The sequence below is a fragment of the Homarus americanus genome, unplaced genomic scaffold (assembly GCF_018991925.1).
Source record: "Homarus americanus isolate GMGI-L3 unplaced genomic scaffold, GMGI_Hamer_2.0 scaffold32583, whole genome shotgun sequence".
Classification (NCBI taxonomy): domain Eukaryota; kingdom Metazoa; phylum Arthropoda; class Malacostraca; order Decapoda; family Nephropidae; genus Homarus; species Homarus americanus.
Window position 1 is genome coordinate 23926213 of NW_024713129.1, and position 72089 is coordinate 23998301.

Sequence of the window (72089 nt, forward strand, 5' to 3'; positions counted from 1 at the left end):
GGTTGTGGAGGTGATGAATTTTTTTGCCCCCCTCGTGACAAGTACAGAGTCTTCAGATGCGCCTGCTGGGGTGTGTGGGTCTGGGTCAGGAGCAGGGGCTGCATCAGGAAGAGGGTCTATGACAGCAGCAGGGTGCATGACAGCAGCAGGGTCCACGACAGCAGCAGGGTGCAGGACAGTAGCAGGGAGTACCTGAAGGAAAAAAATGGTGTGTGGGGCCGCACTCAGGCGCATGGGCCGCGTCGGGAGCAGGGGCGGCCAGGCAGGAGCGGAGGAGGGTCCACGTCAGGAGGAGGGTCCAGGACAGTGGCAGGGGGTACTGCTGGGCCGGGGGCGGCGTCTGAGGCAGGACGGGTGTGCTGGTGTTGGTAGGACGTGTTGCTTGGGGCAGGAAGAGGAGCTGGTGTCTGCTTAGAGAAGCAGTGCTGCTCTAGGGTGTCTAACCTGCGATGTAGAGACAGTAGCTGTAGAGCCGATGAGAGCTGTCTCTGTGTGGATAAGCCAGTCTTCCATGTTGCTTGAAGACTCGGAGAGTGATCGGTTTCTCCTCCATCCTGTGTGAGTGCGAATCTCTGGGGGTCACCATTTGTGGGGTACGGGTTCTTTGGTTCACACTCAGATTGGGATGGAGAAAGGAAACTCACAATGTGCTCTCTGTATACATATTGTATTGGATGTACAGTGCAGCTTGGTGCTGGGAAGTGGCAGGTGGTTACAAGCGTGATGTAGAGAGAGCTGGTTGGTGAGGGTGCTCAGAGGAGGACCAGCTTGTGGGTCGCCATGGTCGCCGCCGGGAGCGAGGACCGCCAGGCAGGAGGAGGAGGAGGAGGAGGAGGAGGAGGAGGTGTTGCTTGCTGGTTGGTGTAGGTAGAAAGAGCTAGGTCACCACGAGGTCAGGTCTTATATAGCGGAGGTAGGCGTGGCTTAATAGTTGACCTCCGTCATGTAAGTCGGCGCTGGTTGACCTGGACCACGAGGCATACACTGGGGAATTCGCGGGGTCGGCTACTCAGCGACAAACAGCGTTTGTAAGGGAGGAATCCACTACACTGTACTTTCAAAACTACATAGAATTATTGACTATGTAGCTCAAAGTTTATGTTGTTTACATGTATTTTGAACCTTTTCTCTTGTTTCATTTGATCTTTTTCATTCAATCATGCAACCATAAACAGATTTTTAGAATAAGGGTGGGAGATATTCGTTAGACGGTGGAAGGTACTCATTTATGGGTGGTAGGTACTCATTTGTGGGTGGAAGGTACTCATTTATGGGTGGTAGGTACTCATTTGTGGGTGGAAGATATTCATTTGTAGGGAGGAAGTAATCTGTTGCCAGTTGGTTCAAGTTCTTCTGGATAGCTTGGGTTGAAGGAGGGACTGGGATGGTGAGTGGGAATACCAGAGCTGCTACATTGTCACTGCCTTCCGCTGTCTCATCTGGAACTGATAGGCCCTGGAAGATAGGGATAAGGACCAGTGCAGGATTATTAAAGTAATGAAGATATGGATGAGAATAACTTATATCTGGGATTTCATTGTGTGTGATGTTATCTAAGTGACATTCATTGATGTCTTGTTATGTATTTACACAATGTAATTCTGGTTATATGAGACATGAAATCCTGAACATCGATCTCAGAGATTAGAATTTGTCCTTGATTTTATTTAAGACAAATATTTCAGAAGGTGTTTATAATATGTAATTACAAATATATACTATAATATAAATTTTTTGCCTGACCTGCAGTACAGTTAGAAAATCTGAAACAGCTTTCTTGGTCTGAGAAGTGGACTTTGCTTGGCTCGTTGACAACTCTTGAAAGGTGGACTTTGCCCGCCCTACTGCCTCTTCCTGTCTCGCCACTGGCTCTTCCCGTCTCACTACTGGCTCTTCCTCCACCTCCTGTAGTGAATGAGTTCAAGAATACATTATGTTCATCAAATAAGGAGACTGTACCACCAAAATCCACCACTTATAACTGATAATTTGGTAACTCGGAAAGCAGCCAGGCTGTCTTATTAAAAGCGGGATCAGATTTGGGTACACAGTTTGGGTAAAGTGATTATTGTAGAATTAATAATGAATACTACTTACCCTAATCATATAATTTTATACGGGTATATGTAATTATCCTGCTTTTTGATAATCTCAAATAGAAAGTACAAGCACAGTACATAAATTCAAAATGCTAAATTAAGCTCCCCAAAAGCTAGTTTGCTTAATACCAGACTGCAGGGGCTAATTCTCCCTACAAATGATCTGCCTACTCGCGCCATCCTCGCTCGCTGATTGGCCAGCTGCCATCCTCGCCATCAGCCAATCAGAGGTGCCTCTCATCCCGCAGCCTGCATCCTTGAGTAGGCAGGATTGTATAAATACCCCTCTGTCATAAGCAAGAACAAGGGGTGCTTGTGGTAGAAGCGGTACCGCTCTTGCCTCGCAAGTAAGGTGTCACGGGTTCGATTCCCGGGCAAGCGGAAGTTGTTTGGACACTCTTCCTAGCCCCCTTGGTCCCTGTTCACCTAGCAGTAAAGTAGGTACCTGTTGTAAATCGAAAGGTTGCGAATTCGTATTCAGGGAAAGTTGTTGGAGCTTCTAAACTTCTAAACTTGAACTGAAGCAAGAACCCCTCAAAGAATGGGACCAGGAATGCACAATACCTGCAAAAGCTCTCCACACAAATTGCAGAAGACCTTTACAAGCCAAAAGGAAAAAGAAAGAAAGCAATAATAACCCAACTCTGTCAACCACTAACAAAACCTACAATCCTCCCAAAACAAAAACTTAATATACCCGACCTATCCAACAACCCCCTTCGACCCCCCCTCTATAAAAAAAAAAAAAAAAAAAAAAACTCAATACAACTATTCATTAACCACACAAATCATATCACCCCAAGAAATCCTACCATACTATAAATCAACCTAATTACCTCCAAAGCCCCCTCTCCCCCCAGACCTAACTAATAATTATCCTCCACTTCCTCCTCACCCCTTACTATATTGACACACACACACACACACTCACACAACAACCCCCTTTAAGCAATCCTAATTCAGCACAAATCAACATACCACCTCCACCCCCAACCAATCCCCAATACAAACTCCCCTCCCCACAACCAATCTCCAAACACAACCCCCCACTCTCCCCAGACAAAGCCTTACATAAATACTACAACTCTCCAGAACCAAATCAAACATACCAAAACTCTGTGACATCCAATCTCAATAAAATCGACCTCACTCAAAATTGAAACCAACCAACCCATATCTCATTCAAATCTCCGTTCATAATTTGACAAAAAAGCTCAAATCTGTCTCCTGCTATTACTAAAAACTCTCCTATGATACGCTCATCCTTCCTTACTACGAATACTCTGACATTTCAAGCTCAAAGATTGAAAAACCCTTCCTCCAACTCGCTCCGTTCCTCTTTGACATAGCTCAAAGACTTTACCTTCATCTTTCTCCAAACAACCCTACGACTAGCTACATTTCCATTTTCACCCTCCCTGTTACTTTGACCATGTGTGCCTGTGCGTCCGTCCACCTGCGCTTCTCGGCCTGCGCCACAGCCGTGGCGGGGCGGTTCTTCCTCCGCTTTGCCAACACTGTGTAGTGGACGTCTCCCCTACAACTGCCTACAACTGCGTAGCCGCAGCCACCAGCTGCTACCATCTTCCCTAGCAACCAAACTAGCGGCCCAAGCGGGGGGCGTCACCAGATGCCGCAGTATCCTAGCAACAGAGCCAAAGACCGGCGACTTTCTCGGGTTTTCCCAAAGTGGCTCAAGGCTGACTCATGGCTGCTGGGTATATAAGCTCTGTCTCTCCATTGAGATTCATTCTGGCCTCTCTTCCTGAACAAGCAACACCTCCTCCTCCGCCGCTGCCTGGCGGTCCTCGCTCCCGCCAGCGAGCATGGCAACCCACCAGCTGTCCTTCTCTGAGCGTCCTCACCAACCAGCTCTCTCATTCTGCTCTCGGTTCCTGAACACGCAACACCTCCTCCAGCAAGCTCCTCGCTGTCCAGCTTTCATTCAACCAGGAGGCCAGCAACAGGCAACATCTTCTCTAGCGAAGCTCCTGCACATCTACCTCCTTCAACACGCTACTCACCGAACGTCTCTACTGAGCAGCTCCTCACCACACGGCACCTCCAGCACCAGACTGTCTATCATATAACTTATATTATATAAGAAAACCACCTTAGAGTTTCCATCCATCCTGAGTGCTAAACCACTTAATACCACGAAACCCTACAAATGGTGTCCCCCGGAGTTTCGCACTCACACAGGATGGAGGAGAAACTGATCATGCTCCCAGTCTTCAAGCAGCATAGAAGACTAGCTTATCCACGAAACCCTACAACTGCCCAAGCTAAGACGACAACCAGAGCACCCGTGTTGGCCCTTTGCCTGCCCGGACCTGCTCCCGCCCTCCCTCTGCCTCGTCCTGATTATGATTGTTACACCATCCGGGCACATTGCCTACCCCCTCACGCAAGCGGTGTTTAGCCACTGCACCTATCCTCTCCTTCTAAAATTCACTTCTATCCTCCCTTTATCCTTCCCCTGAACCTCTTTCCCCCCTGTCACTAGCTTCTATGTATGTATGTATGTAGCAGGGACAAACACAATGAAAAATGGAACAAACTGATAAATGACACACAAACAGACTACAGAAACCCAAAAGCATTCTGGAAAAAAATAAAAAACCTATTGGGAACTAACTCGGAAGAAATTAGCTACATAAAGGACAAAAACGGAAGAAAGGCAACAGAACCACACGATAAAGAACCAATATTTAGAGAATACTGGAAAGACATATTCAGAATCAACGACGAAGACAATAGAAGCTTCTGCCAAGAAACAGAACAGGCAACTAGAACATAGTTGAGCCAGAACACAGAGAAATGGAAACCTACCAGGAAAATCAACCTTAATTCATTAAATAATAATAACCCAATAATTGTTCCATAAACCCAAAATGATATTGAAAAAACAAAACAATAGCAAGCTTTAAGAACAAAACACCTGGCATAAGCCAAATTATTAAAATCGTACTACAAAACATTCCTGAGTCAATGATCGAACAGCTTAAAAATATATATAATGCCTCACTTGCAACTGGCTTCTTCCCTACCAAATTTAAAATAGCCAAAATCAGATTCATCCCGAAAGCAGGAAAGAACCATACCCAAGCAGAGAACTACAGACCTATCTCACTACTGGAAACACCCGGTAAAATATTGGAAAAAATAGTCAACCACAGACTCAGAAATTATCTAGAATTCTAGACCAAGAAAAACAAATATAACCCAAGACAGCACGGCTTTCGGAAAAATCGAGGAACCAACACAGCAATAGCACTAATATACGAATCAATCGCAAATGCTGCAAGCAACAGAGACCAATGTAATATAATTCTAAGAGATGTATCAAAAGCATTTGATAAAGTCTGGCATGAAGGACTGAAGTTGAAAGTAATCAAACTGGACATGCCTCCCAATATCACAACACTACTATGCAATTTTTTAAACAATAAAAAGGCCAAATTAATCATCGGCAACCATCTAGGGCAAACTTTCAACCTTCACAGTGGAGTTCCCCAAGGCAGTACTATATCGCCGACATTATACACTTTATACACAGCAGACATGCCACAATCACGGCAATCAGAATATATAGCATACGCAGATGATGTAACACAGATAGTCAGGTACTCAGGAATCCAAACAAATGATGGCCATCAGAACAAGCAGAGAAATAGAGATAGTAAATAACTATGAACGGAAATGGAAGATAAAAGCCAATGTCCAAAAACTCAAAATAATTCACATCGCAAAAACAAATCCCTACCCTATTATTGTCAATAACCAACAAATACCATATGCGGCCAACGGAAAAATATTAGGACTAAGATAACCAGAAACGGAATAATCCCCCACATCAATGAAAGAATAGCAATTGCAAAATCACAACTTACAAAGCTCAGAAGATTCCGCCAATTAAACACTAACACACAGCTACACCTATATAAAGCACTGTCAGACCACACTTAGAATACCCTCCGATACATCTGAACACAATCGCAAGAACAAACAAACTTAAATTTCAAGCAGTGCAAAATATAGCCCCCAGAAGGGCGGCAAAACACAGACCACCATGCACACAAACAATACAAGACATACACACAGAACACAGCATAGACCCACTCAACACCAGAATACACACCCAAGCAAATGCAATATGGGAAAAATCCATCAAGAACAGGATCCCATACTAAACCAACTAAATAAGGAAAACAACAACACATCGCACAGATGGTGGCCTAGAAGCAGGAAAAATGATAATGAAGAACCAGAGCCTCTATATACACAATTAAAAAAGAACCAAAAGATGGGAACAACTCTCCAGTCACACAAGGACCTGGAGGGACCCCACAAACAAACAAAGACCTCAAAAGATCACAAACACCCACAATAAAAACTAGAAACGAAAAAGATTGGGATCATCCCTCCAGTGCCACAAGGACCTGGAAGGACCCCCCCACCCTAACATAATACAATATGCCCCAAGAAAACATCAAATAGAACAACTTAGCTCCCACCAGTGCCCCCCCCCACAACCCCCCTCACCCCCACGCTGTCAAGCCTCGCGCTCCCACCAGTGCCCCCCCATAACCCCAGTGACATGACACAGATCATATCCCTCTTCCAAGAATTTGCCAGGCATGTTGAGTAACTCTTCTCTACACTCTGTACCGCCATCTCCGACCTACACAACCAACTCTTGCCCGAGGCTGCCACCCTGTCACTTCCCTCTTTTGGTTTGACACAAGCTGGTAGCCCCCCCTGCTCACTGCCTGTGCGTCCTGCTACCCCCGCGCCAAGCCCTGCCTTATCCTCACGTCACGTGGTGGCTCAACCCGTCTACCCACCGCACGCCACGCCCGCTCCTGTGCTGTCTCCACCAGGGCTCCCTTCCGGACCTGACGACTCCACTCCCGGTCACCCAAGCTCCGCCGACATGCCTGCACCTAAGGCCCATCCGTCCACGTCAGGGGTACACATGTACCCAACCGGCCAGCCTGAAATCAGTCTAATACACCACAATGGATAGCAACGCTACAGGACTGCAAGTACTCACCTGGAACATAAACGGCTTACAAAACAAGTTTGGTGCCCTCAAAACTTACACCTATACTGAAAATATCGACGTGTTGTGCCTCCAAGAAACGCGGTGTGCTGCTGGTACCCATGTGCTCAGTGGCTACACATGTGTTGAGAGCCCATCCACCCCTGTTCTTCGCATCGATGGACTACCACGAGGTCATGTACGTGGACTGCGGATCTACGTCAAGAAGGATGTCCCCTATCAACCTCTCGACGTCCCCCTTGATGACGACACCGACGCACACGCCATCACAATCACACTAAAAGGTATGTCCCTCAATATTGTCAATGTCTATGTGCCTACCTCCACCCCTACTGTACCTGTCCCACCACACCATATCACCTCCACCCCCACCCTCCTTGTGGGGGACCCCAGTCTCGGCTCCCAGGGGCCCCACTCAAACTCCCGGGGTAATTCCTGGCTCTCCTACCTACAAACCACTGATGACCCTGTACGTCTTCTCTGCCCTCCATCACCCACCCACATCGGGGGAGAGAAACTTGACTACATCGCCCTCTACTCTGACCCTCACCGCCCACACTCCACCCGCATCCTCCACTCCCCCCACAGTAACCATTTCCCTATCCACACTACCCTCCAGTATGTGAGAATACCCGTTCCACCCAAGGGCCCTAGGCTCAGGCTACCCCCTGCCAACATACCTGCCTTCATCACTACCATTGCTGAATGGTTTCAGGATTACACTGTCACCACCGCAGACCAACTCTACCTTGATCTGTCCAAACAATGCACTACCCTCCTCCGCCCTGCCCCAAAACACCGCCGCCCTAACCGCCAGCCCAGGAGTCATTGGAATGTTAACCGCGACCCTTATGTTAAGTCTATCCGAGTATGGCACCGACTAGCAGTCGACCAGTGGAAGAAATCTCCCAGCTCCCCTGATGCTCTACGCTTCCTGATGCGCACAAATAAAGAGCTCCAATCTGCCATCACTCTCGCACGAGAGAAGCAGTGGTTTGACTTTGCTTCTTCTATTGACCAGTCTACTTCTATAGGTGATATATGGCGCACCATTAACCGTGCCCGGGGCATCAACGCCAGACCCGCGCTCCACCCCAGACCAGCTGCCCGAGCCGAGGCGCTCTCCCAGACGTGGCAGGAGGCCGCCTCCATTGATGCACTACCACCCGCTGTACGAGACCTCACCCTCGCACTGCAACCACAACGCCGACAGCGCATCTCCGAGTACCAAGACCTATCTGCAGACACTGACGTGCCTTTCACACAGTGTGAACTACTAAATGCTGTTAAGCGCGGCCGGTCCACCGCCCCTGGCGATGACGGCGTCACATATGAAGTGCTAAATGCCCTTATTGCCACCCCTGGTAACCCCCTCCTCTGTCTATTTAACCTCTCTTATGATACTGGTCAGCTGCCTCACTTATGGAAGACTGCCACCACCATCCCAGTCCCTAAACCAGGCAGACAAGATGAATATCGTCCAATCTCCCTCATCTCCTGCTTCTCAAAGATGATGGAGCGCATGATACGCCACCGCCTCCACTGGAAAATTGAAGCCCACCTGCACCCTGACCTCTATGGTTTCCGCCCCGGAAAGAGTACTGCTCACTGCATCGCTCACTACATGGCGAACACCTCAGCTAAAACCTCCCTCTTCGTCGACTTCAAGGGTGCTTTTGATAAAGCCAATAGTGAAGTGATCCTTGAGGGTCTCACTCACATGGATGTGAAGGGCAAACTCCTCACGTGGATTGCTGACTACCTCTCCCGTCGACAGGCCCGTGTCCGGTTTCAGGGCCACTACTCTACGAGCAGGGACCTTGATCTTGGCACGCCTCAGGGAGGTGTACTCAGCCCTACACTCTTTAATGTACTCATGAACTCCATCTGCCGCCTCAACGACATCTTTGCTGAGTGCGCCCTAGACGGTCACATCATAAGCTACGCAAATGATATCCTCCTCCAAATTACTACAGTGCAACATGAACAACCTATACTCTCCACGTTCGCCCGGACCTGTCAAACACTCGGGCTAGTCATCTCGCACACTAAAACCAAGTTCATCTCACACTTCCGGCGTCAGGCCCCGCTGACTCTGCAAGGACAAGACATCGATCAAGTACGCACCTACAGGTACCTTGGTCTACCCGTGCGAGCCACTACCAGCGCCACCACCTCTGCTGTCGCCGCCCACGTCATCTCCCAGTGCCGGCAACGAACGAGGCCCCTCCAGTCCCTTATCCACGGCCTCAAAGGAGCCTCTGTCAGGGTCCTACGCCTCATGTACATTGCCATCGTCAGAGCTGTCATAGATTATGCCTCTCCTGTCCTTGTAGTGCTTCCCAACGCGAGAAACAAAGCATAGAGAAGATCCAAAACAGAGCGATGAGACTCATCCTCGGCTGCCCTATGACCACCAACATAGAAGTCATGCAGCGTGAACTGATCCTGCTTCCAGTCTGCGATCGAATTACTGCTCCCAATGCCATCCTAGGTGTTAAACTCCTTCGCAGTGAGAAACCGACTCCCCTGTCTCGCTCACTGAACTCACATCTTGACTCCCTCCTGCGCCGGCTTGCCCCCATTACCACTCCCTCCCTCTCTCAACACTGGCCCGTCCACACTGCTGCTGACATTCTGCGTTAACACCTCTACACCCCCTCGACCTCTCTCCGTCCCGAGTACACTCATCCACCTCTACCGCCGTGGACCTCCCATGTGTTGATGTTGTCGTCCACACCTTCCCTGGTCGTAAATCCACCCAATTGCGGTATATGCTCAAACTTAACTGCCTTGAGCAGATTGATGATGTCGCCTCTTCTCTTACGACCTCCCTTCCTCCTATCCTCGTCTACTGTGATGGGTCTGTCACCACGCTGGGCTGCGCTGGGGCAGCTGTTTGGATTCCTGAGCGCCAGGCCCGCAAGAAAATCAGGGTCCACGACTGGGCCTCCTCCACTGACACTGAAAGCATAGCCATCCTCGCGGGCATTCATGAGGGGGCGACCTATGCTCGCACTGAACGCCGGAACCTCCTGATAATCAGTGACAGCACTTCTGTGCTAGCGAGGATCAAATTACCCTCCCCCTCCTTCCCTGCCGCCCAACGCTTCGGTGTTTGTCGGTATTTATGTGCTGTCTCTATGTACACTGCATTTTGCTATGAATAACGAATTTTATACACCCACTCAGCCCTTTTAAATCACAGAAAAATATAATAAAACTTTCTTTGGGGCGGTAATAGAATGCCTTTAAGGATATCCAAACTTGTTGATCTTATTTATTTTTTATTTTAACTAGTATTTCTCTTTCCAGTGCCTTACAGGAAATGTAAAATAAATTATTTCATTAAATAAAATAAAAAATACTGTTTCATTTATACAACTGTTTTCACAGACAAGCATTGACACACACACACAGGCTAAGGCACTCACACACACACACACACTTACTAGAGGTAGCAGCGACCCAATGATTCTGCTTAATCTCACCGCGAATTAAAATAGCAGCTTGCGTTGCATGAAATCAGCGTCTTTAGAAAGAAATCTGTTTAGCATCGGTTACTTACGATTGGATGAATTAATCGAAATTGATTAAACGTTTGAAGATAATATTAGTATAAATTAATGATAAACAGGCAACCTCATAAACAACCTGCACACAGCTGTGCCCGATGCATGATGTTCTTTAACATACTTACCGATAATACTTATGTTTATTTATCTAAATATGATTTCATATAGGTTGGCTCATTGCTCTATCCATTTTAAAATCATATTAATATTATATACCAGCAGAGAAGTATAATATAATACAAGACAACAAAGCCCAACCATTAATTAAGCAACGGGGAACTAAGTAACCAATCACCTATCACTTTTACATTCATTCATAATTTTTACTACGTAGTATAGTAAACAAACGGCCTCTTCCCATCGCTTAATCCAATAATATACAGTTGACCGAGAAAAACCCAATTCTCGTGTAATTTCAGTGGGTGAAAACCCAGCCTCTTTCATGCCGATTATTCTTCCACGTTCAGTGATTTTCTGCGTGTGGTATTCCATGTTGGCAGGGCCCTTCTACAATTGAGGGAGTGGAAGGGTAGTCAGCACTGACAACACCTCTGTCTCCCCCACCTTCCCGCCAATAACGTCAGCGTTATATTTATATTTATTATGCATTTATAAAAAATAAACGAATAAATAAATAAATAAGATACAAATCTATAATACACCATACACATTTTTGGAGAAATTGAATATTTTTTTTTAAAGACACCAGACTAAACGTGACGTAATCGACACAAGTCAGAAACAAGGATTTAGGGGAGGGGGGTAAGAGTCACTCAACGAAAGAAATGCCATTTGCTGCTGACAATATTCATAGTCTTGGAATGACAATGATATTGCTAGATAATGGCTTGTAAAAGTATTAGGCATATGCTACAGTACTAATTCACACCATCAGACGGATGGTTCGTAAGATTAATTACCATCACCTTCAATTGAACAACGTCATAAATACAGACACAGACTGACACACACACACACACACACACTCCACAAGCGCACACACACACACAGGGAAGAAAACAGCAGTTTGTGTTGCAAGAAATCAGCGTCTTTAGAAAGAAGTTTTGTTTAGCATCGGTTAGATTAAGCGTTTGAAGACAATATTAGTATAAATTAATGATAAACAGGCAACCTCATAAACAGCCTGCACACAGCTGTGCCGATGCATGATGTTCTTTAACATACTTACCGATTTTACTTATGTTTATTTATCTAAATATAAATTCATATATAGGTTGGTCATTGTTTTATCCATTTTAAAATCAAATTAACAGTATATACTAGCAGAGAGGCATAATATAATGCGAAACAACAAAGCCCAACCATTAATTAAGCAACGGGGAACTAAGTAACCGATCACTTTTTATATCCATTCATAATTTTTACTAGGTACTATAGTAAACAAACGGCCTTGAGTTGCCAGCTGTCTCCAGCAGTGTTCGAAGAATCTTGAACGTGACTGTACATATGTGGTGGTGGGAATAAGTTAATAAATGTTCATATTTTTATTGACTTGTTTAGGTTTTTGTAGGTTATGTATCTAAGCTACTGTGCCGAGTAGCAACCTTGTATATAAGCTACTGTGCCGAGTAGCATCTATGTATATAATTACGTGGCAACACTGCACGTGTTATGTGACAACATTGCCCCGAGGCTGCCATATGGCAAGGCAGTCTCAGTCTGACTTCGTGGGCTGTGCATGGCACACGCTAGTCACCACTTGTATTTCTCCTATCCGAATAAATGGACTTCAGTGTTACCCAGTGTTTCCCTACCCATCACTGCATTCTTCGGGGAACACTTGGAACCTTCAGTTTTGACCTGTTAACTTGACCTTTGTTGGGAGAACTTGGGATTAAGAATATACTAATAAACTGATATATTTGAAAAACTTAATTAATTTGTGATAATGTATTTTTTTGGCATCCTCCCCCCTACATCCTGTGTAAGGTGAAGCGAGAAGAGATAGCCCCAACAGGTAAGCATGGTAAGTTCATGCTTGCCTTTATGTCTCATGAGTTAAGGATGTAGAAGCCTGAAGTGTCAAGGGCGTAGAAGCCTGAAGAGTCAATCGTTTTTGTCATCAAGTTATTGGAAGCTCCAACAACTTTCCCTGAATACGAATTCGCAACTTTCGATTTACAACAGGTACCTACTTTACTGCTAGGTGAACAGGGACCTTTACTGCTAGGTGAACAGGGACCAATTGGGGCGCGGAAGTATGTCCAAACAACTTTTCCACTGGCCCGGGAATCGAACCCGTGACATCTCGCTTGCGAGGCAAGAGCTGTACCGCTTCTACCAGCGGCGCCCCATGTTTATGTAATGATCTACCCTAGGGTCATAACATAACTAACGCGGGCCTGACCAGGGAGCCTAAGGGTAATTTGTCAAGTTATAGGTTGGAAACAAAAGCTATCATTATATGACATTGCGGTTTAATGTCTTATGACTGTGACTGATATTAATCTAGTGTTCTGTTGTTTTGCTACTGTGATTTTTTTGTGTGTGTAACCTAGTGACGTGTCATTTGATTTGGTCAGTCATCATGTTTTCCCAGGAAAGATTCGTTAATGATCACTCACTAGAGACTCTTTGCCCTGATCAATTACGTAAACCAGACTGGATTAGCATTGCTAGCTATTATGAAATTAACGTTCTAAAGGGTCAGGAATACAAAATGTTGTGCTTACAGAGTTGGTGCTGGAAGAAATTATTTTGGAAGAAGCCCTTCAGTTACATGTAGTTGACACTGCAGCTAGTGTAGACACTGGGAATAGTTTAGAATTACGTAAGCTGGAGATGCAACATGAGTTAGCCACGGAGGAGAAAAGCGCGAACATGAGTTAAGGTTACATGAGGAAAGAGAAAAGGAGAGCCCTGGTTCTCACACCGTCCTCGGACTACCCCTTCCAGCAAACGGTGGTTGACATGTTTCAGCTTAAGGGGCACATGTACACTCGCACCAAAAAGTATCGGTGCAGGGTGAGATCGACAACTTCCGAAACGATACGTATACACTGTGATATGTCGGGAAGGTTGGTAAGTGTATCCTCATAACCTCCCCCACCCCCCTCCACTAGGTGTTGCCATTGGCTGACAATCAGTGTGTTTGCTTCCTCTTTTCGGATTGTTGCTTTGTGTCGACTGAATGATGAGCGAGGGTTCGGTCTCGGTGAACGTGGGTATAAAACAGAGGCAATATGAAGCAGTAGAGATCTACACATGCCAGACGACATGGAAACCTCAGAGGGAACACGAAGAGCTATTATTGCCCTTCATAACGAAGGGTTCGGCGTCACAGATATTAGCTGGTGGGTTGGTGTCCACAGGAACACCGCTGCACAATGGATTCGGAGATACCTCGGAACTGGTGCTACAGACGACAGGTCTCGGAGCGGCCGTCCACGCTGCACCACCCCTCAGGACGACCAGGTTGAGTGGTTTATTTGGTAGCATAAATTAATGTGGCAATATTCACAAGTATCACAAATCATTTTGTTAACAGGGAGCTCCCCATATTTCATACCGTCTATTTATCACTTCCCGACCTTATTTCTAACGGTTTGTTTCACTTGACCAGGCCATAGTAGCTGCTTGTGATGCTGATCCATTCAATTCTGCTGCTACCATCTCCAATGGGCTCGGTCTGCAGCTCAGCAGGATTACAGGGCTGCCAACATCTGGCTGGAACAACTCGCCTTTCCCAATACCTATCGTCACTGGTCTCAAATTGTTCACACTACAGTATACACCGATATTTTTTGTTGCGAGTGTACATGGCCTATGCCGATAGGTTAACTGGTTGGCTAGAGGTGGCCCATTTCCCCAATGGTACCACTTCAACCAGGATTATGTTCCAGCTCAGGAACCTCTTCACTAGGTGGGGGGCCCCTGAACAAGTCTCCACCGAGGAGGCACTAATCTTGAGTGAAGAGATGACCAGCTTCTTCAAGTAACGGGGCGTGTCAGTACGTCTGTCCTTTGCCCAGTACCTCCAGTCCAACGGCAGAGCAGAAGCGGCTGTCAAAACTGCCAAAAGGGTCATCAGGGCCAACACCGGCGGTGGGGGAGGGAGCCTCGACACCGACAAGGTGGCCATGGCCATCCTGCAGTATTTAAACACCCCACTTCATGGGACAAACAAGTCCCCAGCTCAGTTGGTCACAGGGAGGCAGCTACGTGACATGGTACCTTCGACCAGACAGCACTCTAAGGAGGACAGGCACTGACGTCAGGCTCTCCACAACAGGGAGTTGTAGTTGGTCAACAAGCAGCAGTCCATCCTTCGTTATCTGCTTGTATGTTTGACATCAGTTTAATTATTGCCTTGCAATTTCGAACACTGATTAGATTGTAAACAATAGACTTAAGAAATTGATCTGACCCATGACACTGATTTTCATAGTCCAATGTATATGTAATGGGCCCCTGTTTCATCAACAGAACATATTATATAAATGGGTCAATACATCTGATATTATATTCAGATTCACCACCCTGTAACTTCCCACTGGCTATGAGGTGACATGTTCAATGCACGTGATAAGGTGTGCCCATGGGAAGCTGCGTCATACTATGCTGAGTAAAGGCATAAGTAGCCGGCTCTCTGGCCACCTGAAGCGAGCAATAGTTTGATATCCTTGACTAGAGGAAGACGTTATTTGAGAGCCGCAGTGGATGGCTTCCTCTTCCCTCGAGGGGGAACGACGTACCCATACCGTTCTCCCTCGATGGGTCACTACTCATGAGTCACTCACAGCATCTTATATAGTAAGGACGTGATCTAACTTTTATATTACATAAACGCCGTCCCTTTCTCATTCACTCATATATAGTGGAACTTACGGTCGATCTACACTCAAGAATTATAGATACAATCCTTTTATAATAAAACAAGGAACTACAGTTTGGGTTTCGTTACTTAAACCCAAATAATAAATATATGTGAACGGCCTGGTTAATTGGACAATCCAGCCGATTCATATAACGCAGCTGAGTTAAAAGAACATGTATGTACAATCAAAGACAAAAGTCATGTCATGGTTTTGCCCGAAGATTAAATATAACTCATGAAACATTATGAGAGCCCCCTACCACAAGGCAGAGCACACCAAAAGCTTAGCCCTTCAGCATATGTTTTCACCAAATTTCACGACACGACTTTTGTCTTTCATTGTACATGTGTGAGGAGGCATTCTGACACGCGTGAGTTGCCATACGCCTTGTATATAACTGAGTGCATGGGAGAGAGATTCACGTTTCTGACGCTCCTCCATCGTATCTCAGGGATGTAACTAATGCTTCATGTCCGCCATATTAAGTGAAGTTAACTCAGTTGAACTTCGTTGAATTATCAGTGTTCATGTTTTAACATAGTTGAAAGTCTTATGTCCCAAGTGATGCAATAACGTAACTAGACATCGTCCGTGTTGACCTACCATGCATTTCCCTTGCCAGATGTGTGTGGTAATTTGTGTTTGATTTTAAATGACGTTGCTGACGGTCCTCCATCGTATCTCAGGCACAGTGGGTGTTGTTGCTGTTACTTGCTGCTACTGACTACCGGTAGCAGCCTGCGGGCGAGATGTCCGAAGCAGGATGTCTTTAATCCAGCGAGATTATAAGTAGAGGGAGTGATGCGCCCTGGGAGCTAACCAAGGGAGAGTGGGCTCTCTAGCACCGTGCGTTGGAATTTAGCGAGACTACAGTATAGCTGAGTGCATGAGTTTGAAAACGAGCGGTGTGAGCCTGGTGTACTTATCTTGATTATATAGCACAGTAGTATTTTCGTGTACATGATTGTGGATAATTAGCAGTAATATAACTATCCCAGGTTGATTATGGAAACCATAAATATTGCTATTGCCAGTATGTATTAGAGTTTGTTATATGTTGTGAGTAAACCATCTATGTATACTCACAACTGAGAAGCTGGTACATGTTTCCTGTGATAGCATGTTGCTCTAAATATTAATACCATCATTCTGTGCTATTAGCAAGTGAGTACAGTGGCCATCTTTAGTATCAGTGATATATAATAATATTCTTAATGAGGTATACTATAAGTATTGAATGTTAATTGAAGATCTATTTTTGTTACTAATACAGTAAGACCTGGTGGTCCGTTTTTGTCTGAATGTTATGGTAAAGTGATTGAACCTAGTTTTGTTGTTGTGAATAAAGGTTCAAATTGTCATACTATTCACATTAGATTTTAATAAATATTAATGTAGTAGAATGTGAGTATCAACTCTCCTTCCTTCCAAAACTTGGCTTATCAGAAAATAAACACTGTAATTCACGTACCTAAGCTCGTGTCTACCATGCTACCACCCCTTTTGAATAAGTTACATTCTAAATAAACGCCTGGGTGGTGGCAGTCTACTATTATATCAAGGTGTAATGTTAAAGAATGATATAGTTTTCCCAGGTTAATCCATTGAATAGAATATAAGTAAATACACCTGAGAATAAAAGCAAGTAAGAGGAAACACACAAACAATAAGCACTGAGAAAGACTTAATAAATAAAGAAAAGAAAGATAGATAAAACCAAGAAATAAAAACATTGAAGAAAATACTCAGAAAATAACTTAGAAATCGTTGCAAAACTACAATAACTAAAGAAAAGAAACTTAGAAAAAATTAACAAGTAAATCAGAAAATAAGTTACACATAACCAAGGAAATTAAAGGTTATATAAGTGTAGCAACAGAAAAGAAATAGAAATCAATAATTATAAAAGCTAACCTCTTGCAAATATTTTCAACTGATGTAATGAATGTTATTAACTGATAGAATAAATTTATTATTTTCCCCCATTACAAATTATATAGTTAGTGGGAATATAAATGTCCACCTGCATTACACTGTACATCTTAAAAGTGAAATAAGCTGGGGTGGATAATTTTCAGGTGATCTCACACACATATCCATTGGAATTAGTCAAAACACTTGTGGCTGACCTTATAGAGCTGGTCGTTGAGGTGGTAGTAGGTCGGGGCAAGGGAACAGTCCACGTTGAACCACCAGTTACAGGCGAATATGACCTGGTCGAACACTGTACCGTTGGAGCAGAGGAAGCTTGCCACTGGGTGGTCGTCTCTACACACATGATAAACCTAAAGTGGGTGGAAAAGATTGGGTGAGTAAGAAGGAGAGATTGGATGAGTGCGAGGGAGAGATTGGATGAGTGGGAGGGAGAGATTGGGTGAGTGGGAGGGGGAGATTGAGTGAGTGTGAGGGGAAGATTGGGTGAGTGTGGAGGAGAGATTGGGTGAGTGTGATGAAGAGATTGCAAGGGTAGGGGGAGAGAGAGTGAAGGAGTGGGAGGGAGTAGAGAGGTGATTGGGTAAGTGGGAGCAAAGAAGTGTGATCCTGACCAGCATAGTGTGTAAAGTACTTGAGAGCATTATAGGAGATGCCATGATAGAACTTCTACTACAAAACAGTATTGTAAAGGATTGTCAATGGTTTTATGCCGGGATACTCCTGTTTAACAAATTACTCAAGGTACTGGATGTTTGGACCCAAATTCTGGAACAGGGTGGCAATATCGACATTATATACCAGGATTTTGCCAAGGCTTTTTACAGTGTAACCCATGAAAGGCTGTGAATTAAACTGGAAGGGTTTGGGATTCGGGGAAGTGTCCGACCGTGGATCGGAGACTTTCTGCATGGTCGCAAGCAGTGTGTGGTGATTTACGCTACGAAATCGTCATGTGTACCCGTGACAAGCAGGGTACCACATGGCAGTGTATTGGGCCTGTTGTTGTTTGTTTGTTTCATAAATGACATACCTGAACCAATACGCTCCTCCATACAAATGTTTGAGGAAAATGCCAAGATATTTAGGGAAATTAAGAACCAAACAGGCTGTGAAGAGCTGCAGAAAGATCTCTGTGAGCTTCAAGAGTGGTCGAAGAAATGGCTGTTAAGATTCAATGTCACGAAGTGTAAGAGGATGCACCTGGGTCGTACCAACGGGATGAAGAAACTGCGTTAATTGAGACTGAATCGAAAAGGGGCTGGGTATGTATGTTGACAATGAAATGAAGTTCTCAGGCCTTATAAGAAGGTGGTTCAGATATCTAGACGGTCTGTCCCTCGTAACGATCTTCAGGAGTGAAGGCACCAGACTGGTGACTGCACTTCGGCACCTCAGCTACCCTTAGAGATTAGAGCGCCTGCAACTGCCTAGCTTATACAGACGGGCAAGGGGTGACCTAATTGAGGTGTATAAACATCTCAAAGTGCACTACTCAGTCGAGTGGCCTTACCTGGGGCTTTTGGACGCTCGCCCCACAAGGTGTCACAGCTCAAGGTTAAGGAAGCCGCAAGTCCAGAAAACTGTGAGGGGTAACTCTTTTCGAGTGAGAGTTGTGAACTCTTGGAAGTATCTGCTACAGCTAGAGTGTGCTATGTTGGCACCGAGTATGAGCTCTTTCAAGACCAGACTTGAACAACACTGGAGGAGGTTCAGATACATTCAGGAGCCGGTGCATGCCCAGTACTTGCCAACAGTGCGTAACAGAGACGTGACCGATCGCCCAAGCAGCTAACGAACCGATCAGTGGTGAAGAGGATAAAAGTAAAAGTAAAGTAAAATTAACCTTACCCAACCTAACCTAACCAAACCTGACCTATTGTGTTTTCTTTTAAAAATCATTAAAAATGTTTCATTATGTGATTCGGATTGTCATTTCCTTTTATTTAGTAACCGTAATTTAAATATCCTGAGGTGGCATGTTTGGCACATTTTTACATTTAAACCTGATTAATATTATATTATACTATTTTATTTAACTGCTGAGGACTGCAGTTGTCAGTCGAAATTTTAAAATTTCATTGCAATTTTTAGTTTTATGATTCACCTGTACTTCATCAAGGCATAACAGTCGCGAGGTGCTGGAAAATAGGGTCGTTGCGGGTCGGGTCGTGTTGCGTCTCTGTAACAAAGCGTGTTCGGCATTCAGATGTTCGTTGTTGAGCGGCAGAAATTGGACAGTGATTACATAAGAACACCAAGATCGTCTTAGTGATGTGAAAGTGTAAATCGATGTAGGATTTTTAATGCTAGACGCGATTGTACTTTTGAAAACTCAATCTCCACCGAGTTGGATGTACAGCCCAGGTCAAGAGGCATACAACCACAAAATCATTGCCATATGACAAAACTTTTTTTTTTTTTTTACGGAGTTGTGGTCACGGCTGTGATAAACGCCAACCAGGGAGTGTAGTACTGTGCCTTTAGTTAAATCAGTTCATAATGTCATGTGACCGCGGAAGAGGTTGTAAATAACTTAAAGTGAATACAAAGTGGCAAGCTAGAGGGAAAGGCTGAAACCAAGTCGTGTTATAGGTGCCACAGAGACTTTAAATTTTATTTTGTTTATGTGCTATTTCATGGACTGAAAAAGTTTGTGAAAGGCTGTTAGTACCTTAAAAGTATGGGTGCATTCTGAACCTATGTGTGAAGCATGTTATGGGTGTTGGTGGAGAAATACACTCATGACTCCTGAAATCTAGAGAGAGTAATGAAAAAACAGCGGAGCACCCGCCTGCCTGACGGGTCATAAGTGATTTTCTCGGTTTCTTGTAAATGCCTGCCACTTGGCAGGTTAGTAGTTACAACCTTCGGGTTCTGGGTAGTTAGGACAGTTAGGATTATAGTATTTTGTGGGTCATCCCAGACAGGCTATGAGTGATCCATGTTCTTGTGTAGTATGACTAAAATCGGGATTTCTATTCCTCAATGATTGCTATAATTTTGTCGGATGCCCTTAAGGCATGTTTATCGGTGCGAGTAATATTTGTAATGTTTTATGTGCCACTAAGTGATGTAGGATGTACGAAGGAATTGTTTCAGATGAGTTCCTCATTCTGGTGTCTGTTCTGGTGTATGTAGTACTGCTGTATTAGTAGTCCTCTTCATAAGTAGTAGGAAGTGGGCAGCTACCAAACAGGGAGGTACTACCGCCTGGGAAGATATTGGAAGCATAATGTGTTGTCTAATGGTAGACCCTTCTGGCATATGGCATCACGAAAATTGTGACCAAGTCCCAGGCTGCTGATCTGACTTTCTGCCTCATTTACACACAATTGCAGGGTCTCAATTGTTTCTCTTACTATTGACAACACAACATACATATATTGTTTCTCACTTTTTATCTTTTTTCTCATTTTTAATTTCTTTATTATTATTATTATTATTATTATTATTATTATTATTATTATTATTATCATTATTATTATTATTATTATTATTATTATTATTATTATTATTATTATTATTATTATTATTATTATTATTATTATTATTATTATTATTATTAGTATTATTACATTTTCGCCCCCCAGGCCCTGATGTGGGTCAGTGACCTGTGCCCGGGTGAGCTAATCCCCGTAAAAAAAAAAAAATGCAATTAATATCTTTTAATAATTTTTTTGATTCCATGTATAACTTTTGTTTCCCATTGTAGAGTTATAAGCCACGCTAAGAAGTACTCTAGTGCTTGTGTACAATTATTGATTCTGTCTGTAGTGTTGGAAGGGATAGAAGTGTCATCTTTTACCAGTGTGTCTCATTAACCCCAATCACATGTACTAGCTTTCCACGGTCACGGAGAATACTTTTATTTCATTGTGTTTGTGCTGGTTTGGGATTTTCTCTGAGGGGCGCTTCCACTGCATTACCATCCACTACAACTAAAAAAAAACCCAATTACTAATAGCGAGATTATTCCGACCGATTACATATATATATATATATATATATATATATATATATATATATATATATATATATATATATATATATATATATATATATATATATATATATATTTCTGTAGATCCACAATGAAAACGTGATAAGATAATTTCATAAAATCACACGGGAAAAGGGAAACAACGGAGCACCTTAGCTTTCGTTTTATTCAAGACATCTTCAGATGTCTTGAATAAAACAAGAATATGTTTCCATGTATTTATCATATATATATATATATATATATATATATATATATATATATATATATATATATATATATATATATATAATCAACACCTCAAACCACCAGGATTCGAACCCACGGCCCACAAGCCCATGACTGTGATCGGGGAACACTAAATGCTGGACATCCAGGATACTAAAAGCAGTCCTAGACTTTGTTATATTTCACACAAAGCCTGTTTTTAGTATCCTGGTGGTCCAACGGTTAGCGTTCCCCGGTCACAGTCATGGGCTTGTGGGCCGTGGGTTCGAATCCTGGCGGGTTGAGGTGTTGATTGTATGTAGAAGTCCGCGTGCTTTATTGGGTTAATGAAATATATATGGATCCTCGTGCTTCGAAGCCGGATTTGGGAAAACGTTACTCTGACCATCTACGTGATACGGGTAGTCCCCATTAGAGGTTCACGGCGCCTTAACCTCGTTGAACAGGCTTTGTGTGAAATATAACAAAGTCTAGGACTGCTTTTAGTATCCTGGTGGTCCAGCAGTTAGCGTTCCCCGGTCAGTCATGGGCTTGTGGGCCGTGGGTTCGAATCCTGGCGGGTTGAGGTGTTGATTGTATGTAGAAGTCCGCGTGCTTTATTGGGTTAATGAAATATATATATACATATATATATATATATATATATATATATATATATATATATATATATATATATATATATGCAAATGATGAAAATTTAATGAATCTATGGAGGAGTAATACCCCCCCTTACCCCGCCCCCCCCTCTGCGGACGCCCATGAGGGCAGAACTGTAACTTTCGGTACGGGGAACTTCTGGACCGCCCATACGCGGACCAGAAGTTACCTAGTAGGCGGCAACTTCTGGTCAGCTACACCGACATAAAACCCATAAAACCGTGTTGGCAATCCTTCACAAGGTTGTTCCGTAGTAGATGTTCCATCATGGCATCTCTTATAATGCTCTCAAGTACTCTATATACTATGCTGGTCAGGCTCACTGATCTATAGTTATTTGTGGAATAACGATCGCCCTTCTTGAAGATAGGACTCACATAAGCCATTTTCCAACCACTGGGGACCTTTTGCTCACCCAGGATCTCCAGGAGCTCAGCAAGCTCGTTGCACAATTCTCTTTGCTCTCTGGGATGCAGCATGTTAGGACTGAGACTCTTATAAACCTTGAGCATTGACAATTTATTTCTTATAAGCTCTTCTGTGAATACAATGTGGGTCAGTTCTGTGTTGAACCGCCTGTCCTCAAAAAAAGGAAGATTTTTCACATCCTCTCTTGTGAACACAGAGGAAAAGAAACTGTTCATGCTTTCGCTTTGTCCTGGTCAGAATCTGCGTAACTACCGTCTCCAAGCCTCAGGTCCGATACTCCTACTCACGCTTTTAATATCGACTTTGCATAGAGGTAAAACGCCTTTGGGTTTGACTTGACCTCGCTTATAACCAGCCTCTGGAACTCCTTTTCAGCCCTCCAACACTCTGACTTTGCTTGATTCCTGGCTCTTGCATACATCCTCCTACCCTGTTCATCGTTTGACCTAATCCACGCCTTGAATTTCTAGGTTTTCTTCTTAACTTTGTCGACCGCCACATGGTTCATGTGTAGTGGGCTCTTTGTATTCCTAGACGTACTGGGTTTGGTCTTGGGTATATATTTCTCGATCAAATAGTTCACTTTACTGGCTATGATAAACAGCATAGTGTCCGTGTTCCTATGCCTTGGAAAATCAGGCCAGTGGATACCCCTCATCTCCTCCATCATCCCGTCGTAATTTTCATTGTAATATTTGCACCTTGTCCTGGTTTTGTCGTGAACCAAACATCAGTTAAATCTGAAGGACATCATTACATGGTAGCTGGTGCCAATCTCCCGTTGGCCACCATACCCTCCTCGTTTGTTATGATGAGTTCCAGTGGCTTGGGTGTTTGCTCCTCTCTGTAATGCGTCGGGTCCTTAACATGTTGGAACAGAAAATTATCTCTCAGAGTTTCTACTAAAAGAGTAGCGGGGTTATATAAGTCATTTGGCTTGGACTCATTTCCCCAGTGGATGTCGCCATAGTTAAAGTCCCCCATGATAAGGAGGTGGCTAGGGTTGAGCATCATTGTGTTGTCTATTAAGGCTCTTCAGTTCTTTTGGTTTAGTAAGCTATAGTTTGGGGATCTGTAGATACACCCGACAATAAGTAAGTTTCTCCCCTTTAATTTAATTTTACACCACTTGGGTTCTTCAAAAACATCCTCTCCCTGTACCCTCACCTGACTCTCTCTACTGTAAGGTCTTGCCTAGCATATATAACCACACCCCTCTTGCAAGTTTCTTGACAAAGGTTCGTAAATAAGTTATACAACTCCAACTATATCTGGTTGATGTACACCTTCAGTGGTGTTTTAAACTCCTCTCTCTTATCAAGGAACGTGTTAGTTTTAGTGTAAATGACTTTCAAGCCGGAATTTGTTCTCGTTGACGTCTCTGCTCTTGGAAGTGACTACAGCCCTCCTCCATTCTCAGCAGCAGCAGCAGCAGCAGGAGCATTTGCTAAATATATTGTAGTTTGCGGGGTGTGGTTAGAAATGTCATTGTTTACATGGCGCTCGCTTCCTCGTGGGTGGGAGGTAGAGTGGATGGGGGTGTATCGCTGTCCCCTGGCTCTGCGCTGGCGCTCTTGCTCCAACAACCCTCCTCCTGGCAATTTTACTTGGCAATACTTGGTAGGCTTGACAGATTGTGAATTTTCACAATATTAAACTATTCATTCTTATTTTAGATCATGAGGAATTCTTATATTTGCTTAAATAAGGAAGAAAATTTGATCTGAGAATTTTGTGGTAGTCCTCGTTCCTCGTTGTAGTTGAGTTGCCAATTCATTAAAATAATTTCTACATTATTTAACCAAGTATACGAACTTTTGGAAACTTCTTATGATCTTAAATAAGAATGAATAGTTTATTATTGTGAAAATTCAACCTTTGGATTGTTTAATATTTATCCTGACAGAAATGCAGCCGAAAATAGATCCACCAATCACAATCACCTTTACATACAGCCTTCTTTACCAAGTATTGCCAGGTAAAATTGCCACTAAGAGACTCGGGGTGGGGTCGCTGGATCTTTGGCTGACTGTACCTCCGACGTCGCCCTGCAGTAATTGCATGTCAACAGACCTGGTGCCCTTCAGCCCCTGATTCCCTACACCTCATGGCTGTCGCCGTTGGGGGGGGGGGGGTTGCAGACTCTTCGGATCTACTCAGCCTTAAGCCCACCTGTTTACAATGTGATATAATTCTAATCGTCGGCTTCATAATAATAATAATATTGATCTTTATTATTACTATGATAGTTGCTTCTAATCTGTATCTTGGTGATAATGATAATAATATTTCTTATTACTGTGCTAATTTCTTTTGTGTCTTGGTCGCAGGGCTTTAGTGTCACGGTCCCTTTGAAGCCCCTTCTGCTGGTGAGTAGGGAGGGAGGCCCCGGACTCACAGTAATTTCTTCTGAGGGAGAAATGTACCCCTCGCTGGAATGACTTGCATTATAATCACATCTACTAAGTGTAATCTAAGTAAACTAAGATGTGTAAGTGATTTTGCCCTTGTGGCAGATTAATATTATTTTAAAAGAATCACTAGATGCTCTGCTGGTGCTGACCTCGCTGGCCCTCTCTTTCGTCCAGTGCTGCCTTTCAGGACAGTTTGACTTGTTTTCTGTTTTTTTTCTTCTGTTAGGTTAAATTATTTAAAAAACAATGCACAAACTACGACAGTGTCTTCTTTAAAACACAGTGAAATTGCAGTGTTTTAGGTTAGGTTAGATTGGATTATAAAAAAAAAAACATTTGCACAAACTATGGCAGATTCCTCTATAAAACACTGTGAAATTATGATTTTTTATAATCGTTTACAATGGAAAATCGCCGGCGGGTCAGTCTTCAATAATTACCGAGAACGTATTACGCGTTAATTACATTGGGTTTAGAGTTGTACACATTCCCAGGTCAAACATAGATAATTAATTTATAGATTTTTTTGGTTATCTATTTTAGGGAATATGTATATAGTATTTATTATAGGATTAGATAAAATGTGCTACTAACATTACGCCCTTCTTGTCGCCTTAGTTTTCTTTTGCTCTTTCATGCTACATACTTTAGTTTGTCTGGTTCTCTTTCACTTCATCTGCTCTCACACACTCTTTCCCTTTACTCCTCACCTGACAACCGTGATCCGCATCGGCGTAATACCCGGGTAGTCTGCCAGTACAGGAGAATTCCATCACAGCGGGCACCTCCCTCAAGGCTGGCATGTCTGGAGGCAGCTGGGGAAATCCATAAGACAGTTAAACATGTCAGGTAAAAATTCAATAACCTTAATTTAAATACAAAGAGTAAAATTATTAAAATCTACCTCAGCCTTGTATCTACACAATCATCTGTCTCTTCTATCCACCTGTCTACGATTACCCGAATAATCTCCACCCTAGCTTATTTCACCTAAAGAGTAATCACCCTCACTTTTACTTTACCTTTACTTTTAACCACTTCGCCACTGATCGGCTAGTTAGCCGCTTTGGCAGTCGGTCACGTCTCTGTTACGCACTGTTGGCAAGTACTGGGCATGCACTGGCTCCTGAATATATCGGAACCTGCTCCAGTGTCGGTCAAGTCTGGTCTTGAATGAGTTCATACTCGGTGCCGTCACAACACTCTCTGGCAGATTGTTCCAAGAGTTCACAATTCTCACTCCGAAAAAGTTTGCCCTTACAGTTTTCTGGACTTGTGGCTTCTTCAACCTTGAGCTGTGACCCCTTGTGGGGCATGTGTCCGCTAGCTCTAGGTATGTACAGTACATTTGACCGAGTAGTGCCCCTGAGATGTGTATACACTTCGATTAGGTCTCCCTTGCCCGTCTGTAGTATAAGATAGGCAGGTGCAGGCGTTCTTATCTCTTTGGGTAATTGAGGTTCCGTAAAGAAGGCACCAGTCTGGTGGCCCTCCTTTGGACATTTTTAATCAATTGACAGTCTCTAGCATACCTCGGGGGCCAGATGGGGTGACAGTACTCCAGAAAGGGAAGCACCTCACTCTTGAAGATCGTGGCGAGCGACGGACCATCCAGATATCTAACCGACCTTCTTATAAGACCTACTAGTTTCGTTGCCTCATTCACCTTCTTTTCACAATGGTCCGAGAACTAAAGTTCATTGTCGACATACACACCCAGGTCCTTTTCACATTCGGTCTCAATTAATGCAGTTTTTTTTCGTCCTGTTGAGACATGTGATACGCCTCCTTACTCTTGGTGCTACCCAGGTGCATCCTCTTGCACTTCGTGACATTGAATATTAGCAGCCATTTCTTCGACCATTCTTGAAGCTTATAGAGATCTCTCTATAGCTCTTCATAGCCTGTTTGGTTCTTAATTTCTGTAAATAACTTGGTATCGCCCGCAAACATTTGTATGGATGAGTGTATACCTTTTGGCATATCATTTATGAAGCAAACAAACAACACCGGGCCCAATACACTGCCCTGTGGTCCCCGCTTGTCACAGGTTCACAAACGATTTCGTACCACTTATCACCACACACTGTCTGCGGTCATGCAGAACGTCTCCGATCCAAGCTAGGACGCTTCCTCGAACCCCGTAAACTTCCAATTTAATTCTCAACCTTTCGTGGGGTACACGGTCGAAAGCCTTGGCAAAATCTAGGTAAATTTTGTCGATATTTCCGCCTTGTTCTAGAATTTGAGTCCAAACATCCAGTACCTTGTGTTAAGCAGGATTGTCCCGGCATAAAACCGTGTTGACAGTCCTTTACAAGGGTGCTTCGTAGATGTTCCATCATGGCATCTCTTATGACGCTCTCTAGTACTTTACACACTATGCTGGTCAGGCTCACTGGTCTATAATTATTCGTGTAGTGACGATCGCCCTTCTCGAATATGGGACTCACATAAGCCATTTTCCAGTCATCGGGGACCTTTTACCATTCCAATCATTTGCAGAACAGGATCTTAAGGGGCTCCGCATGCTCGTTCCACAGTTCTCTTAACACTCTAGGCTGTACCGTATCAGGGCCAGGACTCTTGTGAATCTTTAGCTTTGACAGTTTATTTCTTATAACCTCATCTGAGAACACAATGTGGGTCAGCACTGTGTAAAACCGTCTTTCCTCAAACGCAAGGAGATTGTTCACATCCTCTCTTGTGAACACCGAGGAAAAGAAATTGTTCAACGCCTCCGCCTTATCCTTGTAAGAATCTACACAAATATCATTTTCATGCCTTAGGTCTAATATGCCTACTTGCGTTTTTAATCTCGGATTTGCCTAGCAGAAAATAGCCTTTGGGTTTGACTTGACCTCACTTGCAATCTGCCTCTGGAACTCTTTTTCAGCCCTTCTACACTCTGACTTTGCTTGGTTCCTGGATCTGACATACATCCTCCTGCCCTGCTCATCATTTGTCCCACGTCTCGAAATCCTCAGTTTTCCTTTTAACTTTGCCGATCGCCGCATGATTCATGTTTAGTGGTCTCTTCGTATTCCTGGATGCACTGGGTTTGGTCTTGGGTATATATTTATCGATCGAATGGTAAACTTTACTGGCTATGATATTCAGCGTAGTATCTGCGTTCTTATTTCTTAGGTAGTCAGGCCAGTGTATACTCTTCATCTCCTCTCTCATCCAGCGCAAATTCCTTTGTAATATTTGAACCAGGACCTGGTTTCGTCATGAACCAAGTAACAGTTAAATCTGAAGGACAGCGTGTATTGATGACTGGTGCCAACTGGGGCAAGGTGTTCCAGTTTGGCCACCATACCTTCCTCGTTTGTTATGATGAGGTCAAGTGGCTTGGATGTTTGCTCCCCTCTGTAATGAGGCGGGTCTCTAGCATGTTGGAAGAGAAAATTATCTCTCAGAGTTTCTACAAAAAGAGTAGCAGGGTTATTTAAGTCATTTGGCGTAGTCTCATTTCTCCAGTCGATGTCGCCATAGTTAAAATCCCCCATGACAAGGAGGTGGGTAGGGTTGAGCACCGCTGCATTGTCTATTAAGGCCCTTAAGCTCCTTTGGTTTAAGTTTGAGAATTTGTAAATACACCCAACAACAAGTAAGTCTATCCCATTTAATTTAATTTTACACCACTTTGATTCTTCAAAAACATCCTCTCCCTGTACCCTCACCTGGCTGGCTCTAAGGTCTTGCCTCACATAGATAACCACACCCCTCTTGCAAGTTTTTTGGGAAAAGTTCGTAAATGAGTCATATCCATCTAAATTGAACTCACATTCCTCCGGTTAGATTCTCCTGTTCTTGTACAACAGTTCTACAACACCTACTATATCGGGTTGATGTACCCTCAATAGTGTTACAAACTCCGCTGTCTTGTCAAGGACCGTGTCAGTTTTATTGTACATGTCTTTCAAGCAGGAAATTTTCCTCGGTGATGTCTTTGGTCTTGGTATTGACCCCCACCCGCATTCTCTGCAACTGCCTCGTTTACTGTAGCCCTTGTGCTTTGTGGGGTGTGGTCAGAGATGACTTTGTTTACATGGCGCTCGCCACGGGACAGTAGGACGCGAAATTTTTTTTCCTGAGGGCTTCCGTCATTTTCAACAAGCGGCACGTCACAGTGTTTGAAGCGCGGCACCACAGTACAATCAGCTGGTGACACCAAGAATTCGTTCTACCTTGGCTGTGCTGGCTAGGTTAGGTTAGGTTAGGTTAGGTTATTATTTGCTTGTATTAGTATCTATTACGATAGGATTAAGTCAAGCATGAATGATCGTCTCTTATTCTCTCTTTCTTACGGAGTGTACAGTGGAGCCGCGCTTCAAACAAATCAATGAACAGTCCGTCAGGTTCTATGTCTAAAATTGTTTGTGATATTAAAAGAAATGTGATAACTGCGAATGAGAACAACTCTCGTATCGAATTTGTGTGGATTCCGACCCATGTTGGAATTAGGTATCATGACCTTGCTGATAGACTGGCCAATGAGGCATGTAAGAAAAAAATGTTGACCGAAACCTTGGCCTGTCCAATGCTGTACTTAAAAACATTCAAATTAGAATCATGAACTCTGATCTAGAAGAACTGAGAGATGCAGAGAGACCTGGCAGTTGTAGCATTAGTTTAAATATGACAAATTTTGTGACAAGAGGTATGGCCAGCATAAGGACAGAACTATAGAAGCGTTAGGGGCGGGTCGGATCGTGTTGCGTCTCTGTAACAAACCGTGTTTGGCACTCGGGCCTTCGTTGTTGAGCAGCAGAAATTGGACAGTGATTACATAAGATCATCAAGACCTTCTTAGTGATGTGAAAGTGTAAATCGATGTAGGATTTTTAATGCTAGATGTGATTGTATTTTTGAAAACTCAATCTCCACGGAGTTGGAGGTACAGCCCAGGTCAAGAGGCATACAACCACAAAATCATTGCCATATGACAAAACTTTTTTTTTTTTTTTACGGAGTTGTGGTCACGGCTGTGATAAACGCCAACCAGGGAGTGTAGTACTGTGCCTTTAGTTAAATCAGTTCATAATGTCATGTGACCGCGGAAGAGGTTGTAAATAACTTAAAGTGAATACAAATTGGCAAGCTAGAGGGAAAGGCTGAAACCAAGTCGTGTTACAGGTGCCACAGAGACTTTAAATTTTATTATGTTTATGTGCTTTCTCATGGACTGAAACTGTGCCTACGTTACACCATTCACAGGGAGATACAGTGTACAGTACACAGTGAAAGCACAAAGAGATATAGTCGTTGATGAGCATAGGAAAATAAAGTATAAAGAAATACAAGTTAAAATAAAAATAATAAATAAAATCAACAAGCTTGGCTATCCGTAGAGGCATTCTATTACCGCCCCAAAGAAAGTTTATTTAATTTTTTTTGTGTTTCTAAAGGACTGAGTGGGTGAATAAAATCCGTTATTAGTAGCAAAATGCAGTGTACATAGAGACAGCGCATAAATACTGACAAACCGCCGAAGTGAACTGAATAAAATAAAAATAAAAATAGAAGAAAAAACTGAAAACATCTCTACAGGCAACAAGGGAGGTTAAACCCAGCAGAGGGGAGCTAAGTTCTGGTTTTTTCCTTTATTTAGTTTTTTTTATTTTATTTATTTATTTAGTTATTATTTTTAAATAGGTGAGATCTCTACACAGTCTGCAGCCCCCCCGCACAACAACAACAACCATGAGAGGTATGATGATATGTGACTACTGCGGGGATGATGGATATGGATGATAGTCCTGACCAATGCAACGTTTGAGAAGATGCTAACTGCTGTAAAGCATGAAGGCTGTTGCTGGTATTTCCCTGACTGCATAGTCAAGGTGAAAGAGGCGATTGCAAGCCATAAGGGAACGAGCTCCCGAGGGTCGAAAATAGACGAAGCTGGAGCCCTGCTGGTTACCAAACTAGAGCAAGTAAGGAAAGAGATCCTTGCTAAGACTGAGGAAGTAGCCAATTCAATGGAGGTGGTTGCTAAGAGGAGTTATGCTGAGGCATTAGCAGGGCCACGGGTGGTGGCGGAGAGTAATGCAGGATACGAACAGGTTCTACAGCAGCTAGGGACAATAAAGAAGTGTGTCGAAGAAATGAAAATTAACGGACCTACTGTTAGGGGAGAGGAGGAACAACGGGAACGTTTCCAGCGCAGGAACAATATAATAGTTTTTGGAGTCCCCGAGAGCCAGGCGGAGGGAACTGAAAGTTACTGTAGGTAATACACGATAAGATGCAGTTTCAGAATATTTGTACAGAGGTTCTGAAGATGCCATCAACCCCACAGGATGTGAGGAGGCTGGGACAAAAGCAGGGGGATAAGCCTCGCCCCCTCAGGATCACACTAATGAGCGAGAAGGAGAAATGGCAGGTTATTTGGCAAACAGAAAACTTAGCAAGGAGCGAGGCATCTCAGGGTGTATTCATTCACCCAGATCGCACGGTAATGCAGAGGGAACAACACAGGGAGGAGTCAGGAGGAACGGGGACGGGTGTACATGGGTTATATTCAGGGGGGGTAGGAGCAAGTGTGCCGACACAAGGGGGTGCGGGGTTACTACTAAGAGCAGAGACGTTACCGAGAACAAATTCTGACTTGAATGTCATGTAAACTAATACTGACATGTTTCTTGATAAGATAGAGGAGTTTGAAACACTACTGAAAGTATACCAACCAGTTATTGTGGGAGTTGTCGAACTGTTGTACAGGTACAGGAGAATCGACCCAGAGGAATGTGAGTTCAGTATTGCTGGATATGACTCATTTACGAACCTTTTTTCAAGAAACCCGCAAGAGGGGTGTGGTTATCTATGCTAGGCAAGACCTTCGAGCCAGCCAGGCGAGGGTACAGGGAGAGGATGTTTTTGAAGAGTCCAAGTGGTGTAAAATTAAATTAAAGGGAGGGGACTTACTTATCGCCAGGTGTATCTACAGATCCCCAAACTGTGGCCCACTAAATCAAAGGAACTTAAGAACCTTAATAAACAATGCGGCGATGCTCAACCCTAGCCACCTCCTTATCATGGGGGACTTTAACTATGGCGACATCGACTGGAGAAACGAGTTCACCCCAAATGACTTGAATAACCCTGCTACTCTTTTTGTAGAAACTCCGAGAGATAATTTTCTGTTCCAACATGCTATAGATCCGACACATTACAGAGGGGAGCAAACACCCAAGCCACTTGACCTCATCATGACAAACGAGGAGGGTATGGTGGCCAAACTGGAACACCTTGCCCCAGTTGGCACCAGTCACCATATAGTGTTGTCATTCAGATTTAACTGTTACCTAGTTCAGGATAAGGCCAGGCCAAGGTGCAAATATTACAAGGGAAATTACACTGGGATGAGGGAAGAGATGAGAGGTATCAACTGGCCTGACTTATTAAGGTACAAGAACGCAGACACTACGCTGAATATCATAACTAGTAAAGAGACCCAATTGATCGATAAATCTATACCCAAGACCAAACCCAGTGCCTCTAGGAATACGAGGGGATCCCTACACATGAACCATGCGGCGGTCGACAAAGTTAAGAAGAAAACCCAGAAATTCAAGACGTGGGTTTGGTCAAAAGATTAGCAGGACAGGAGGTTGTATGCAAGAGCCAGAAACCAAGCAAAGATAGAGTGTAGGAGGGCTGAAAAGGAGTTCTAGAGGCTGGTTGCAAGCGAGGTCAAGTCAAACCCAAAGGCGTTTTACCCCTATGCAAAGTCGAAATTAAAAACGCGAGTAGGAGTATCAGACCTGAGACTTGAAAATGGTAGTTACGCAGATTCTGACCAGGATAGAGCCGAGGCATTGAGCAGCTTCTTTTCCTCGGTGTTCACAAGAGAGGATGCGATTAACCTTCCTGCGTTTGAGGACAGACGGTTCGACACAGCACTGACCCACATTGTGTTCACAGAAGAGGGTATTAGAAATAAACTGTCAAAGCTAAAGGTCCATAAGAGTCCCGGCCCTGGCATGGTGCATCCTAGAGTACTAAGAGAGTTGTTCAACGAGCTTGTCGAGCCCCTGAAGATCCTGTTTTGTAATTACCCACCCCGGGTGTCCCGCTGTCCCCTGGCTCTGTACTGCGTTAACCTAACCTGATCTCATTTCCATAATTAATAGCATTAGGGTGGTTAATCTTTAGGTGAAATACAGTAAAGTGGTGTGGAGAATCTTCAGGCGACCCCCTAATTAATTATATCTCTTTCCCCATCCACTTATTTATGTATAATTTAAATTATTAAAATTAAAATTAAAATAACCTTCTTTAATAAAAATAATTACGTTAAATATGCACTCTATCTGTGACATTACATCATTGATGGCACATAACACGAATTAAATAAACCAAACCTAACTGACGTGTTGCAACTGCTTCCAGGATAACAAGATCGTTGGGTAAGATTAGCTTAATTATTTTGTAATTTCATTATTAATTTAATGACAGTGTCACAGCTCGTACTGGATGGCCTGACACAACAACCTAAGTACACATTTAACGTGATTTTATGTTAATTGAAATTCGTTATTTTTTGTGCTTGATACTATTTTCTGCACTAAAAAGTAACATTTCAATAATTACAGAAAAACTTTATATCAAGTACAAGCAAGAACTTAAACCGAGGCTATCACAACTAATTATAGGAGGCAGTATCCAGACTATTACAGCCTATTTTACAGTCATTAAAAGAAAACTATCTGTTCTTGGGGGTGGGGGGAGGGTCGATAAATTTCGGAATGAACACTGTGAGCAAAAGGTCCCCAGTGATTGGAAATAGCTTATGTGAGTCCTATTTTCAAGAAAGGCGATCCACACTCCACGAATAATATTATAGACCTGTGAGCCAGACCAGCATAGTATGTAAAGCACTTGAAAGCATTATAAGAGAACATCTACAACGAAACAACCTTGTAAAGGATTGCCAACACGGTTTTACGCCGGAATACTCCTGTTTAGCACAATTACTCAAGGTACTGGATGTTTGGACGCAAATTCTGGAACAGGGTGGCAATATCGACAATATATACCTGGATTTTGCCAAGACTTTCGACAGCATACCCCATGAAAGGCTGAAAATTAATCTGGAAGGGTACGGGATTCGGGGGAGTTTCCGAGCGTGGATCAGAGACTTTCTGTATGATCGCAAGGAGTGTGTGGTGATTAATGGTACGAAATCGTAATGTGTACCCGTGACAAGCGGGGTACCACAGGACAGTGTATTGGGCTCGTTGTTGTTTGTTTCAGAAATGACGTGGCACAAGCTATACACTCCTCCATACAAATGTTTGCGGACGATGCCAAGTTATTTAGGAAAATTAAGAACCAAACAGACTGTGAAGAGCTGCAGAAAGATCTCTATGAGCTTCAAGAATGGTCGAAAAAATGGCTGCTAAAATTCAATGCACGAAGTGTAAGAGGATGCACATGGGACGCACCAACGGTAAGGAGGCGTATCATATGTCCCACGGGACGAAAAATTGCACTATTAGAAACTTAATGCGAAAAGGACCTGGGTGTGATAAGGAGGTGAATCAAGCAACCAAATTATTCGGTCTTATAAGAAGGTCGTTCAGATATCTAGACGGTCCATCCCTCGTAACGATCTTAAGGGGGTGAGGTCCTTCCCCTCCTGGAGTACTGTCACCCCGTCTGGTCCCCGAGATAAGCTAGGTACTGTCAGTAGATTGAAAGTGTCAAAGGAGGGCCACCAGACTGATGCCTGCACTTCGGCACCTCAGCTACCCTGAGAGATTGGAGCACCTATACTTGCCTAGCTTATACTACCCAGAGAGATTAGAACACCTGCTTATACTACAGACAGGCAAGGGGTGACCTAATTGAGGTGTGTAAACATTTCAAAGGGCACGACTCAGTCGAGTGTCCATACATGGAGCTGGCGGACGCCCGCCCCACAAGGGGTCACAGTTAAGGTTGAAGAAGCCGCAAGTTCAGTTAAACTGTGTGGGCGAACTTTTTCGGATTGAGAGTTGTGAACTCTTGAAACAACCTGCCAGAGTGTGTGACGGCACCGAGTGTGAGCTGTTTCAACTCAAGATTTAACCAGCACTAGAGCAGGCTCAGATACATTCAGGAGCCGGTGCATGTCCAGTACTTGCCGACAGTGCGTAACAGAGACGTGACCGACCGCGCAAGCGGCTAACGAGCCGATCAGTGGCGAAGAGAATAAAAGTAAAAGTAAAAATGACTCCAGATGTCTCAGTTGGGTTTGTCAAAATCCTTCGTAAGTTGTGACATATTTCCTCAACCCAATTTTGTATTGATAATTTTTTCAGTGACTGTGCATGTTATTACCCAGATTATTACAGCCTATTGTACAGTTGCCCACAGGGCACAAGTATAGTGTTCTACAGCTCGGTGGCCTTTTCGAACAAGTGGCAACGTCGGAACCACTTTAAGAATGAATCGGCAACATGAGGAGAGCAGTTGATGGCATCTGCTCTCCTGGCGTTACTGATTCATTCATAAAGTACAGTACACTAAATCTGACCCTGCCACATGTTCGGAAAAATCACCGAGGGTTGGAACACTATACCTGTGGGCAACTGTACATTGTAATCATACAGTTGAATTATAAATAAACTGTGGTAAATAAATAAATATTCTCCTTGATCTCAGCAATCACTTTCCTTACTGATTAAAATTATATGTGTGAGACGCTTTAACCTAGTCTATCGCGACGAATAAAGTCGTTAACCAATTCTTAATCACCTTATTCTCACCTCCTGCATTTAATTACTTTATAAAAAAATAAAAACTTTAATTTTTTTTTTCTGGGTCCTACACTCTGTAATCTTAATACAACCTGTTGGTCATCCTGCAAGAAGGCATTGAAGAATTCGTTGATTCGAGCAGACGCAAGAATGGCTTCTTTGCCGGTGGCTTGTGTGTGGGCATGAGCATCGTGGGTGTGGGCGTGGTTGCCAGCATCATGGATGTGGGCGTGGTTGCTGGTATCATGGGTGTGGGCGTGGTCATCGGCATCCTGAGTGTGGGCGTGGTCGCTGGAATCATGGGTGTGGGTGTGGTCATCATGGACGTGGCTGCCAGCATTGTGTGTATGGGAGTGGTCGCTGTGCTGGAGGGCGTGGCCATGATGGTGGGCGTGGTCACCTTGCTCTAACCCAGTAAGAAGACTGGCTCTCACCTGTAATGGTTAAATAGATACTCATACAGTAAAATCGTCACATTGATTTCAGTAAGTACGTAGACAGTGTAGGTATATAATGTATGTAGACAGTGCAGGCATACAATGTCCACAGACAGTGCAGGTATACAATGTAGTGTATGTATTGTATACATAAACAGTGCAGGTGTACAATGTACAGTATCTCAAAAAATTATCTGCCCACACTGTGGGAACCATTTTGAGACCACGGATGACAGATATTGGGCCATGCATTTACTTTGGTATATAGTTTATCATATGTAATGCAGTGTGTATTTATTTCGACGTAATTAATTTGATGTTCGATTACCAAATGTAGTAAGATCAGTATACCACAGAGCCACGCAGACTAACCCTCCCGGGACATCACGAGTTGTTACATAATAATAATACATGGAGAGTGTAGTATCTTATATGATTTAATGGGAGAATGAGAAGCCACATGCTGAATCTTACTCAAGGCATTTATTTTTGTTGTTGTGTATAACGTGCCTAACACATTCGTGATTACACAGGCCTAAACACATTCTAACAGAGAGAAGAGTCCTTCTGTTTACTTGGCGGCCATGTGCCTCTCTACAAACAATAATGAAAGAACATCGAGATGCGCAGCGCACTACATTTAAACTTACATCATGTAACATCCTTCCCCTCAAGTTAAAGAATGTACTGACAAACTTCAAATAAAGAAACATAAAAAAAGAAATGCAAGACAATAATAAATATGAGAAAATAATGTGTTCTATACTTCATTACATCAGTATTAATGAACAGTAGCTAAAAAAAGTATCTGACAGGGTGGGTCCGATGACTTCCAAAATTATACGTACAACTCGTGATGTCTCGGGAGGGTTGGTATACGTGTCTTCACCCACAGCCATTCAGGAAAAAAATAAACGGTTTTATGATTTCATGTACTATCACATGATATAAGGAGACAACGCGCATATCCCAATACTTATCGTCGATGGTCTCATATTGTTTCACACTGAGTATGCACAGATACTTTTTTTTTAGCTACTGTACGTCCTTAAGGTTAAAGTCAAGGCATCCTTCGAGTAACATAGGTAGTTATTTTGTAGATTGTTACAAAAACACACTCACAATAATAAAAGACTTAATGCTAAGTATATAGTTTACAGAACCTTCATAGTTAAAGCTTTCAAATCAGACCTCAGAGTCACCATGAGCAGGTAGATAAGTCCCATTAAGCTATAGGTCTAGTCTCCTAATGGCGGCCACCTCACGTCCAATTTTATTCCTGTATTTTCCTTCTACTCGAGTGTTCTGCTATGGGAGTTGCACCATGTTCAGATCCTACTGGTTTCCCCTCAAGCTCCTCCTGGATTTTAGGTTCTAGGCATCTTTGAGGTTTATTGTCTATAGTAGGTTTAATGTCTTCTCTTTTAATTCTTGTGGGTCGTATAAACTGCCGATACCTTCTGTAATTTTTGCCTTCTTCCGTCTTGACTTCATAGGTTCTGCTTTTGATATTCTTGGTGACTGTAGCCCCCTTCCACTCTTGCGTCTTGTTGTCAATGAGCTGCATCCCGACCGCCTCTCCAACTGAAAGCGGTCTCAGCAATCAATGGTCCTGGTGTCTGCCACGGTACTCTTCTTGTTCTGCATTAGCCATCTCTCTTCGTCCAGAGAACATTGTTTAGGCTTCAGTAGGGTATCATTTGTGGGCACCAGCATCTGCATCCTCCACCCTATTAGTCGTTGTGCAGGACTCGTCTTCAGTCCCACTTGTGGGGTGTTTCGGATGTTCAGAAGTCCTAGGTACATGTCTTCTTTTACCTTCAAGCACCACCTCATCATTCCCTTCACAATCTTCACAGCTTCTTCGGCAACTCCATTAGCCTTACTATTGCCTGGACTTGACGTCTCATGTGAGATGTTCCAAGCTCGGGTAAATTGCTGGAAGTGTTGCAATGTGAACTGCCGTCCATTATCACTGATCAGAGTTACAAGTATGCCATGACGAGCAAAATTATTTTTAAGTTTGTAAACAACAGTCACCGAGTCAGACGCAGGTAAAGAGTCAACCTCAATAAATTGTCTGAAATAGTCTACGGTAACTAAATAGTCTCGACGCTTGATTGTGAATACCCGAGGCACCGACTATATACATGATACCCGAGGCACCGACTATATACATGATACCCGAGGCACCGACTATATTGATACCCGAGGCACCGACTATATACATGATACCCGAGGCACCGACTATACATACATGATACCCGAGGCACCGACTACATACATGATACCCGAGGCACCGACTACATACATGATACCCGAGGCACCGACTTTATAGTGTATTACCATATAAGTGTAGTGTATTGCCATATAAGTGTAGTGTATTACCATATAAGTGTAGTTTATGACCATATAAGTGTAGAGTCTTTCTGAATAAGAGGTATAAGTAAGTCTTACCGTGGCCGACAGCACAGTCAGTACAAGGACACCAAGTCTCATCCTGCCCGACTCTGTAAGTAGGGAAAAAAATAGTTGTCAAATTATTCGTGTGTATGAAGATGGGCATGGGTGGAGGAAGTGAACAAGGACATGCGGGGAAGTATGGAGGGAACGGGGACAAGGAGAGAGGGAGAGAACGATGAATGGGAGAGAGGGCATGGAGGGAGTGAGGATAGGAGGGCATGGGGAGAGCGGATGGAGGAAACAGGGACAAAAAGGGAAGGAAGAAAGAACATAAGGAAATGAAGAGGGAGGGAGGGGCAGAGTGGTTAAGGCGTTGCCATTAATAATGTGTATACAACCTAACACGACGTTTACCTTCGCAAGTCCCTTGTGTTGTGTCTGCTACCATAACACACACACACACACACACACACACACACACACACACTCTACTACTACTACTACTACGTTGTTGTCACTCGGAATCGAATATGACGATCATCCAGTTATGATACAATGATATGAGTTATTAGGAATGTCACCTAGATTAGTGAGTTTTGAGGTGACTAAAGAGGTCGATACGGGACCGACAGTCGTCCACATTCGTTGCACATTTGGAGGGCTCCATCTACTGTGGGAAGGGCGGTGGCAGCGTCTTTCCGACGTTGGCGCTTGTCTGCCTCGGTTTGAAGTCGGCTAACTCGAAAGTATTGACACCTTCTCGTGTGGTGCTTCTCCAAGCGTTACGAAATAGAGTAATCGACTCCCAGGTGAGGGGGTCGATTTGGCACCTTTTCAGGTTTGTCTTAAGACTATCCTTATACCTTTTCAATTGCCCGTCGGCGTTACATTTACTATTCGTTAGGTGACTGTAAAGTAGCTGCTTTGGCAGTCTACTGTCGTCCATGCGGGTAACATGGCCAGTCCAACGTAGTTGTTCATGGATAATGGTAGCCTCGATGCTCCTACAGTTGGTGTCAGCAAGAATACTGGTATTTGTCCTCTTGTCTTCCCAGTAAACTCGGAGGACGGAACGTAGACTACGTTGATGAAAGTTTTCAAGTGCCTTGAGGTGCCTCCTGAATGTGAACCATGTCTCGCTGCCATATAGTAGGGTGGGCAGGACCACTGCTCGATATACTGGACGTGCAGCTTTGTGTATTATTTTAGCTCCCTACAGTTAAAGACACGATTTCGGAGTCCGCCCGATGGCTTGAGATGCACATCTGATCCGATGATGAATCTCTTCATCGATGTTTGAGGTGGTGGACAGGTGGGAACCGAGATACCGAAAGTGGTTAACATTAGAGAGGGTAGTACCGTTAAGCTGGATGGATGGTGGAGGTGTGTCTGAACCAGGGGTAGGTTGAAAGAGAATCTGAGTCTTACGTACATTCACCTCAAGGCCGAAGTGTGCATACGAGTCTGCATAGGTGTTCAGGATCTCCTGTAAGTCGTGTTCAGTGTGAGCAACAAGGGTGAGGTCGTCTGCATACTGAAGCTCGGTAATGGAAGCTGCCGACACCTTTGTTTTTGCCGGCTAAATTGGCACTGGCACGAGTAAGGAAGGCAGCCAAGAAAATGGGAAAGAGAGTTGGAGCCAGTACACATCCTTGTTTTACCCCCGTTTGGATGGGGACGAACTCAGACTGGGTGCCATTGTGCAGGGCACTGCCGTTCATACCATCGTGGAGTTGCCTCACAATGGCGATGAATTTTGGTGGTCAGTCAAAACAGCTGAGGATCCTCCAGAGGGCTACCCTGTTGACCGAGTCGAAGGCTTTGGTTAGGTCGATGAAGGCCATGTACAGGCCGTGACACTGTTCTCTGCACTTTTCCTGTATTTGGCGGGCAGCAAAGATCATGTCAGTGGTACCATGCGATGGTCTAACGCCACATTGAGATTCTGGGAGGAAGTTTTTCGCCTCAGATTAAAGTTGAGGAGGACTCGGGCGATAATCTTGCCAGCTACGGACAGCAGTGAGATCCCACGGAAGTTGCCACAATCTAGCAGGTCTCCCTTGTTCTTCTAAATATTGACAATGGAGGCATCTTGAACAGCTTGGGGGATTTCCTCCTTTTCCCATATATTCTCCAGGAGAGAGTGGAGATGGCTGGTAAGCAGAGGTCCTCCTGCTTTATACACCTCGGCTGGAATTGTACATGGGGAAGGAGACGACAAGAAAAAATTATGTATAAACAGCAAGAGTGACTAAGAAGACTTGGTCGTCAGATGCATTAATAATTGGAGACGAGAGTTGGGGTGCAGAGTGAAGACCTTGGGAGGAGCAAGATACTGTAGGAGTGCTGAATAAGCTGGGTGGAGGTGGAAGACAAGTACTCCGAATACGAGGGTTAACATCCACACTTCAGGATGCAGGCCGTCCTGTGACATTCCTATGGATACCCAGTCATGTCGGTATCTTGGGGAATGAGGCAGCAGATGGCCTTGCCAAGACTGGCTACAACAAGGCCACACCTGACTACGTTGTTCCTCGAACACTTTTACAGCTTATGACCCAAATTCGCCGCAAACAGAGAGAAGCCCGGGAAGCAGCCATCCCACTGGACTCCCCACCCACCTGGTACGATGTCCTCCGTAAACTTCCTGACCTCTCGTATGTCTATGGAAAAGGGTCGCGGAAAAGGGACGTGATTGCTGCCCGTATCATCATTGGGTATGACTTTGCTTGGGAGATTGGTATCCCCGCATCCCCTGAGCAACGCTCTTGTGCATTATGCAGAAGACCCGACAGCCGCACCCTTATCCACTACCTCCTAAGATGTCCCCACACACAACGCTTCCGTGACGCCTGCTGGACCACCACTCCACGACCCCCTGACGGAGACACGATGATCCTCCCCATACTGGCCAGTTACTATGTAAATAATATTGATAATGTGTTAAAGGAATATCCTTCCTTCCTTAGGCTTTAGTAAGCCCCTTTTATAATATTTATACTGTATATACTTGTGACACTTGCCAGATGCTTCTGGTGTTATTGTACAGGGGTACCTAGTGACAGCACTAGGATCCCGCTTTCTCTATCAAGGAATAAACTATTGAAATTGAAAATTGAAATTGAAGACAAGTACGCGAGGACGAGAGCGCTGGTCATGAGTAAATACTCGTAGATGTAGGTGAGGAGGAGAGCGGTGGGCTAAAAAGAAAACAATATGGTCCGACCTTCCCAGTAAGGCATTAGGGAGGGGGGGGGGGAGCCGTCCTGCGGGTACCTCTACCATTACCTGCTTGACCTCCATCTCAACCCGACCGACTACTTTCCATCTCAGTCCAGTCCCCCACCCCCATCTGCTGCTGTTAATCTCTACCCGGGAGCCATGATGGGGAAGTGGGGAGTGTGTTATAGAAAGCGGGGGAGAGGGAGAAGGAAGGTGTGTTGCTATGGATGACCAGCATAAAGTATTGTGCGTCCGACAACCACTGACGATGTGTTAATTTAATGTATGAATAATGACTCGTATTGTATATCTCTCGTATAAATATTTCAGTATTAGGCTACAATGTACTGTATATAACTTACTTTCGTGTTTATTTTTAATTGCATTATATGTGTGTGTATGTGTATGCAGGGCCGGATTCAGGAGTGGGCAAAGTGGGCAGCTGCCCAGGGGCCTCCACAATCTGGGGGCCTCCACATATCAGGGCTGGTCGACTTGAAACCACATGAATGACTCCAGTCATGTCTCAATTTTGTGTGTGTGTGTGTGTTGGGAATTTGTACACTATGAATAAATATACAGTGAATTAAAAATTTCTCAATGTTCTAATTTCCTCGATATAACTGCATATAGCTTCGAAATTCTCCAAAGAAGTGTTCAAATTTCAAAATTTTCCCGGGGGGCTTGCAGCGCCCCCCGGAACTCCCAGATGTTTAGGCTCGCTTCGCTCGCCACCCCACCCTCTTGGGTAGTTATAATGAGGGAGGCCTCCACAAAGAGGCTGCCCTTGGGCCTCCACAGGTCTAAATCCGGCACTGTGTGTATATGTATACTTGTATGTGATTCAAAAATAAATTAGAGTGCGCAAATACATCGCTCGTGTGGTGAGGACGAAACTAGCATAATATCGTAAAGAAGATTTATGTCGACAATCTTTCTTTGCATAATCTGAGGTAAAGAATACGATAAGATGGGTTTGTGAGTGATAAGACTACATGTGTGCTGCTTATTTTGTTGATGCTGCCGGAACGAAAAAATATGGGGACAAAGGTCTCTTCAAGAATTACCGCCCCATATCAGTCCTCCCAGCCTCGAGTAAGAAGATACTGGAAAAGCTAGCATGTAGTAGACTAAATTCCTTCTGCAATGCCAATAACAGCTTTACAGACTCCCAGTTTGGATTTAGAGCTAGAAGGGCGACTGAGAGTGCTCTGCTATCCTTTACTAATGACATTTTAAATTCCTTTGATGACAGTCAGTTCACAGTCGGTATATTCTTGGACCTCTCTAAAGCCTTCGATACTGTCGACCATAACATCCTCTTTTCAAAGCTTGAACATTACGGCGTTAGGGGCCTGTACCACAATTGGTTTACCTCATATCTGTCCAACAGGATGCAGTATGTCTGCTATAATAATCACCAATGTGACTCCTCGTCAATCTTGTATGGCGTCCCCCAAGGTTCCATTCTCGGTCCACTACTGCTTTTGTTGTACATAAACGACATAATCCACGCCAGCACACTCATAAAATACAACTTATTTGCAGACGATAGTAATCTCTATGCCAGCAACTCAGACCTCCATTCCTTGATGAGAACTATAAACACTGAACTGACTAAAGTCAGGACCTGGGTAATACGTAATAAACTGACCTTAAACCTTGAGAAAACCCACTACACGATCTTTCACAGAAGGAAAAACTTACCCCCAGACTTGGACCCCCCTGTACCTTGGTAATACAGTCCTCAAACGCGAAACAAAATACTAAATTCCTCGGAGTTATTGTTGATGAGAAACTTAACTGGAGAAACCACATACAAGCTATTCACAGTAAAGTCAATAAACAGTGCAGTATCATGTATCACACTCGACAGTCACTCACTCTCACAGCAATGAAAGAAATCTATAATGATCTTGTTTACCAACACCTGATATACCGTCACACACTATGGGGGACCTCTGGCTCTTCAAAAATACAATCTCTGGTTACTGCACAAAAGAGAGTTGCACGGACAATGACCTACTTGAAAAAAAACATCACACAAACGAAAAATTTGCTAAATTGAATATGTTAAAATTTGAAGACATTAACACCTACTGCTGTGCCCTCTTTGTTTACAAATCTATCACTCACTTGCTTGACAATAATAATTCCAGTTCCGGAATAATCAGAGATACAACTTAAGGCACCCAGAGCTACTAAAACCACTCCCCATGCGCTCCTCTCAGTCCCAGACCTCCATAAAATATCATGGTAGGAAGGTGTGGAACAACTTACCCCCACCCATCCGAGCAAAGAGTACGCTCCCTTCCTTTAAATCATCTCTTAAAAAATATCTATTGTCTAAGTATTAATATTTCTTGTAATACCTACAATATTTACAGTACCTGGTTTTATTGTACCATCAAAACCATTTTATCGGAAATTAGCGTGTAAATAGATAAGAAATTACCATTGCAATAAACATAATTGTCAACTAGACATCCTGACAGCTCTATCCTCTTGTTCAACCTTATTACTGTACAACCCATGTTGTACTGCTCTCCCATTATATTTATGTTTTTCAATTCCACTGTAATTTATGTTTATACTTATAATATAAAAAAAAAACTAAAAAAAAAAAATAAATAAAATAAAATAAATAAATATTGAAGTGATAACCGTGGTAACATTTTGAGATGTTCTTATTACCACCATGCTATTGTACTATTCCAGATGTTACTAAATGTTACATAATACTTCCTTGAGATAAATGTATAGTATATATCAGGTGCCTCAAAGAGAGCTCAGGTTCTCAACTGGCTCAGCCATGTTAATATTGTTATTATTATCGACTCTGTATCTGTGTTTTTCTGGCTAAATAAACTATTTCATTCAATTAAATTCAATACAAAAAGGTAGATAAATTGATTAATGGCGAGAAAGGGATACCAGTGGCGGAATACACCCAACAATACTGTTTGAATGAAAAGGTCAGTACGTAGTTGTGGGAAGGTAAATATTTATATACATGCATGTTGAGTGGCTCTGAATAGTTGTATTAATGCTGGTTTGTTTTTACTCGGTGTTACATACGTGGGTTTTATTTTAAATGTTATAATATTTGTTTCTTGTCATTGGTCTCGCTAGTTCCCTCACTATGTCCCGGGTCCCCTGCCATCTGTTTGTTTTGGGATCATCTGACGTTTAGCACCCACAGCTTATTTCATCTGATGATTAAACACCTTAACGATACCTGGGGATTAGGTTAGGTTAGTTTAGTTTTGGTTAAGTTAGGTAAGATCAGCGTTGAGTTAGGTTAGGTTAGATTAAAATAGATTAGGTAAGGTTAGATAAATTTTGGTTTGATTAGGATTGGTTAGGTTAGCTTAGGTTAGGTTATGTCAGGATAGCTATAGTTACGTTAGATTAGGCTTGGTTAGATTATGTTAAGAGAGCTAAGGTTAGGTTTGGTTAGATTTAGATTAAATCAGGTTTGGTTAGTTTAGTTTAGGTTGGTTTAGGATAGGCTAGGGTGTTTAAGCATCAGGTGGAATGAACTGGGGCTAATCTAAAGGTAACCCCAGTCATCATTTGTCAGATACTAGAATCATTCTCTCACACACTACTAAGTCCTGTGAACCTTCCCTCATCAGTTCTCAAGGTCTTCCATGTGAGTCTGCCGCCCTTCAGGTGTAATTAACTAACTATAAAAAGTGAGTGAGTCATTAGCCAGATCCCTCAGATACGAAGGGCCGTGTAGTGGTGGCCGCTGTGGACGGAGTTATCATGTGGACGCTAATGAGAGGTAGAATGAGCGAGGCCTCACCTTACACGCTTCAACCCTGAAAGGTGAGAATGGATATGTAAGGTATATGACGGCACATAACTAGGTAGTGATGCACTTCTAACTGATGCCAGGGATCACGGGTATAAATATGATTTGATTTCCTGGTACGTAGTCATAATTTGCATTAATCTCAAATGAATCATGTTATAACATACATTAAAGTATAACTGAATTAACTGGATCACATGGAAACCCGTCAGGTGCTAATCTAATTTAATCTAACCTTACCCGTCCAGTAGAGTTTGAGTTTGGGTGTATAATCAGCAGGTGAAATAAACTTTGGGACCTAATCTTCGGGTAATCCATTTAATTTAACGTATAACGGCTTGATGATATACCGTATTACTTTAGCCATTAAAGTAATACGGTATATCGTAACAAAGAGGGACAGTAAATTTTATGGTATTCATTACATGAGTCGCGTGGGTGTAGCAGGTTGGTGGTGATACGGTGATGCGCTTCAAGTACCTGTAGCTGTGAAGGTCAGCAGAGGCGTCGAGACCCAGTGGGAGGCGAAGTTAAACATATATGTCCAGGGTCGTCTGGCCATCTGTGGTACAGTATTGACAGTGAAGGTAAGTGGTAGAAATAATAAATTAAAACTACCGACAATATATCCATGTCGCGATTATAACAGAAGCTAGTTTCTGTGTAGCGTGAGTCGAGGTACGCTGAAGGTCCTTAGGAGCTTTTTTTTATTCAAGACGAGATCTGAGCGAGGATGAGCATCAAATGTCAGCTAGGCTTCTGAGTCATCGAGCTGAGCGCCGATTAAATCCAGCGATTGTAAAGAGACAACATTTACTGTACACTCAACCCGGAAGAATTATTCTTTAAGGTAATGTATATATAGTTATCTTTTGTATTTTTTAACTGAAAGCCACATATCAGCATAGTGCCCGCACACAGTTGGATAGACTGGAAAGCGTGGCAGCTTTCCCAGGCACGACCTTGAGATGCCTATCAGCTAGCGTCTGGTGGTCGCGAACGCTTTATTGTGGTTGGCAGCTGTCAGGGAATTTCTGTACAGTAAAATATACGAGCTGCACTACGCAAAGTACTTAAAAATCTGGTTAAAATACGTAACCGAATACCATGCAATTTTACGTAATATTCCGTTGGTTCATGTCAGTGCTAGGAAAACACTTATATAACAAATCTTTGAGTACGGACCAACCGCACAACCGGCAAGTAAACTGAGTAGGGGCGAAGGGGATAACGTAAACGGAAAATTAGAATGCAGGGATGGAGGGAAGTGATAAAAATTTCAAGGCAAGACCATGAATATGTTACACCCATAGCTCCGGGCAGGGAGTGGGGGCTGTTGGGATACAAATTCGATTTAAGGACTTATTGATGGACCTTAGACTGCCTTTATGTACATTTGTGTATTTTCATTGAGACTCGAGGCCAGTCTGGTGATAGTGATGTGTGTGTGTTAGAATACTGTTACAACCAAAGGCTATAATAAGAAAGACAGGAAAGCAAGGCGAAAACCGCTTAAGCCACATAGCATACAGTTGGCCGCGGGATCAACAGTGTACAAGGCGCGCGTCGTCTGTTTGTTTACATCAGGGGTCCGCAACCTTCCTTTTTCCTGCCGCATGTAGCCGGGAATTGTTATACATGCGGCCGGCTGAACGGCGTTCAAAAATTCGGGCTATGCGGCCAGTAGTCTTAAAGGCGAGCATGGGATTTGTGCGACTTGCTGGTGGACGTTGACAGCTGCCACTCCACTGCAAACCATGACGTCATCCCGGGCTTAATCCACGCTGAGTGCTCCCTAGTTTTCTTTGCACAGCCCCAATTATTGGTAAGTTTTATACATAATAACACCATAAATTAATCGTGAATATATTTAGAACAAGGTAGTTTATATAACAATGAATTATTTACAGGACTGTAGTTGTAAAGTAGAAAAAAAAAGTGTGTTATCGCAACTCGTCTGTTGCTACCTCAAAACTGCACCAACTGATAGCTACTAGGCTACGCCCACTACCGCAGATATTTCAGATAACCGCTGGAATTACGATGGTCATGTACAGTCACGTTCAAGATTCTTCGAACACTGCTGGAGACAGCTGGCAACTCAAGGCCGTTTGTTAAAATTATGAATGAATGTAAAGGTGATAGGTGATTGGTTACTTAGTTCCCCGTTGCTTAATTAATGGTTGGGCTTTGTTGTTTCGCATTATATTATGCCTCTCTGCTAGTATATACTGTTAATTTGATTTTAAAATGGATAGAGCAATGACCCAACCTACTGTATATGAATTTATATTTAGCTAAATAAACATAAGTAAAAATCGGTAAGTATGTTAAAGAACATCATGCATCGGGCACAGCTGTGTGCAGGCTGTTTATGAGGTTGCCTGTTTATCATTAATTTATACTAATATTGTCTTCAAACGCTTAATCTAACCGATGCTAAACAAAACTTCTTTCTAAAGACGCTGATTTCTTGCAACACAAACTGCTGTTTTACTTCCCTGTGTGTGCGTGTGCGCATGTGGAGTGTGTGTGTGTGTGTGTCAGTCTGTGTTTGTATTTAATAATGACGTTGTTCAATTGAAGGTGATGGTAATTAATCTTACGAACCATCCGTCTGATGGTGTGAACTAGTACTGTAGCATGTGCCTAATACTTTTACGAGCCATTATCTAGCAATATCATTGTCATTCCAAGACTATGAATATTGTCAGCAGCAAATGGCATTTCTTTCGTTGAGTGACTTGTAGGGGTATCGAGATATTAATGTTGTCTAGCACTCAGGATGGAAGGAAACTCTAATGTGGTTTTCTTGTATAATATATAAGTTATATTATAGACAGTCTGGTGCTGGAGGTGCAGAATGAGAGTTGGTTGGTGAGGAAGCTCAGAGAAGGACAGCTGGTGGGTCGCCATGCTTGCTGGCGGGAGCGAGGGCCGCCAGGCAGGCGAGGAGAAGCGATCAGCAGCCAGGCAGCGGTGGAGGAGGAGGTGTTGCTTGTTGTAGAAGAATGGTCAGAATGAATCTCAATGGAGAGACAGAGCTTATATACCCAGCAGCAGCCGCTATGAGTCATGTTGGGAAAACCCAGAAAGTCGCCGGTGACTGGTTCCGTTGCTAAGATACGGTAACATCTGGTTGGTTGCCAGGGAAGGCGGCACATTGGAATGCGATACGCAGTTTGTAGGGGAGACGTCCACTACAGACTCTTTGCCCCCTAAATCCTTGTTTCTGACTTGTGTCGATTACGTCACGTTTAGTTTGGTGTCTTTAAAAAAATATATTCATTTTTTTCAAAAATGTGTATGATGTATTATAAATTTGTATCTTATTTATTTATTCGTTTATTTTTTATAAATGCATAATAAATATAAATATAACGCTGACGTTATTGGCACACTTGGCTGACTGCGTGTTAGTATGTGTAAACGTGACAAGACATGATTTGTCGATGCAGCGCTGCAGCAGCTAAGCAGCATTGTGTAATTCCGCAGTTCTGAGTTCAGTTCACTTACGACGTTGTCACGTTACACACAGTCTAAGCAGTCTTACAGTGTCAGCGACAGCAGCGTACGTTATCGCTTATTGATCAAGGTGCACACAAATAATTAAATGAACAAATGAAATTAAACATTAGTTTACAGTCAAGTTTCAACATACACTTTATAATCTTTATTTACTGTACGAAAAGACAGAAAGTATTAAACGAATCCAAAAACTATAGTACTGTATAGCATAGGCTATGTGTGTCGTGGTTAATGGCATGAAATCATCATCTGTATCCGTAATAAGCGGGATACCACAGGGCAGTGTATTGGGCCCGCTGCTGTTTGTTTACTTCATAAATGACATGCCTGGAGCTGTACATTCCTTCATACAAATGTTTGCTGACGACGCCAAGTTATTTCGGGAAATTAAGAACCAAGCGGACTGTGAAGAGCTGCAGAAGGATCTCAGTAAGCTTCAAGAATGGTCGAAGAAATGGCTGCCGAGTTTCACTGTCACGAATTGTAAGAGGATGCACCTGGGACGTTGTGAGAGGGTGAATCAAGCAACAAAATTATTTGGTCTTATAAGAAGGTCTTTCAGATATGTAGACTGTCCGTCCCTCGTAACGATCTTCAAGAGTGAGGTGCTTCCCCGCCTGGAGATATGTTAGGGACTGTCAGTTGATTGAAAATGCCCAAAGGAGGGCCATCAAACTGGTGCCTGCAATTGCTTAGCTTATACTACAGACGGGAAAGGGGGGGCCCTAATTGAGGTGTATAAACATCTCAAAGGGTACTACTCAGTCGAGTGTCCATACCTGGAGCTGGCGAACTCTCGTCCCGCAAGCCACTTTCAAGGAGGACGACTCGACTCATAGGTGATTGGACCTGTCTCCAGGCCCCTCACCGCCAGAGCCAGCCAGCCAGCCTTGTTTCTACTGTTGACGACCGTACCACAACTCGACCTCTCTGATTATTACTGGACGTCCCAGGAATCCCGTTTGGGGCAGCGCCCTTTGTGGGCCTCCACCTTTGGATAACGACCACGAACGTCACCGGACTACCTCACGAGCGTTCAGGATTGTCGTTTCCATGTATCCGTCTTATCCACCCAAACAAATGCTCCAGACAATCTTGATTTAGTTTTCTAGTTAGAATGAATTCAAGATTAAAAGACTTCTGGAGCATTTTGTACAACCCTATAAGTGACCGAGATGATAATACTACCCCTTTCTGAAACTTATAAAGGCCTTTCAACAGTCGGTTTTTTTTACTCTCATTGTTGTCACCACTTCAATCATTCTATGCAGAACATTTAATTGGTCACATAAATTAATTCCAAATGCATTAAATGATTGTTTTTCACCAAATTTATGAGAAGAATTCATAATGTCAAGCCATTCGTCCACCAGATTTATGAAGCCAGCAGTTTCCTTCCAATTTCTACTCTCCAGTAGTCCTCTTTCTCCAAGATATTCCAGTGAGCCAGAGCATGTTTTTGACAACAATTGGACTGCATATTTAACCCGTTGTCGTTACTGACCCCATACATTTAAATGCATTTCACTTAGTTTGTATGCTAAACCATACTCTGTCTTACTTGCTGTTATCATTTCCCGAATAGAAGAATCAGATATAAAGCTTCTACCCTTTAGGTAACATCCTGAATCAAGAAAATTATCCCTAATTAATTATATCAAATGTGGCCCGTCTGCAAACACAAATATATCCCGATCAGCACTCCGGTTTTTGAAAGTTTTTTCTTTCTTTCCACGGGATCAATGTCAAATTCTTTCCATATCCCAAGGTTACTAGACCCTAAGTCGTGCACCATTGCAACGACAGGGTAACCATGCTCAAGCTCTTCTATTAAAGTTAACAAGATCTTTTGTATATATGGGACATCAAAGTCATAAAAAAATTGGTTGCTTCCAATTGCCTATCAGTCCGCTTAGCATGACAACCTGGACTTTCTCATGAGGTTTATATAGGATATCTTTATCTTTGCCATAACTCCATTCACTCGCAATGGCCATTTCATCTAATGATATCACAGCTAACCTTTCAAATGGACTAAATGTGTCAGACGTTAACTTCATGAGTGACAGCACAGAGTGTAAGATGCCAGATTCGCATGCAAAATTCTTGGCTCGTTCATTAAGCGTTGTTTTACTCGGCAAAGGAATTCCTTTTTCAGTTTTCAGATATTCATAACATTTGGGACTCATGATTCTCAAAGTTAAAGCCTCAGACAGTGGTGTGTACACTCAAATGGCCCGGTTAAGACTGGGATCAACTTGTCAAGTACAAGGAGACGCAGGCAGAGTGGTTCACCTGACGTCATCACTCCCGCCCGCCTCTGACCTCACCTGCGGTTGGCCTGTGCATGGCAGCTCCTGTCGAGAGTTACTACCACTCTCTATCATCCATGAATCTATCTAGCCTCCTTTTGAAACTTTCCAGCGTTCCAGCACTTAATACAAAGTTGCTAAGCTTGTTCCACTCGTCCACCACCCTATTTGTGATCCAGTTTCTTCCTATCTCCCTCCTAAACCTAAACTTATCCAACTAAATCCGTTGCTCCGAGTCCTATCCTGCTCGGATATTATCAGAACTTTATCTATATTCCCTTTATTGATTCTTTTCACCCACTTAAATACTTCTATCATATCTCCCCGCACTCTTCGTCTTTCTAGGGAATGCAAGTTAAGTTTCTTTAACCTATCCTGATATGGAAGGTTTCTAAGTCCCGGAATCATTTTCGTCATTCTTCGCTGCACCGACTCTAGTGAGTTGATATCCATTCTATAATAAGGGCACCAGAACTGAACCGCATAATCGAGGTGCGGCCTGACTAGCGCAAGATATAGTTGCAATAAGACCTCTGCACTCTTATTACTTACACTTCTAGATATAAAACCCAATACTCTGTTTGCCTTATTTCGAACATTAACGCACTGTTTTCTAGGCCGTAGGTCCGGGCTTACAAGTACCCCCAGGTCTCTTTCACAAGTCGACTTCTCTAGGTTGATGTTGTTAAGGCTGTATACATTGTCAGTATTTGTTCTTCCAATATTAAGTACGCTGCACTTTCTGGTGTTGAATTTCTTTTGCCATTTTTCAGACCACCCCTGCAGTTTATTTAGATCCTCCTGTAATGCATTTGCATCCTGCCCTGAATTAATCTGCCGCCCTATTTTGGTGTCATCCGCAAACTTGCTTATGTCACTGCTGATCCCAGTATCTAGATCGTTTATGTAGATTATGAAAAAGAGTGGGCCTAGTACTGACCCCTGGGGAACCCCACTGGTTACACGGCCCCACTCAGATTTAACACCATCTACGCTGACCCTCTGCGTTCTATTGGTGAGCCATGATTTTATCCAATTTAAAACTTTCCCCTCGATACCATGAGCCTTAATTTTTCTCAGAAGCCTCTGATGCGGTACTCTGTCGAATGCTTTGCTAAAGTCTAAGTAAATAACATCGTATTTTCGTCATTATCTACTACCTCGAAGACTTTCCTAAAAAACGTCAGCAGATTTGTTAGACAAGAATTTCCCTTTGTAAACCCATGTTGAGAGTCGTAGATTAATTTGCTTTTCTCTAGATGCGATCGGATGCTATCTGCTATAATTGATTCAAGAAATTTCCCCACTACTGACGTCAAACTGATTGGCCGGTAATTCGACGCTGATGCTGTGTCTCCCTTTTTGAATATGGGTACTACATTTGCCTGTTTCCACAAGTCTTGCGCAACTCTGGTGTCTAATGATTTTGTAAATAAATTTACAAGGGGTCCGCTAATCTGTTCCCTACACTCTTTCAAGACTCGAGGGAAAATTTCATCCGGCCCTGGGGACTTTGTCTTCTTTAGTTTATTTATCCTCTGAAGAACATCCTCTTTTCTGATAGTGATATTCTTTAATTTCTCTTCTTCCTTTCCCCTAAATATCAGTTCCACCTCTGGAATTTCCTCGCGAATTTCTTCTGTGAAAATTGATAAGAAGTAGTTGTTCAATGCTTTGCTTATTTCTTCACTGCAGTTCATCACTTCTCCCCTCCCTGACTTTAAAGACCCAACTTTGTCCTTGACTTTTGTTCTATATACCTGGAAAAATCCCTTGGGATTCGCCTTAGTTTCTCTTGCTATTTTGATTTCATGTCTCTCTTTGCTTTCCTTACATTTTTCTTAACATTCCTAGATAGTTCATTATACCTATTTCTGAGCTGCTCCTCCCCTCCCTTTAATTTCTTATAAATTCCTTTCTTTATTCCTATGTCATGTTTAAGTTTTCTGGTTATCCACCTTGGCTCATTCTTATTTGACATAATTTTTCTGTATGGTATATTTTGTTCTTGTGCTTTATGTAGTATACTAGTGAATATATTATAGTCATGATCAATTGTTGTGTCATCTATGACCTCACCCCTTCCTACTGGGGACTGACGTGATTGTTCCCAGGTGACCTCACCTAGGTACCTTCTTAATCCCTGATAATCCGCCAACCGAAAGTTTGGGACTCTGACCATATTGTCATTGTTTTTCGTTTCCCAATTTAGGGTGAACCTGATTTCTCTGTGATCACTGTTACCTAGTTCTTCCCCTATTGTGATATCTCTGATAATATTTTCTTTATTTGTTAATACTAGGTCTAATATATTGTCACCTCTAGTAGGTTCTGTAATTAGTTGTTTCAAAAAATTGTCCTGTACTGTGTCTAGGAAGTCTTCAGATTCATAGTCACCTACAATGTTGTCCCAGTCAATATTTCTGAAGTTGAAATCCCCCATAATGCATAGGTTGTTATATTTTGCTGCCCTACTCATTTCCTGCCATATGGGCTGAGCTGCTTCTTTGCCCAGACTTGGGGGCCTGTAAATCATTCCCATAATTAGTTTTTCTCTTCCTTCCGTGATTTCTACCCATACAGACACGGGCGGAGTGAGTGACCCACACTCCCGCTGGAGGGTGGCTATTGGTTGGCAGTACTGACGTGGTTTGGGGTCTTTCTCTCTCACTAAAATTCTCCTTTTCTTACCCTGGCCGAGGCACCTGCTTTATTTAAATAGTCGTGCTAGAGCCCCTCCAGTGGAGCACACCTCACAACATATGGCCATGTCCTGCCCCATCAAAAAGATCATCATCAAGTACAAACAAGAGCAGGAAGACCAACGAGAAAAGATGACAGACCAAAGCACATATGCTGAAATAGCAAAGCGGGCCATGAAAGAGGCAACACAGCCAACTACTGACACCATAATCAAATTAAGTGACACTGATAATTTCAAGGTAATGGTGAGCATGCTACATGCTCACCATCATAACATCATAGCCCCAGGATCATATGCCGACGAACTCAATAGGATGCTTTAAATAAACAACATGCCACAAATGAACTTCCCTGAAAACCCAAACTCAGCAAACTTGTTACACGCCACCAGCACCCCAGAGCTTACAAAACACTTCAGACAACGATTAAGCACCCCAAGGACACAACATCACCAACAGACCAGGATAACATACCGGAAAAAGCGGAGCGACCTGGAGATTTGACTGAGAGGGCGAGACCCAAGACTGACACAAGGAACGGGGGCGAAAAAGGAAATTAGCGGCCAAGAACAATGAAAATGAAATGGAAATAGACTTCAAACCACAAGAATACCATACCCACCACACAGAAAACCCACTGGAAAGTTTATCGAAGACTTAGTAACAGCTAACGAAATAGTGTGGCAATACACAGACGAATGGTATGGCAAAGAAACGGTATGGAACAAGATTAAAAAAGACCAAATAAAATTCGGCACAAAACATTTTATTGCAATCACGGCAGCTGAACTCAAAAGGAAATCATCGGGACTCAACGAAATGAGATCACCCCCTCAACTTCAACCTTCCAAGAAAAAGAAATAATGAACCATCTACAACTGAAAACACTTAAAATCCTACAACACAATGTCCGCGATTGGCACACATGCAAAATATCGCTTTGTAACATTTACAATGAAAACAATCCAGATATAATACTAATAAGTGCACACTGCGAACCCGAGAACAACACAATCAAAATATTTAACTACGACACCCACTACCCACCAGTCGAACAAAAGTGGAGAAAAACATGACGTAGTTCCCGTAGCGGTGAAAAAAGGTATCAAACACATACTAATAGACATAGACAACTTTAACAGCGAATTCCTTGCCATTAAAGTACAGACAACAGGGCGAAATAATAATCGCAACAACATACCTACCCCCAAGAAGGCGTCCACTTGAGATAGGGACTATCGTCTTGTCGTCACGAGGTGTTGCCACACTACGGTGAATTATGTTTAACTTACTTAAATGTTATTTGAGTAAAAAAAAAAAATTGTATGTCGAGCCGGGATGACATTTAAATATATCACTTGACATATAATATTGCTCACGAGAATATATACGGTATATAGTCTGTTGCCGGAGAATGACACTTAGAAACTTTCTCTGTTACTTGGGTTACAGTGACGTCGGCTTCTTGCAGTTAGTTACACTGCTTCACTGGTTCAGTTAATGGTTCTCTCTTTTCACTGCCACCTTTATATATAAGCTTTGGGTAGAGTTCCCTTAACTTGGCTTATATATAAATAAGTTGAGGGGTTAAGTTACAAACCCAAATGGTCTTTTCTTCATTTATTTGTAAAACTATATTGGTCACAGTCTATTAGTAGATGCACCGTAATTAACACTGTAAGCTATGAGCGTTAGTTATGGACGGGGGCTCAGCTTGACTGAGTCAGGTCACCGTCAAATTCTCGTGAGCTTCAAGTGAGGACTGGTCCTGTGAGGAGAGGTGCTTCTGAAGGAGAGGCCGGGCTAACCCTACATTCTCAAGGTCGGCCTACTGATAGAGGAATTTCCCCTCACGTTTACAGCACATGGCAGTTCACAGCTTATGGAAAATTACAACTGGGTGATTGGATAATATAAACTAAATGTATTAACCCAAATTTATATAATTGTTATTGCCATGAGGCAGGGGCTAATACAAATTCACCCTTTGAGTACGATAATTTAAAAAGGAGGAATTGCATGAGAAAAATACTCGTATGAAAATTTAAGATTGTTTGAACGATTTTCCTTTTTCATGAATATTCAGATATTTATTTGATGACTATCACTGTAGTTCTGAAGCGACAGATCTCACGTTCGACTGTGGGCCGCAGACCTCAGTAAATGACACTAATCAAAACGAAAGACGTCTCCGTATCTATACTTACATATTCAATATATGCAGTAAAATATTGTTGAAATTAATAAAACGAGTATGTGTAATATATATATATATATATATAGCATATACCTAAGATCCCTTGCACCTACAGTGATTTACTTGCATATATATATATATATATATATATATATATATATATATATATATATATATATATATATATATATATATATATATATATATATATATATATATATATATATATATATATATATATATATATATATATATATATATATATAATATATATATATATAACACTGGTCTACAAATTTTTTTTTTCTGGCATGAAACCTTTTAACTGTTTTTTACTAACTTTAAGGTGCTGAATCCAAATCTGATCTCAGATTTGCTCCATCACGTAACGTGCCAGAATTTACTGAGCTACCAGAGATTGAGGATATAGACCAGAATTCACCTGTTTCTACTGATGAAGATGAAGAGACTGATCTTTTCAAGCCATCTGGTGAAGATTGTGAAAAGCCAACGTTGTTTACTCAGTCAGAATTGAATGATCTGGTCAGAGATCTAAATTTGCCAAAACAGTCTGCTGAATTGTTAGCTTCCAGGCTTCAAGAGAAACGACTCTTAAAACCTGGCACGAGTGTCTCCTTTTATCGCAACAGAGAAGAGCAACTGCGGAAGTACTTTCATTCATATGACCAGCTTGTTTTTTGTAATGATGTAGAAGGACTTCTTCTCTCCATGGGACTACCAGCATATGATAGTAAGGATTGGAGACTTTTTATTGACAGTTCTAAAAGGAGCTTGAAATGTGTTCTTCTTCATAACGGAAACAAGTATGGTTCAATTCCAATCGGACATTCTGTACAAATTAAAGAAGAGTATGAAAACATTAAGACTGTTCTAGAGAGGTTGCAATACCATGCTCATGAATGGTTAATTTGTGTGGACTTGAAAATGGTAAACTTTCTATTGGGCCAGCAAGGAGGGTACACAAAATACCCCTGTTTTCTGTGCTACTGGGACAGCAGGGCTACAGCAGACCATTGGGTGAAAAAGAATTGGCCACCAAGACATAGTTTGACGCCTGGTGACAAGAATATCATTAACGATCCTCTGGTTGACAGGAAAAACATTGTCCTTCCTCCTCTGCACATAAAACTTGGTATCATGAAGCAATTCGTCAAGGCTCTTGATCATAGTGGAGAGTGTTTCAGATATATATGCTCAACCTTTCCAAGTCTTAGCGACGAGAAGAAAAAGGCAGGGATTTTTGATGGACCTCAAATAAGAACACTACTCAGAGATCCACACTTCCTTGCAACAATGACTGAGGCACAGGCAAGAACTTGGAATGCTTTCTCTAATGTGGTGCGGAACTTCTTAGGGAACAAGAAAGCGGACAACTATCAAGAAATTGTGGAAGAGCTGCTCTTGAGTTTACAAGCACTTGGATGCAGAATGAGTATCAAGGTTCACTACTTACACAGTCACTTGGACGAGTTTCCAGAAAATCTGGGAGAAGTGAGCGAGGAGCAAGGGGAGCGCTTTCATCAAGACATTAAAGTAATGGAAGAACGTTACCAAGGTCGATGGGACTCGAACATGATGGCGGACTACTGCTGGAGTTTGATGAGAGACATTCCAGAAGCTGTACATAAGAGATCGGCCAAAAAGAGGAAGTTTATGTAACTGTAACTTGATCTTAATACTTGCACTATTTCTACCGTACATTAATTGTTTTTTTCACCCTTCAATGTTACATTTAAATATTATATGTGCATTAACTTTCCAATTTGATATTAACAATTTTTGGTTATAGAAAAATACAAATTATAATGCTGAAAAAATTTATGTATACATGTTTAAACCGTCAATTTTGATCCAAAAGTTTACGTTTCCCAGCAAAAGTGCAATATGGTATATCTCAAAAACCTGATGTGAAAGACAAAAACCAAAGTCATATTTGGATTCTGCACCCCAAATTTACTTAAAATCCGTTTAAAAACCTTGTGCCAGAAAAATTGTGTTGACCGGTGTAATCAACGACCTCACCAGCCAGGACTCGAACCCTGGACCTAATGCGTGGAACCAGGGAACGCTACCTTTAGTGCTCTTGTGGTATGGTCTGTAGCGTTCCCTGGTTCCACGCATTAGGTCCAGGGTTCGAGTCCTGGCTGGTGAGGTCGTTGATTATATGTTCAAAGTCCGCGTGTTATATGGACTAAAAATGAAATATATATATACTGTATATATATATATATATTTGTGATCACTCGAAGATTAGCCCCAACTTATTTCACCTGATGATTAAATACCCTGATGCTACATGGAGTTAGGATAGGTTAGGTTAGGTTAGGTTAGGTTAGTGTTACATTAAGTTAGGAGAGGTTAGGTTAAGTTAGGTGAGGTTAGCGTTAGGTAAAGTTATGTTTGGTTAGCGGAATGTAAATTTATGTAGGTTAGCGTTAGGTAAAGTTGTGTCAGGTTAGCTGTAGGTAAAGTTATGTTTGGTTAGCGTCAGGTAAATTTGTGTCAGGTTAGCGGTAGGTAAAGTTATGTTTGGTTAGCGTCAGGTAAAGTTGTGTCAGGTTAGCTGTAGGTAAAGTTATGTTTGGTTAGCGTCAGGTAAAGTTGTGTCAGGTTAGCGGTAGGTAAAGTTATGTTTGGTTAGCGTTAGGTAAAGTAATGTTAGATTTGCGTTAGGATGATTATTCTTAAGGTGAAAAAGCTTCAGATGATCTTATATTTGTACACATCTTTTCGCTCTCTGAACATAGGACACTACACCGCACCTCTTACTTACGGATACACATGAGGTACCTTAAAACAGTTATTTCAACTCACTTATAAATGCACACAAGTTCATTTATAAGTATTTCCAAGTAAATATAATTTAACATGATATAATAACTTACTGCAGTAACGCTGTGGTAGTGTTGGTAACGTCACAGTGGCAGTAGAGGTATACAGTATAGTGCGTAATGGTTGTTGGTTGCGCTGGTAATGTCGATGATGGCGAACGTCCGACCTGTACGGTGATGCTGGTAGAACTGGAGGTAATGGTAGTTGTGGCAGAAGTGGTGGTAGTGATGGGTGGGTGGTAGTTGGTGGTTAGGGTAGAGACGTGAGTGAGTGGGGAGTGAGAATGTGTGCAGTCTCAGTGGGTAAGGCTGACCCTCGGCCCGCCCACTGACAACATCCCTCCCACTTCCACCTGAAGATGTATCGTCTCTTCCCTCCCACCCTCCCTTCCTCCCCACACCCTTCAGTGAGAAGTGATACCTCTGTGCCAAGACCTGACTGAATTACTCAGAATAGGCAAACTGTACTACAAGCTTTGCCAATAAATTTGTTAAACTTAAAAACACCCTTCCCTCCGTTTCTTCTTCTGCCCACCTCTTCCTCCTTTCCCATCCAACCTTCTCGCCCCTCTCTTTCCTTATGTCTTTGTCTTCTCTCTCCACCCTCACTCCCTCTTTTAAACCCTCCCTCTTCTCTTCCTCTTTCTTTCCTTCTCTTCCTCCCTGCTTTCTCCCCTTCTCTCCTTCTCTTCCTCCCCCTTCCCTCCCTCCCCAGATTCTATATCCACCCGTCAATCCCATTCTTTATTCTCTTCCCTTCCTCCCACCTAAACACCCTCCTCCCCCCACTGTCTGTTTCTCCCCCCTTTCCCCTGTCCTTCTACACCACAATGACCTTGAAGGGGAGGGAGGGGGTGGAGGGGAGGAGTGTAGGGGAGGCGGTTGAGGAGAGGTGAGGGGGGGGAGTAGAGGGTTGAAGGGAGGAAGTAGAGGGTTGAAGGAGAGGATAAAGGGTGTGGTGTGGTGAGTATGAGGAAGAGGTGACCAGTGAACGTGAATGTAAATATTATGTAATATGTGCATTTACACTTGTGTTCGTAGATTACATACTTACATACACATTTCCGTGTACACATGCTTTCAGAGTAACCCACGTGTACATATTTACCTGTACATATTTATTTAGTTAATGGCCACCCACTAGAGGTGGTGTACAGTAGAATCCCTCCATTGTTCTTGATAACTTTGTCAAGGGCTACTTTGAAGCCCAGTACTGTTTGTGATTTCACAGTTTGGGCTGGTGGACCGTTCCATAGGTCTACCACCTTCTGTGTGAAGAAGTATTTCCTTATCTTCGATCTGTATGATTAACTTCACAAGCTTATAGTTATGTCCCCTCGTGTTGGTGATGCGTGACATCACAAAGAAATGTCTCGGGTTCACGTTTTTCAAACCTTTCACGATTTTGACTATTTCGGTGAGATGTGCCAATTATGCCTTATCTGAAGGGTTGTTAGTCCTAAGGCCCGCAGTCTGCTTGGATAATTGAGGTGACTTAGTTCCGGAATCATCTCAGTCGCTTTGTGTTGCACCTTTTCTATGGATGTTAGGTCTTTCTGGAGGTAGGGTTTCCATGCCTGTGTATAGTAATCCAGGCTGGGACGTATATGATATTTTTTCAATTGAAAGAACATTTTCCTATCTACGTGTTCGAAGGTACACTTAATAATTACAAATTCTCGATTTACTTTTCTCACTGTGCTCCCACGAGTTGCGTCGCCTTCAGTGAATGATTTATCACAACGCAAAAAAAAAAAAAATCCTCGACAGTATCCAGGAAAGTGTAATTAATAGAATGAACAGTCTTAAAACACACACACACACACACACACACACACACACACACACACACACACACACACACACACACACACACACACACACACACACACACACACGCCAACAAACTCCTGAAATTTAAATCCAAACGCTCCACGACCCCAATTGACCTCCCAATCAAAATATACAAGGAGTTTGCAGTCGAACTTGCCACCCCCCTCTGTTCTATTATTAATGCATCCCTCAGACAAAGCAAATGCCCTAATGAATGGGAAACCGCATTTGTCACCCCCATCCCCAAGGTCACCACCCCACAGTCCCCTAACGACCTCAGGTCAGTTGCCATTACCCCCATACCCACCCAGTCTACTTTGTGAGGACTTTGTTTTTGAGTGGGTATTTGCCAGTATCTATCAGTCAATTGATCCACAGCAATTTGGCAATATGAGGACCTCCTCTACATCACACTGCTTGGTGAGCTTTCTGGATTTTCTGCACAAAAACTTGCAGAAACGTAAGGCATCACTGGCCATTGCCCTTGTGGACTTCAGGAAGGCCTTTGACCTTGTTGATCACTGCACTGTTATCAACAAGGCTATTGCACTAGGGCTGCCCACCAACCTGGTCTCATGGCTCACTAATTTCTTGAGTGGACGTCGCCAGGCAGTAAGGTATCAGGGCTTGGGCTCCACATTCCAACACCTCACCTGCGGTGTTCCCCAGGGAACCAAGATGGGACCACTGTGCTTCCTCATCCTGATCAACGACGCTCTATCGGACACTCCTCACAGGTGGAAGTACGTGGATGACTGCACTGTGGGGGTTTCAGTGGACAACACCGCAAAAGACTACTCATCGCTACAAGGCACCCTGGACAGGCTACAGGCATGGACTACAGAGAACAAGGTCACCATCAACCACACCAAAACCGTAGTCATGCACATCAATACTGCCACCACTCCAGTGCAAGCCCCAGCAGTCACAGTGGGTGCCCATCCTCTACAGCTGGTGCAGTCTGCCAAACTCCTGGGTGTAACTATAGACAACAAACTTGACTGGAAGGCCCATGTAAATAACACAGTCAAGGCAGCCTCATACCGTCTCTACATGCTACGACGACTTAGGTCACTTGAGACACCAACGCCAGAGCTGAGGACCATCTACAACGCCTTTATGCTCCCCAAACTAACGTATGTGTCACCAGCCTGGTCGTCTTCTCTCAACTCCACCCAACAACGTCAGCTAGAGAAGGTACAGAAAAGGACCTGCAGATTCATGCTCGGCGCAGAATACTCCGGCTACACCAACGCTCTCTCCACCCTGGAAATGCCATCCCTCAGTGACCTCCACCACCAAGCACTGGAAAGGTTTGGCAGTGGACTACTGCACCATCCTCGTTATTGCCACCTCCTGCCACCGGCAGACCCCCACCCAACTCGCGCAGTCCGCCACTACAACAAAATTCAGCCCATAAGAGCCCGCACCGATAGATATAAGAACAGCACCATCCCAACTATTGTTAAAATAATAAACAACTCCTGATTTATGTACTGTACAGCCCTGTAAATGTATTCAATGCATATTATATCATTATGTCTAAATCAAATGTAAGTCTGTATATTTTCAGCCACCGGCTGCAACTCTATTAATAAACCGCTTATTATTATTATTATTATTATTATTATTATTATTATTATTATTATTATTATTATTATTATTACACTACATCCTTGACCACCAAAGGGTCAAGACGTACCTGGCGTTCCTCTGGGAGCAGCCAGGTCAACTGTTAAGTTGGCCCATGCCAACTCCCTCCCCTGAACCCTCCTCCCCACCGGAATATCAACAAGTTCTCGCCAGAAGTTACAATTTCATTTAGAAAAGGAATGGAACCAGTGTTGAACAGGGGTGAACAGTGGTGAACAGTGCTTAAGTCAGTGAGAACAACTCAACAGTAGCAGCCGAGACGTACCCAAGTTAAGCTTCACACAGTGAGGTCCCAGGTACCCAGTGATAACTGCCCGTGAGACCCAACAAGAACCAGCGATGTGTTAATCCGTCTACGATAAGAAGGCCTGGGACCACACCTCACTCATATAACACCATCTGTGAGGGAATTACTACACCACGTGAGGTCCCTCATAACACCATCTGTGAGGGAATTACTACACCACGTGAGGTCCCTCATAACACCATCTGTGAGGGAATTAGTACACCACGTCAGGCCCCTCGTAACACCATCTGTGAGGGAATTACTACACCACGTCAGGTCCCTCATAACACCATCTGTAAGGGAATTCGTACACCACATGATGCCCCCATAACATCATCTGTGAGGGAATTACTACACCACGTGATTTCCCTCATAACACCATCTGTAAGGGAATTAGTACACTACGTGAGGCCCCTCATAATACCATCTGTGAGGGAATTACTACACCACGTGAGGTCCCTCATAACACCATCTGTGAGGGATTTACTACACCACGTCAGACCCCTCATAACACCATCTGTGAAGGAATTACTACACCACGTCAGGTCCCTCATAATACCATCTGTGAGGGAATTACTACACCACGTGATGCCCCTCATAACACCATCTGTGAGGGAATTACTACACCACGTGAGGCCCCTCATAACACCATCTGTGAGGGAACTACTACTCCACGTGAGGTCCTTCCTAACACCATCTGGGGGGAGTTACTACACCTCGTGTTTTTATTACCGCCATTTTATTACCTTAAAATTAACTATCCTAATACATAAGTATCTACCCTAGCTGTGTTGAGTTAGTTGAGCCGCAGATCTATGCGGCAGTCAGTGACTGTTGCCTCAAAGTCGATATCTGCAACTGATGTCGGCTTTGGGGCCGATGCTCTCGTTCCCCTGAGGAAAAGCAATGCAGACCTAAGCAGAGAGAAGGACAGTTGACATCTCAACCATGCTGTAACATAACTTCTGGGCTGCTGCTTTTGTTCAGATAACACCTCCACGAGTCTGGCGTAGAAGCATCTTGCACATGGTCCCATCCCACCAGAGGTTGTGAACGTCCACACGGGCTTCGTTGGATGTGTTTGAAGTCCAGTGACGGAGGTTCTCACCGTCTAATGGAAGGAGGGGCAGTTCCATCATGACGTCGTGTCAGGTGTCCCTCAGTAGATTTGTTGTTAGATCCCTTACTTCGTCATGCCTCATGCATACGAAGCCCTCTTTTTTAATAATAATAATAATAATAATAATAATAATAATAATAATAATAATAATTAACGGTTTATTGAAAAAGTTCTGCAACCCGAAGGCTGAAAATATACATTAGACATAAATGACTTATTACATACATTGGTGGTTGAACAAAAGCCTTCATTAGAGAAAGGTAAAGGAACATGCAGTGAACATACAGATTTAATGTAGGTGTTGATCAGCAAACACGTAGTGTAGTAACTCCCTCTCAGATGGTGTTAGGAGGGACCTCACGTGGTGTAGTAGTTCCCTCACAGATGGTGTTATGAGGGACCTGACGTGGTGTAGTAATTCCCTCGCAGATGGTGTTATGAGGGGCATCACGTGGTGTAGTAGTTCCCTCACAGATGGTGTTATGAGGGACCTGACGTGGTGTAGTAATTCCCTCACAGATGGTGTTATGAGGGGCCTCACGTGGTGTAGTAATTCCCTCACAGATGGTGTTATGAGGGGCATCACGTGGTGTAGTAATTCCCTCACAGATGGTATTATGAGGGACCTGACGTGGTGTAGTAATTTCCTAATAGGTGGTGTTATGAGGGGCCTCACGTGGTGTAGTAACTCCCTCACAGATGGTGTTATGAGGGGCATCACGTGGTGCACGAATTCCCTCACAGATGGTGTTATGAGGGACCTGGCGTAGTGTAGTAATTCCCTCATATATGGTGTTATGAGGGACCTCACGTGGTGTAGTAAATCCCTCACAGATGGTGTTATATGAGTGAGGTGTGGTCCCAGGCCTTCTTATCGTAGACGGATTAACACATCGCTGGTTGTTGTTGGGTCTCACGGGCAGTTATCACTGGGTACCTGGGACCTCACTGTGTGAAGCTTAACTTGGGTACGTCTCGACTGTTACTGTTGAGTTGTTCTCACTGACTTAAGCACTGTTCACCACTGTTCACCCCTGTTCAACACTGGTTCTACTCCTTTTCTAAATGAAATTGTAACTTCTGACGAGAACTTGTTGATATTCCGGTGGGGAGGAGGGTTCAGGGGAGGGAGTTGGTATGGGCCAACTTATTATTTGACCTGGCTGCTCCCAGACAAGCACCAGGTACGTCTTGACCCTTCGGTGGTCAATGTCGTAAGATGAGCTGCACACGCGTTGGAAAGGAAAACCTTCTATTGGCCTACCGTACCTTAGAGCAATGGCATCTGTGAATTCTTGTTTACTACTACTACTACACTACCAGTATGACGATCATCCAGCTACGATACATTGACATGAGTTATTAAGGATGTCACATTCGTTGGTGAGCTCTGAGGTGACTGGAGAAGCCGATACGGGACCGGCAGAGTCGTCCACAGATGTTGCACATGTAGAGGGCTACATCTAGTGTGGAAGGGACGGCGGCAGAATCTTTCTGGCTTTAGCGCTTGTCTGCCTCGGTATGTAGTCAAGCTTAATCGAAAGAAATGACACCTTCTTGTGTGGTGCTCCTCCAAGTGTTACGGTGTGGATTAATCGTCTCCCAGGTGAGGGGGTCGATTTGGCACTTTTCAGGTTTGTCTTAAGACTATAAGAACATAAGAACATAAGAATGGAGGAAACTGCAGCGGGCCTATTGACCCATCCTGGGCAGTCCCGTTTATACCCAACCCCTATTGCTCATATGAGCATCCAACCTATGTTTGAAGCTATTCAGCGTATTCGAGTTAATGATGATATTTGGTAAATTGTTCCACTCATCCACTACTCTGTTTCCAAACCAGTGTTTACCAATTTCACGCCGAAATCGAAATTTGTCTAATTTAAAACCATTCTTACGGGTTCACTCCTGGTTGGATAGTTTGAGTACCTTTGTAATGTCCCCTTTGTTTAACCCTGACTTCCATTTATACACCTCTATCATGTCGCCCCTCACTCTACGTCTCTCGAGGGAGTGCAAATTAAGATGCTTTAACCTGTCTCTGTATTCAAGGTTCCTAATGCCCGGGATTAGTACCTTTTCAGTTGTCCGGCAGCGTTACGTTTACTATTCGTTAGGTGTCTGTAAAGTAGCTGCTTTGGCAGTCTACTGTCGTCCATGTGGGTAATATGGCCAGTTCAATGTACTTGTCTATGAATAATCCTAGCCTCGATGCTCCTACAGTTGGTCTCAGCGAGAACACTGGCATTTGTTCTATTGTCCTACCAACGAACTCGGAGGATGGAACGTAGACTGCATTGGTAAAAGTTTTCAAGTGCCTTGTGGTGCCTCCTGTTATTTAACTCATGTCTTCCTGTCATATAGCAGGGTGGAGAGGACTACTGGTCGATATACGTGCAACTTTGTAGATCATTTCAGCTCCCTACAATTGAAGACACGGGTACAGACTCTGCAAAAGGCTTGAAATGCACATCTGATCAGATATTGAATTTTCATCAATGTCCGCGGTGGTGGACAGGTGGGAACCGAGATACTGAGAGTGGGTAACATTAGAGAGGGTCGTTCCATTAAGCTGGATGGATGGTGGAGGTGTGGCTGAACCAGGGACAGGCTAAAAGAGAATCTGAGTCTTATGTACATTCACCTCAAGGCCAAAGTGTGCATACGCATCTGCGTAAGTGTTCAGGATCTGCTGTAGGTCGCGTTTAGTGTGAGCGACAAGGGTGAGGTCGTCTGCATACTGAATCTCAGTAATGGGAGCTGCTGACACCTTTGTTCCTGCCTGGAGTCCTCTTATATTGAAAAGACCCTTCATCCGATACTGGATGTCGACCTCGCCGGCTAAATTGGCACTGGCACGAGTAAGGAAGGCAGCCAAGAAAATGGAAAAGAGAGTTGTTGCCAGTACACATCCTTGTTTTAGCCCGTTTGGATTGGAAGAACTCAGACTGAGTGCCATTTTGCAGGACACTTCCGTTCATGCCATTGTGAAGTTACCTCACAATGGCGATGAAATTTGGTGTCCAGCCAAAACAGCTGAGGGTCCGCCAGAGGACTTTCCTGTTGACCGAGTCGAAGGCCTTGGCTAGGTCGATGAAGGCCTTGCACAGGTCATGATGTTGTTCTGTGTATTTTTCCTGTATCTGGCAGGCAGCAAAGATCATGTCAGTGATGGTCTAAAGCCACATTGAAATTCTGGGAAGAAGTTTTCCGCCTCAGGAAGAAGTCTTTTTAGGAGGATTCGAGCGATAATCTTGCCAGCTACGGACAGCAGCGAGATCCCGTGGTACTTGGCACAATCTGATCAGTCTCCCTTGTTCTTTTAAATATTGACGATGGAGGCATCTTTAAAAGTCTGGGGATTTCCTCCTTTTCCTGTATATTCTCCAGGAGAGCTTGGAGATGGCTGGTAAGCAGAGGTCCTCCTGCTTTATACACCTCGGCTGGGATTCCATAAAACCCTGAGGCTTTGTTATTTTTCATCTGTTTGATGGCAGTAGCTGCCTTATCCAGGGATGGAGGATAGCTGAGGTGGGACAGCTCTGGATGCTGAGGGATGTCCTGGGTAGTCAGGACATCCACAATGGTATTTCAGTTTAGCAGCGAATGGGAGTGCTCTTTCCAGCGCTGAAGGATGCCTTCTTCATCTTTAATTATGGAGTTATAGTCGAAAAAGCGAGGGAAGGGGCTGCACCATGAGTGATTGGTCCATAAAATGTTTTTGCATTTCACATGCCTTATTTTAAAACCAATCGTTCTTTAAATTGTGAAGCTCACATTCGGCTGCCGGTTTCTTCTTGCAGAAGGTATCAGTTTTGGTCCAAGAATGAGGGTTGTTCTGCCAGTCAGGAAAAGCAGCATGTTTATCAATGATGAGTACTTTGATTGCCGGGTCATTGTCATCAAACCAGTCCTGGTGTATTCTTTTGATCTGGCAGAGGGTTTCTCTGCAGGTTTTTGTCATAACAGTGTTGAGAGTATCCCATTCGTCACTGAGATTTGCGTTGTTTGCTGTTGGGTTGCTTATAGGCCCATGTTCAAGATACTCTCTGAAAGCATGTGCTACCGCTGGATCCTCCAGACGCTTGGTGTTAAAACCTCTTCTGGAGGCTTGCTGCCTTCGCCATTTTGGGGCGACATGAATTGAAAGCTAGGCTCTGACGAGACGATGATCAGCGTCACAGTGGTCTTAGCCACGCATGCCTCGAGTGATGAGGACATCTCTGCGATCTCTTTCTCTGACAATGATGTAGTCAATGAGAGGCCAGTGTTTGGATCATGGGTGTTCCCATGAACCCTTGAATTTGTCGGCCTGCCTAAACAAGGTATTGGTGATAGTGAGGTTATGTGCAGCACACTTGCTGCGGCGGACTAGATCGTTGGGATTGCCTAGTCCATTTGTCCCTACGATGTCCTGCCAAATGTCATCATCTCTGCCAACTCTGGCATTGAAATCACCTAGGATCACAACCTTATCTTCTCTGGGGATAGAGGTTAGCACTCTGTCAAGGTCAGTGTAAAAGGCCTCCTTGATGTCATCCTCTGCATCCAGTGTTGGTGCGTATGTACTGATGAAGAAGGCATGACGTGAGTGATTCAGTGGGACTCGGAGCATCATGAGGGGCTCGTTGATCCAAACAGACATTTCACTTAGCCTATGTAGAATGCATTGGCGGGTGGCAAAGCCAACACGATAAATGAGGTTTCTCTCCACAGCAGGCTTACCATTCCAGAAGAAGGCATAGCCAGACCCCTGTTCTGTGAGTCGACCCTCGTCTGGGAGCTGGGAATCACTAATGGCTGCTATGTCAATGTTATACCTAGCCAGCTCTTTTGCCACAAGGGCAGTTCTTCTTTCAGGACGCTCATTTGTGCCAATATCCAGAAGGGTCCTGACATTCCATGCAGCGACCATAAGATGTTGTATAGTTTGTTTTTGTTTTGATCTCTGATTATGATTATGTTTTTGACCGCATTTGGATGATGTTACTGGGTGTGGTTGCCCAGTCAGGTTGGTTCTGTAGGCAGGTTATGTTTAGGGCACCTATTCTAGCCCCCTTCCCTTGTGGGGTGAGCAGAGTGGCTCCTCAAAAGGGCTGCTCAGTAGCATAGACAGGACTGGATTGCACTACTGCCTTGATCCGAGTGCATAAACGACCATCTTATCTATGCCGCCCATGTGCAGAGTTGTGACTAGAGACTCCCGGCAGTTATCTCTGCTTATCTCCGTCGCCATTCGTCCATTGCCATAGGACTTTTGGGGTTATAGGGGTTTTGATGATGATTAATATGATGAGCTGGATGATGGCTGCGTGTGAGTTATCTGGTGAGGCAGGAGCATAGGCTGCAACCACACATCTTGGCTCTCCCTTTTCCTGATCCAGTGATGCAAGTGTTGCAACGACTGGGGAGAGGGAGAGTTGCAATGGACTGCCGATAGCCCAGTATGTTGGGTTTCGCCTTAGTAGCCTGTCCATCATGCATTGCCTTCGTCCGCCAGTGTAGTCGTTGGGTTCCTGTGTTGGTCACCTCCTCCGCCTATACCGCCGTTGGGGTCTTGTTGGAGCTCTGTAAGCATGTCTGCCTGATGCAGGGCTCCACTGCAGATTTTTCGGTCGGTCTTTAATCACGTAGCCTTGTACCTACCAAGGTTAATCTCCAAGGCAGCGGGACAGTGGCTGGTCGGCGCCAGGATGTGTCCACATGCCAGTGGGCCTATGCGCTGTCCCTCTGGGGCCCACTACTGCTTCGAGATCGCCTGCTGGTTTAGCCTGGGCCCATGGGGCACCCAGTTAGCGTGTGTTGCCATGAGGAAGCACAGCAGGAGTCTTGATGGTGAAGAAGCTGTGTGCTGGCAGGGAAAGACTTATGCAATTTTCTTCCCTGTTCACCAAAAGGGCTAGCCAGCGGCGGTAGCTGAAAGCGAGAGGAAGCAAGCAGTGCTTACACTTTAACACTAACATATTGCTGCCACACCTACACACACACACACACACACACACACACACACACACACACACAATACTTCTACTACAACTTCTATTTTTTTTTTCAAAATGGCCTCCAGTCTCCCCCAATAGCCATACCTTCGCCACCATTTTATTACCTTAATATTAAATATCCTAATATATAAGTAGCTATCCTAGCTGTGTTGAGTTAGTTGAGCCGCAGATCTATGTGGCATTCAGTGACTGTAGCCTCATAGTCAATATCTGCAACTGTTGTCGGCTTTGGGGCCGAAGCTCTCGTTCCCCTGAGGCAGAGCAAAGCCGACCGAAGGAGGGAGAAGGACAGTCGACATCTCAACTAGGCTGTAACATGACTTCTGGGCTGCTGCTTCTGTTCGAATATCACTCCGCGAGTCTGGTGTAGAAGCATCTTGCATTTGGTCCCATCCCACCAGAGGTTGTGAACACTAGAGGAGTGAAGCTGCCTTGATCAACGTTTTGAATTCTCTCCCCGTATGCCCTTATCTTGTCGTTCTCGTTCCTCCTGTGTGCAGAAACGAGAGCTACGTTACGGTGACATGCGGCCATGGGATAAAAAATCCTGATGTCGAAGAAGGCTCACTGTCCCCGCGTCCAGAATCCTCGGGCACTGACGTCAATACGGGCTTCGTTGGATGTGTTTGAAGTCCTATGTTGGAATATCTCACCGTCCAATGGAAGGAGGGTCGGTTCTACCATGACATCACTGCAGATTTCCTTCAGCATATTTGCTGTGAGATCCCTTACTTCTTCATGCCTCATGCATATGAAGCCCACTTTCTTGCACACCATGGCATGATCGGTGTCATAGGGAGAGCCACACACGCATTGGGAGGGCAAACCTTCCACTGGCCTACCATACCTTAGAGCATTGGCATCTGTAAATTCTTGTTTATTGAGACTGAAACCATTTGCCCTTATCGGTAACGTAGTTAACCAGTTCGAGGCGCCCACCTCCTGCACTATAGCTACTTTTTTTTCAGTTGCTGCAACTTATCACTTTGGCTGTGATGTCGTTCTGTTGTAATGGACCTTCGAATCTTGTTTACTTCACTGGTATCCACCTCCCCTGTTGTGTTCTGAGCTGTTATGTGGTCCGTGAGGGCTGCCATGAGCTTAACAGAGTTTTGATGTTCGGTGGCATCAATCTCCTCTGGATTGGTCAATCCCTAACCTCCCAGTCTCGGTGGTAGTGCAAGGAGTGATCTTTCTGCTAGGGTTAAGTGAGGGTGTTTCACTAATTTGGGAATGAAATTGACACTGATAGCTTCTTCCAGAGGGTGGAGGAGGGGACCAATATCAGGGATAGTGAGCATCAGGTAGTTCCAGCGATGCTTGACTCCATGGGTGAATGCCGCAAAAGCCGCATGTGGCTCTGTGTTAGCAATCTCAGACAGAGCTTGGATTTCCCTAACCCACTCATTCACCTTTCCCATTACGTACTTGGTCTTGAAGTCAGTCGTGCCGATTACTGCGCCTAGGTGTCTTTGGCCTTCCTTTGTTATTTTGACCTCACTTCCGCCGAGCACCTCCATTGCCCGTTCATAATGTTCTGGCTTCACAATGAGGAAGGACTTGCTGGCGTTTGGGTGGTATCCTATTTGTGGGCCTCGCTATGTTACCAGGTCCTTCCACTTTTTGATGTCCTGAACTTTTCCTGCTCCTGTAAGGTCATCAGCATACGCCACTTGCTTGACCTCACTTGTTTCAAATTGTATTGTATGTTGGAGCATGGATAGGCCTTTA

General features: G+C 43.6%; 1 protein-coding gene across 1 annotated transcript; it reads right to left on the reverse strand.

Moving 5' to 3' along the window:
- Positions 1-945: 945 nt before the first annotated feature.
- On the reverse strand, positions 946-59701 carry LOC121869539. The gene is made up of 7 exons (XM_042370920.1): positions 59519-59701; positions 38886-38938; positions 36084-36425; positions 25951-26055; positions 17707-17862; positions 1744-1905; positions 946-1455 (listed from the first exon to the last, which is right to left on the reverse strand). Exons 2-7 carry the CDS (start codon positions 38925-38927, stop codon positions 1180-1182), a joined length of 1083 nt encoding a protein of 360 aa, XP_042226854.1. The 5' UTR covers positions 38928-38938; positions 59519-59701; the 3' UTR covers positions 946-1179.
- Between the last annotated feature and the right edge of the window lie 12388 nt (positions 59702-72089).

Excerpts from the sequence above, each read along its gene's own strand:
- LOC121869539 (XM_042370920.1), bottom strand. The coding sequence starts at position 38,927 with ATGAGACTTGGTGTCCTTGTACTGACTGTGCTGTCGGCCACG. Across the intron at positions 26,056-36,083 it reads TCTTGCAGGATGACCAACAG|CTGCCTCCAGACATGCCAGC; the intron begins GTTGTATTAAGA and ends GGATTTCCCCAG. Across the intron at positions 17,863-25,950 it reads ATGCGGATCACGGTTGTCAG|GTTTATCATGTGTGTAGAGA; the intron begins GTGAGGAGTAAA and ends CACCCACTTTAG.